Source organism: Vigna angularis, chromosome 1 (genome assembly GCF_016808095.1).
Source record: "Vigna angularis cultivar LongXiaoDou No.4 chromosome 1, ASM1680809v1, whole genome shotgun sequence".
Taxonomy (NCBI): Eukaryota; Viridiplantae; Streptophyta; class Magnoliopsida; order Fabales; family Fabaceae; genus Vigna; species Vigna angularis.
This window is the reverse complement of record NC_068970.1, coordinates 25327498-25399586: the sequence shown is the minus strand read 5'-3', so window position 1 is coordinate 25399586 and position 72089 is coordinate 25327498. Positions and strand designations below refer to the sequence as shown.

The following is a 72089-nucleotide window of genomic DNA, read 5'->3' as shown; positions in this document are numbered from 1 at the left end:
ATCATTTCTCTTTCATCTCTCACACTCCAACCTTTTCTCTGTCATCTTTACTGTAGCCCCAATTAAAAAAATCAGAAATACTTGCCGTTAAACAATTTGTCTTTGTAAAGGGTTGAGTCATTGACATATTCACCTTCAGGCAAAGGTTCATTCAAGATCTCTTCAATTTCACCATTTTCACTAACCTCTCTAATTTCATCATCTGCATATGTTGAATCATCATCTCTAAAAAAAACTCTCCAGACCAATTACCAATTCCTTCGGATGTCATTATGCTTGTGAAAATTAGATAAAATTATATACGACAAAAATTATAAAATAAAAACCCATTATAAAATCATTTTTTGTAAGAAATTGTTTAACAATTAGTGTTTCTGATTTTTTTTCCAGGCCAATTACTAATTCTTTTGATGTCATTATTATGCTTGTGAAAATTAGATAAGACAAAAATTATAAAATGAAAACTCATTATAAAATTATTTTTTTGTAAGAAATTATTTAAGAGCGAGTATTTCTTATTTTTTCCATGTCAATTACCAATTCCTTTATGCTTGTGAAAATTGGATAAAATTAGATAAGACAAAAATTATAAAATAAAAACTCATTATAAAATTATTTTTTGTAAGATTGTTTAACAACCAGTGTTTCTGATTTTTTTTAGTTTGGAGGTTTCGTTTTTTAGTTTTGAGAATGAAAATTATTAACCTTAAAACTTAGAATCCATGTTATATAAGGGTATTTTTGTCTACTAAAATCCGATACACATTGCTAAAATGTACCAACTGAAAAAACAAACGTATACACGTTAGCAAACTCTATATATATATATATATATATATATATATATATATATATATATATATATATATATATATATTACACATATGAGTGAATTAAATTTTTTAACAAATATAGGAAAATTCTCCACAAGTTTTATCAAATTTAATAGATTTCAACAATAATGTCTTTTGACAAATGCTCCCAAACTAATCTCGCAACAACGAGAAAATCAAACATGCAATATTATGTTTAATTTTGATAGTTTATATTAACAAATATTCTAAATGATATTATTAGTATTTCCCTTAAAACAATATTCATGAAGAAACTTCCATGTGGTAGGTAATCAATAATTAACTTATCTTTAGTCAATTTATTTCATATATGCATGTTATAACTAAAATAATCTATTATAATAAATCTATAAAAGAATAATATCAATGACACATTATGTTTATAGAAAAGTGGTATTATCGATGTGTAATATAAAAATATTATATTCTTAAGAAGTGAAAAAAGAAAAGAAAAATAAAGTAATGATAAAAAAAGAATATAGTAAGAAGGGAGAATGAGGTCCGTTGTGGGGTCACCACCCGGCAAAGGCACTTCTATTCCTACTTTGTTGTCCCCCAACAAACATCCACTTCACTGTTTTTCTCTTTCTTTTTCTCTCCTTTGACCCAATCCCAAACCTTTTTATCACCTTTCTCCTCCTACCCCTTCATTTAATAATCTCTTCACATGATAACACTTGTTTCTTCTATTTTAATTCAAAAACATTCATTCAACCTTAAATAAAAAATTCTTACAATTAAAAAGTAAACTTTTAAATGTAAAAATAAAAATATTCAATTATTTAATCATGGTCTTGTTTTCATATTTACTAACATCTAAACTATGTATTTGCGTGCTACCTTAGTCTTTGTCCAATAAAAGCATATTACCACAAAAGAAAAACTTAGCTGCTCATAAAAAAAGAAAATCAAATAATACTTAATTTATGAGTGTAAGTTGACGTAAGTTGCCAATACTTAACCAGTTTTAAATCTAATTATTTCACATTAAAAAACACATAAAAAATAATAAACTAAATTTAATTATATATATATATATATATATATATATATATATATATATATATATATATATATATATATGCACGTATATGTATATTTATTCTTATATTAAAAATGATACTTTTTCTCACAAACATGACTTTTTATTTATAATTCAGTAATGTTATAATTTTTTATGACATTTTTTATATATAATAATTAAATAGTCAGTTTTTCTTGTCTAAAAGAGATCATAATTTTTATATTTATAATTTTATAGTTTTTTTATTTAATTTTCAGTTAATATGATATTTAAAAAACAATAGATTTGTAAAAAAATTAAGAATGTGTATTATTTTATTACAATATAAACTATACACAAGTTTTACTTATTAAAAATCGATAACTATAGATATATATTTGAAAACTAAATGTTAGAGTATAAATTTTCTTTATTTTACTATTGGAGAGTGGATGAATTAATTAGAGGAGTGAGGGGCAGGTATGATTTGTTGGTAAAGAGAGACAGTGATGAGTGATTATTTGTATAGTGAAAGAAGAATCGCTGTGAGGGAATAATTATAGTGACTCGAGTGTTACTGAATTCAATTATACAGTTTTTTTTCACTGTCCAATTGGCATGGTTGACTCTGTTGAGGGCCAAGATTGTGCTTTGCTTCCTCCTCACACTGCACTAATCATTTCATGTCAGTAAATTACTCGCTTATGTCTTCTTCTCTTCAACACTATTTCCCTCGCTAAATAAATACTACACTCATCCATCATCATGAAAATTACTCAACTTTCATAACAAAAAAATAAATCTTTTATTTTTCTCTTGTCAATTGAAAGTTGATCCAGAAGGACAAAAATGGTATTGTAAATTTTGAATCTAAACAAGAGACTGTCTAGTAAGAGTTGTGATCCAGTAATATTAATTAATGAGTTAAAAATATTTTTAGTTTTTTTTACATAAAATTAAAATTTATTTTTTAAATTTTAATTTTAAAAATGAATAAATATATATTTTTTAATTTACTTCTAAATTTTAAATTAATGTTTGAATATTTTATTCTGTTTAATTAATATATTGTTATAATTTAAATGTCAATGTGATTTCATATATAAAAAAATTAATTTGATTAAAATTATTATATTTATTTATTTTTAAGAAATATTAAAAAAATTATTTCAGATGGTGACAAATTGGACTTCATACATATTTAAGTCTTAATTAATTAATAAATCAATGGTTAATTAATTCATTAATCAATGGTTATTTAAAGAAAATGGAAGTTAGGATGTGATTATTGATAGCTCCTGAATCCGCGACAAGATAGTAATTTAATTCTGATTCTTTTGTCTGCATCCACAGTTCTTCACTCAATGCATTTGTTTCTCCCTCTTAATCAATCATAACTACACTCCACTCCAACGTGTTTTCCCCTATTAAATATAGTTTTTAAGAGGTTTTTGTCCTTTCACATCTTATTTAATTTACTATTTTATTTTATGGAAAATTAATTTTACTATTTATGTTTTTAAAGTAATTTGTAATATTTTTTTATTATCTTCCATTTAACATTGTTAATATTTAAAAATTAAATATTTTTTTTATGTTGTAAGGAAAAGAAAAGAAAAGATCTTTTAAGATAAAGACCAAATTGATTAAAATGTAAAAAAAATAAAAGATAATTTGTATAGTTTATTCTTTGTAATTTTTAATTAATGATGATTTTAGTTTAAAATTTTCCTACTTTGTTCTGTGTTTATTAACTTTCAAAACTAATACTCTTTGTCTTTCAAAAATAATTGATATTAAATGTTTAAATAAGTGAAAAAAAATTAAATGAGGGAAATGAGTACAAATTAAGAAGTGGTATATGAACTTTTTTTCAAATTTGGTTAAAATTGTTAAAACAAAAAGATTTTTTTTTTGTCTTATTTAGTTTTCTAAAATGTAGAAAAACATGCATATAAAAAACAAGTTTTCTATATTTTCCAGGAATTATAAATTAAAATCATGTTTTAAAAGTTAGGAGTGAAACTAAAATTTATATATTTTTTTAAGAACCAATAATACATTTACGTCTCAATATTTAATTTTCTTCCTTTTAAAACTATTGATTATTTTTCTTTTGTAAATAAACTAATTTGCAACAGTTTTAAAAAATTTATTTTCTTACAGTTGTTGCATTTGTGAAAAATAAATTCTGCTTAAGAAAAAAAAAATCAAAGTGGCACAAAATAGCTTATTCATTATGGGTATCTATTTATATAATATATATATATATATATATATATATATATATAGTTAAATTATAGTTAAATAAGGAGATAAGACAACTAACTAATACAATTGAAAGCAATACAAGAATGCCCTGCATTTAATATTTTTAAAAAAATAAAATTATTTTTTCAAGGTTTTAGAATATTTGACTTTTGTTTTTATTTTATTACTATTATTATTATTATTTTGGTTTTGTGGTCCTGCTATTTTAAAAATACTTGAGTTTTGTCCTTGTAATACTTGATTTACAATAAGTGATGATGTTTAGGGTAGAATGTCATGTCATTGACTTATGATAATTCTCACCTGTTTATGTTAAGGGGTCGTATTAATGAATGATGAAAGTAAAACTATGTTATATTTATGAAACCAAAAATATTTAGAGTGAAGCATGTATCTTACTAAGGTCTAATAATGTAAACTAGCCTCTTGGGGGAGCTTGTGGTGAGAGGTTAAAGTCAAAAGCTTTGAGGTTTTTTTCCCTTCAAAGGGTCAAACTTCTAATTTAGGAGTAACCAAATGTAGAAAACATTAAAAAAATGTTTGATTCAGATACAGCTATAGGAATGCTATGTTTTAATGATGATCTAGGATTAAAAAGATTAAAAATGTAATATTATTTAATAAAAAGATGAAATTATGGTATTGGTGAGGGGGGAGTTTGGATTAAGAATAAATAAGATTATTAGGTTAATTAAATAAGGGATTAGCGACAACAGGTGTTTGGCTTTATCGGCGGTGTCTACTTTATATTTATTTATTTAGTTTAAAATTAATATTTATGATAAAAGATGGGTTCATTTAATTTGTGTGTGTTGTGTGCAGTATGCACACTCCAAAGCTTTTGTTGCTTTGTGCTTAATGGAAGGGCCTTGAGCTTTTTTCTTTCTCTGTCTCTCCTTTCTTTAGGTTTCACTCTCAACACACTCTCTCCCTCTTCCTCTTCCTCTCCAACTATCTCTCTTCTTCACTCTCCCAATCTCCATTTCCAAAGGTGCGTCTTTCTCTGCTTCACTTTCCCATTCTATTTGTCTTTTCTCTCTTTTAATTTCCATTCTTAATGTCTTTCTTTCCTCTTTCTCATAGAATGTGTGTCCTTTCTGGTTTTCTTTATGTCTATATTTTTTTTTTCAGTTTCTCAAATGTTCCTTCACAGCACTCCGTGCCTGCCTCTGGGTTTCATTGCTTGTTTTTTTTTTTTGGGAAAAATGAAATTATTTTGGAAGGTTTTGGTGAGGCTGTGGATCTGATTTAACTGATAAACTTTTTTTTTCTTTCTTTGTATATTTTTATTTTCATTTTTCTCCTTTTTTGTGTTTTTAACTCTGATAAAAGCTTGAGCACTGCAGCATGTATGAATAAAAGTCTCAGCAAAAATAAAATAAAAAAGGGTGGAAAATGATTGGTTGACTACGGTCTTAGAGTACAATTTTTCATTTTTTTGGTGTTCATTTATTGAAGAGTTCGCCGCTATTAAATGATACTCAGATTATCAATATGCTTTGTTCGATTTTTTTTCGTGGGTTTTTTTTTTAAAGAAAATATGCAAAATTTATTGGCTTTTTCTTTTTCCCGTGATGCAGCTTCTGTAATGGATGTGTTATGATGGGGGGTGAGAGGTTAGGTTTTTATTTTTCTGAGTGAGAAGGGGGTCAAGGTATTTCTTTAGTTGACTGTTGTAGCTTTTTCCCATTGTTTTCCTTTTGTTACTGAAATAACTTTCTTTTGCCTTTGTGTTTCATTTTCTACATGCGAACTATAGAAAACCCATTCAAGGTTTTTTTTTTTTTTTGTATTGTTCAGAATATTTTGATAAAAGGATGCTTTCAATAACCTTTTTTTATTCAAAGTAGTTTTTGTTAATGTTGGATTTAACGTTCTTTTCAACTAGATCGAGTCTACAAAATTATATAAATTAAAAATTTAATGGATACTTAATCATTTCACTTTATTTTATTGTGTAATATGCTATTACAATATCTGTAAAATAATACAATTTTGATTATGCATCTGCAAATGTCCGATTCATATAAAATTTTATGTACATGATGATCACAATAGTTTCGCATGGTTTAATGGTTGAATTGATAAAATTTAGTGAGGTAAAAGTTACTGGAATTGGCATTCTACTGTGTTTAACGCCAGGTGTGGTTTGTGTTTGTCTATATAATAATATAAGGACACTTTCAATAACATTTTTTGGGAAATTTATTTCATTTATTGACTTGCGTCTATTGGAGTTTCATCAACTTTATTTTTACAGATAGGGTGTGATATGCCGTCTACAGTATAAGTAAATCTTTACAAAATGGCAATGTGAACGTTAAGATTGTATACCATTTGATTAGATCACAATGATAACAATGCTTTTACTGGATGGAGTGCTGAAACCAAATTTTCTTCGTCATTTTTTCATTGTAATTTTTGTATGGCATATCTTTCTGGCTGTCTGTCAAGTGAATTGTGGTTTATGATGGTTTTGTTCAATACAGTTCGTAAATTTGGAGTCTGATGTCTCCGCCTCTGTTGGTTACTGAAGATGAAGGGCAGAACAATGCCTCAATGGTAGCGTCTGCATCTTCACCATCCATGGAGTGTTTCACCCCACATGAGGCTAGATTGAAAGAACGCAATTACCTGGGATTGTCAGATTGCTCTTCGGTGGAAAGTTCTACTGTCCCGAACTTGTCTGGTGAGAAAAAGAACATGAATTTGAAGGCTACTGAGTTGAGGCTGGGCCTTCCTGGATCCCAGTCACCTGAAAGGGATCCAGATATTTTCCCATTGACCTCAGCAAAACTTGACGAGAAACCACTGTTCCCTTTGCTTCCTACAAAGGATGGAATCTTCACATTGTCCCAGAAAACTGTGGTCTCCGGCAACAAAAGAGGTTTTGCTGACACGATGGACACTGAGGTGAAAAGTGTTCATTTTAACAAAGGTTAAATAAATGTTTCATACTACTTCTGAGTCTAATTCTTCACAATCTCTGTTGTTTGGGGAAGTTTCCTGGAAATGCAGGGATAAACATGATGCTATCACCTAAACCTTCTGGGATTCTGCCAACCATAGTGAAAGAAGTATCCAGCAAGGTTTTACAGGAACGTCCTGCTGCAGCAAATGGAACTGGTCTTAACCATACAGGAGCTTCTATCAGTGGCAGTGCACCTGCTTCCAAGTAAGGGAAACTTGCTAGATCAATGATCTATACTCTTCAGGAGGATCTTGAAGTTGGAGGAAAGACCTTAAAAGGTGTATTCCATACTTTTCTAATTTTGCTAATTAGTTCATATCTGTGATAGGGCACAAGTTGTTGGTTGGCCTCCTATAAGGTCATTTAGGAAGAACTCATTGGCCACCACTTCAAAGAACAATGATGAAATAGATGGAAAACCATGTCCAGCCGCACTCTTTGTGAAGGTCAGCATGGATGGTGCTCCCTATCTGAGGAAAGTAGATCTAAGAAATTATACAACATACCAGGAACTGTCTTCTGCCCTTGAGAAGATGTTCAGCTGTTTCACTCTAGGTGATATGTTAGAGACGTTACAGCCATGATTTGTTTAAGCGAATTATTTTCTCGTGATATTTTATTGGCAAGTTTTTTTTTCATTCTCAAAGGTATCTTTTGTATGACTTTATCATTTATGACATGTGTATAATACCAGGTCAATGTGGTTCCCATGGAGTGCCAGGAAGAGAAATCTTGAGTGAGAGCAAGCTGAAGGACCTCCTGCATGGTTCGGAATATGTACTTACTTATGAAGATAAAGATGGTGACTGGATGCTTGTTGGAGATGTACCATGGGAGTAAGTTTCTGAACCTTTTGTGGCTCTAACAATCTCTGCATTTTCAACTTCTCGTTGTATTGTTTTGATAACTATGGGAGATATGCCCTGGGAGTAAGTTTCTGAACCTTGTCTGAGCTATAACAATCTTTGTGTTTTCAACTCATAAACTATACTTGTTTCTATAATAATCGGGCTAGGTGCTTTGGCAAATTTATGAAGTGATGAATTATTCTTCAATCAGGGGTATGTGCATCATGTTGCCAACAACTCCAATTGTTTAGAAATTTTCCACCTGAAAATTTTAGTTTTATAGATTCTGCTTCCTAATCATAAGATACTGTATAACACATCTCATATGTTCATTTTTTTTCTCATGTTTTGCTTAAATTGCAAATGATAACTTTTGTGGTGTTTTCATTAAACTTAATTATCTAGAGTGATTTATAGTTGATTGACACTAACTGTAAAAATATTTTCATTGAAAGTGGATCAAATTTTAACCTCTTCCTATAAAAGTTTGACTTCATTCTAAAATGACTGTTTTCTTTCTATTATGGGACTCATGTTCCATTTTTAAATGTTCCTCAATTTGTAAGAATTTAGGGCAGGGGTCATTATATTCAGTGCAGAACACAGCTTTGAAGCTTAATGTGTGTTTCGTGGTTCCATACTAAGAACTTGGTCACGGTTAGGATTTTCGGGTATTGCCACTCGGTTATGCTTCCTATTGGAATTTGCTAATATTCACATTCGTACTGGTATCAATTCTAGCAAATTAGTTTTATTTGTACAGAGAATTTGTCAATTGGATGAATGATGGAATCAAATCATTTAGTTGTTGTTTCACTTCACTCTAGCTTGAATCCTATGATTAACTGCAATTTTTCTATTGTTTGCAGTATGTTCATTGACACATGCAAAAGGCTTAAAATCATGAAGGGTTCTGATGCCATTGGCTTAGGTGTGTATTCTGGGTGATAATTCCTTTTGATAGACTCGGGGCTTCTGTTTTAAATCAAAGGGTACCTAGCTGAGCTAATAGCCGGTCGTAGATAATGATTATAATACTGGATTTTGTATTTTCAGACAGTGCCAATTTATATGTTTAATTCAAGGATAAGCTGGATTGAGTTTGCATGAAACATGTATAAAACAAGGAACCCATGATTGAAAGTACATTAGTTATATTATCCAATTGACGACCATGGTTGCCTACAGTATGTTGTTAACTCAATGAAAAAACCAGCTTCTGTGTTCAAGCATTCTTAAGTGGCTTTTCTTTTCTTTGCAGCTCCAAGGGCCATGGAAAAATCCAGGAGCAGGAGCTAGTCGTTATTGGAAATGTTGACTGCGTTTTGTCTACTTTACTGAAAGTTGCTAGATATGAGAAAGGTGTGGAAAGAAAACTATGGTATAAACGACCGAATGCCGGGTTTTGATGTTTAACTGCTATTAAAGATGTTGTCTATTATTAAAATCCCAGAATAGTGTCTTGGTCTTTTGTTTGTGTTACATTTGTTTCAATATAATACCTTGTTAAGCTACCTTGAATATTAGTAATTGTGGAGTCTGTAATCTTTATAGGAACCGTTTGTTTGGATAAGCTGAATGTATGTTATAATCTCAACGTATTGTTGTTTTTCTATGATTTTACTATTCCTTAGTTTTTCTTTCTCTTGAAGGGCATATTTTCACGCCTACCTCATTCAATCAAATGATTCCTTGGGGACACCCCAGTTTCACTTCAGCCTATTCTGGTTAAAGAAAACTTATGAAATTGAATGAATTTTATTTTGTGACTTTTACTTGTGGGTATATGTTTTTCGGATAATGATATTTTGACAATATTTTAATACTATTTACGTGTCATTATATGATTATGTGTTATTCTGTGATTGGTCTATGTTGGTGTTTATGATTATTATTATTGATTGTGAAGTAATTTTGGATTAATTACAAAATGACACGTAAACGATGTTAAAATGTCATGAAAGTATCATTATCTATGTTTTTTTAACAAATTTCAGTATTAATGTTAGCGCTTTCCGTATCAGTATCCATAGAGGGACAAACATAGGAACACTTTAAAGGAATATTATAATTGAGTATACCAGAATTGACCTACTCTTAGTGGTGAGACGAACTTGTTTTATGGGCAAGTTTCTATTTTGCTTTAAGTGATGTGTTTCAAAAGAACTTGTTTTATGGGCAAGTTTTTGGGTAGAAGTTTTCTTAAAAGGTTTAGTTGGTTCTCTTTAGCTTGTTAATGTGTTTCGAATTGATAAATGATGAGTCTCTAAAAGGAGATTTATGAGAGAATTTCAATAACAAATTAGACTTTGTTAAGATAAGAGATTTGACACTACTTTTAATAAAAAAAATTTAAGGTAATGAGTTTATACATTGTTATGTGGTGTTTAATTTTTTTTTCAACGTGAGACTAAGATTGATTTGAAATTTTAACAATTTTCTTTAATTGTGAGTTTTCTTTATATTGATATATTTTTTTTTGGAGTTGAAGCATTATCAATTATGAGTATTTTAATAGTAATATTTTATAAATTGTTTTTATTAAATCATTGTGAATTATCGTCTATAAGAAATCTTTATTGATATGGTATCTTGTTTGAGTTGATCATTAGAATGACTAGTGATTGGTCTTTTAAAGATAGATTTATTGAAAAAAAAAATGAGACCTAAATTAAACTTACACAATAAGATATATTATATCATCTTCAAAAATAAATAAAGACCTAAATTAAACTTCACAGTAAATCTTTCAAAATCTAAAAACAATAAATTTATGGATTTTTATACTTATTTAATTCATATTTATTTAATGTTCAATTTTATCATCTATAGAACTTAAACTTATACTAATTTTCAAAAATAAATATCCATATTTTGAAAGATTTATGAATTGATTAATATTCAACAAATTACTTCATGTGTATATGAAATCCTTTTCATTGAGAAAAAAAAAGTTTTAATTCCCATGAAAAAGGATGTACATATTAGTTTTATATTAGTTTATCTCGTTTGAATTTTATTGTTAAAACTAGACTTTATGCAATAGAAAAGAGATGTAGGCTAGTTAGGAGGGCTGATATCTCAGTTACAATTTAGCAAGTTGTATTAGTATTTACAGCTTGACTAGTCTACTCAATGGGTAAGATGAGGCAATACGACATAATCAATCTACCAGACTGTTTATTTTTTAAAATTAAAAATTAAAATAAAAAATTAATTTAAAACATTAAATTTTTAATGTTATAATTCAAATATAAAAAAACTTATAAATTAAATTATAATTTAATAACTTAAAGATAATAATAGTTTTGTTTTTTTACTTTTTTTAATTAGATATTAATTAATTAATTAAAATTTATAGAATATTTTCACATCCTCTTATATATATATATATATATATATATATATATATATATATATATATATATATATATATATATATATATATATATATATATATATATATATATATATATATATATATATATATATATATATATATATCATTTAGTTCATATTAATTTTTAATAATTAAATATATTTTTAATCCGTAAATTTTCATACGAAATTGAAATTTATGTTTTACAAAACTTTTATATATTTTGGAAAATGTTTAATTGCTTACTTGGTCTCTACGTTAAGTGAGTTTTTTTAATTTTAGTATCCAGTTTTAAAAATGAATCTATTAGTTCCAAAGTTGTAAAAATTGTATAAATGAAGTTTCCTCAGTTAAATTGGCTTAAACAGAGTTAACTCTTCGCTGGAGTGGCTATAAAATCTGACTTTTTTTTCTTCTCTCTTATCTTTTCTTTCTGCAACGTTCAGTTTTTTCTCTTTCTATATTAATGATTTTCATAATTTTCATAAACAGTCATTTTTTTTCTTTTTCTCTTTTTGCAGTTTGGTGGTGACGAGGGAGAAGTGGTCCTAGGCGGTGGTGATGAGGATGTAGAAGTGGAGGAGGAGGAATAGGGAGAGGATGAGTATTGAGAGAGGTGTGTTGTGGGAAGTGGGCCACCAGAAGCCACCACCGCAACCTAGAACCATCGTTGATCATCTTCACCGTCATCAAACCCTATTTCGCCTTACCACAATCAACACAGACCTGCAATCAGAAAAACCCCAATCGCGAAGCCACTGCGAAGCCGTCACACTCATCTTCTTCACCAAAAACCTCCATAGCTTCGCATAACCAGGACACCACCGACCTACCCCCTTCTCCATCATTCTCGCGCAACAACCTCCATTGTGAAACCTTCACCAACCTAAATTGCGCCGCTATTCATGCCAGACGCACCACCCCCAATCTTCTGCGCGAACTAGATGCACCATCAAACAATCCAGATCCAAAATCACACAACCATAAAAAACGTGAATCATCTCCACAGCAGGGCAAGCAAGTCGCACCCTCATGACAACCCAGGAGAAACCCTTTCTCCCTTTTAACTTTGATCAAGGGATTAAGGGTTTGTTTTAGCTATTTTGTTATTTATTGTTGTGAGATCTGGTGATGGGTTTTAATGTTGAGAAATTTCATTGAGTATGACGAAGCTATGATCTCCACGCCGATGGAGTTGTTCTTTCAGGTTCTAACGCCCTGACAAAGATAAAAGACTCAGGTAGTGAAGCGTAACAATAGTAATTAGATGGTGAGAAAGGAGATGATTGGACTTGACCATGGCATGAAGTAAAAGGGTAGTGTTGAGGGACTTTGGGTGCTGATGATGGAAGTGGTTGAGTCAAAAGTAATGTGTAGTTTATGGAGGGTATGCATTTTGATTTAGTAGGGATTGCAATATGGGCATGGGTATTGGAATTGAAAATTTGTGATGAATTGGTTGAATTAATGGCTGGGGTTGAATGTTTCAGGAAGGCTCTTTGGGTGATAAAGATACGAAGGAGAATCAAAGAAACCTTGATTGGGGAGAGAAAAAGAGAGAGAGAGAAAAATATGGCAGTAATAGTAGAGGAAAGAGAAAAAAAGTGCATTCAGGTCAGCAGAGACTTAACTCCGTTTATGCTAATTTAACGGAAGGGACTTTATTTATACAATTTTTACAACTTTAAAATCGGGTACTAAATAGAAATTCACCTCTTAACATGGAGACGAAGTAAGCATTTAAACCTTTAAAAAATGAATTAAGCATACTTAACCCAATTTTAACAACTATTTTTAAAAACTACTTGTTAGTTTCATTCAAATATTTGATTTTTTTAAACATTATTTTAAACTAACTTAGTGTTGATTTAAGGACATTTTTCTATAAGCTCTTTTTGAGGGAGAAAATAAAAAAGAAAATTGAAATTAACCCTTCTTTAATTAAAATTAACTTAAGCATGAGTTAGTTTATATAACAAAATCTAACTTATAGAAAAATTAAATTTATTTATTTCTCTAGAAAAACTTATGAAGAAGGTCCTACCTGTATATGATAAACCATCATTTTTTTCATTTATAGGAGTTGATGCAGTGGATCACCTTTGGTAATGCTTGGAAGATTTTTTTTTTTTAAGATTTCTCTAACACCTTAAAAAGGTTTGAGAAAAAAAAATACTTCTTTTTTCCCGGCACTTTTAAAGTTCTCCTTGCACCTTCAAACTTTTTCTTAACACCTAAACTAGCCTTTTGACAAAGGTAATTTTTTTTCTCTTTCTATAATTATCCCACCCTTTCACCACTCACTTTTACTTTCTTTTTCCAAATTTTAACATTCAATATTCCTTTTTCTTGAATTTTAAAATTCGATAAACAGTTCTTTCAGATTTCAAAATCCGGTATTGATTTTATAATTTTTTTGTTTTTTATTTTTTATTTTTATTTTTTGTTTATACATATATTAAATTATATTCAAATATTATATTAAACTAATTAAAATATTTATTAATTTTTTATTCAAAACAAAATTTAAACAAATATGTCAACAAGATTTTGAAATTTTAATAATAAAAATTTGAATCCATTTTAATAAAAAACTTAATAATAAGATATCTTTTCATATAATTTTATATTTTAATATGATATAATATATGTTAATCAAATATAATACTATTACTTACAATATAATAAATAGTATTATATCAATTATAATATCATTAATAGTATTAATAATAAATCATTTATGAATTAATATATATATATATATATATATATATATATATATATATTTTCAAATTTTGGTAGTAGTACTTATTGGATTTTGAAATTTGATGAATTCTTTAACATGATTTTAAAATCTACTGAGTTTTTAAATGAATTTTGAAATCTGATAAATTTTTTAATTAAATTTGAGATTCGATAAGTTTTTAAATTAAAATTTGAAATCTGATTACTTTCAAAATTAAATTTTAAAATCTAAAAAGTTTCCTAAATTAAAATTTTGAAATTCGGTGAGAAAATAAAAACGAAGAAAATGCACTTTGGGAGTGCATGGTTCAATAGGATATATTAAATACATTTTAATAACCAATAATTACTAATATCTAACTTATTTATTTATTTTATACAATTTTTTATTGAATGGCAAAATTGTAAACTTGGAGGTGTAGGAAAAAACTTTGAAAGTGCAGAAAAAAGTCCCCTTCCTCCATCCAATTCTCACTTGCGCTAAGCACACTTTTAGATCTCTATAATAAGAGTTACTCCCTCCACCATGAAATTATGCTTTTTACGCCTTTCCAATTTTCTTTTATTTCAAAAGTATCATTTTTATTTTTACTCTTTTTATTAAAATTTTAATTATTTACTTTCTTATTCACTTAAGCGCACATCAATCCCCACCCACACACGGTTACTTTCTCTCTTCCTCTCTTCCTCTCTTCATATGATGTCTATGTGCTAGGTGTTGTGCGTGTGTTGGGTGATGTTATGTGCCTCTGTTTTGTGTTAAATGAAAAAGAAGAGAATTGCAAAAGGTGGCAAAAGATATGGGGTATTTGTAACACTTAAATAGATGTCGATATCGTCAATGGATTTCAAGATCCGTTTAAGTGTTTTACAGATACCAATATCCGTTTAAGGATACTGAACTCTGTATTCATACTTGGGAACCTTCTGTTTGACACCATCACTGGACCACCTTTGACCACCACCTCCAAGTTTTGCCACCCCCAACCAAGCAAACCACAACAACACCACACTAGCACAGAGACACACCACCACATTAAGAGCAAATAACAACCACAATAGCACAATTAGAGGGGAGAAAAAACAAGAAAAATCTGATTTCCATGGGAGTGATGGGGTGTGGGAGTGCATTGATACAATATGTGAATGTTGGAAATAAATACGTTTTAACCACCACGAATTAAATGTTTTACAAGGACAAAAGAAGAATAGAAAGATGTAGAGAACAATGTGTGGTGGTAAAGGGAGTAACACTCCTATAGTAATGACTAGAAATAAACATCTTCCACTTTAGAACCTTCTTTTCCTTCCATGTTTTTTAAGTCATTCATCGTCTCTCGAGAAGTTTCTTGACAATCTTTGTTAGAAGACATCTTCCTACAACTCCATAAACTTCTCCTGCACCTTCATATAAAAGAAAATTGTGTTTTCTTTTTGTTTTTTTTAGATTTTATAATTTGGAAGTTAGGAATATTTTTGGATTGTATAATCTGAGAGTCAGTTTTTTCCTGAAAAAAAAAACTTTCAAATTCATTTCTTTTCTTAAAAAAGACTTCTAAATTTTACAATTCAAAAATCATTTTTTTAAAAAACAATTCTGAATTATATAATCTAAAAGTAAAATATGATTTTTAAAAGTTAAAAAGGAATAAACAAAGTTAACTTCCGGATTATAATCTGGAAGGCATTTGACTTTCGGATTACATAAGTATTTTTTATTTTCAAATTGGATAATTCAATTTTTTTTTAGAAAAACAAAAATAGCTTTAAGATTGTACAGTTTGAAAATCATTTGAAAGTCATTTTTTACTTCTAAAAATGATATCCGAATTGTGTAATTAAAATGGAAAAATGAAATTTTGCTTATATAATTAATGTGTGCAGGGAAAAAATTACGAAGGTGAAGAAATAAACTGCCTTGGTAGAATGTTCACAAAGTTTCTCTCATGGTAAGAATATACTTTTCTCAACTTAACAGAAAATTACTTTAAATCCAAAGTATCATTTTACTCTTATGTCATTTACGAGGTAGATGTATTCAAGTTTTTAATAAACAATACATTATTTTTTAATTATCAAAAAACTTATACAAATATTCTAAAGGCATTTAATCAATTACATAGTTCTAGTCATTCCAAAAGTACTAATTTCCAAAATTCATAATTTCTAAACTATGATTTTCTTTTTCCATTATGAGCTAACTGTCAAAATCTATTTGTTCTAAGGAGTGATTTTAATTATCATATCAAAACAAAGAAAAATTATAATTGAAATAATTTGATTTTCCTTTATACATATACCGTAAGTTCGGACGACCCTGGAAAGTAGAGAGTGGCTAAACAGTCTAAAGACGTATTATACTAGAAGTAAAGTAAAATCTTAATAGACATACGATACTAGAAGTAAAGTAAAATCTCAATAGACCAGTCCAGCCATATAGCCTAACCTGGTAATCAATCTTCTCGTAGCAAAGTTATAGGTAAATATTTATTAGGTGTAATGGGGTAGTTAGGGTCAAAATTAAGATTTCACTAATCTCAAACTCAATCTCAAAAACTATAAATAAAGGTCAAAGATAAAAGATATCTCGGTTGGTTACATTAAAAACAAAAACAGAACGAAGATACGCTTATCCGAACAACTTTAAAGAGGAACTTGTGAAGGTGTTTAAAATCACTTGACCTTAAACCCGAAACAATACACAATAATGTAACTTGTTTAATGCTACTAATTACACATTGTGAACAAGAATATCTATAAGAATTAAATAAAATATTACATATTCTCCTGGCATACAGAATATTAATGTATCTAAAAAATTGAATATCATGCATTTACTGGTGCTTGTTCACCTGCTGTTACAATTATTCTTCCAACACATAGAACACCTTTGAGTAACTGGTATTTTGATGCACTGCTACATCATCATAGGTTTCATTGAGAACATTTCGATGCATTGTATTGTATTTGTTCATAATTAACTTGAACAAAGTGTGCAACTTTAGACTTCTCATTACAAATATTGAACTTTATGGTTGTCTATGTGCTATCAGAACTTTCGATGATTATTATTTGGTTAAGCATTGTTAGTGATGCAGGGTGGATTCGTGCATTCGAATTATTCCAGGACTGGTGCAGAATTGATTGTTAACCAAAAGCATGGAATAATAATGATAAAGATACATTGATGGTGGTTTGCTGTTTCTTCTAGCTAGATTCAATAATGCTTATTTGAATTTAATTAAGGAGAGCTAAAGAAAAGAACATATGATGATGTTGTGTCTGGAGGAAACACAACATTTGCATAAACAAAGCTTTTGATGCTAGTGCGTGCATCTTTTGAAGATTAAAATATAGAATCGGCAGCAAAATGGTATATATTATACAAGAAGCAGCAGTTTGTGTTATGATAGTGGTTGAGGAGAGTTTGATAAATGTATCTAAGCAATAGATTAGAAGATTTGGTAGTTATGCATAAATTTATTAAAAATATCATCTATTTTTTCCCCTCTTATAAAGGCATTCTATTCAGGTTCAGTTTTTTTTTCTGTAGTTTTAGTATTGCATATTTTACATACAGATATTTATCGTATGAAAATAAATATAAATCTTATTTTATAAATCGATTTAGAATAGACTTTAACATTATTCTAATATTATGTAAAAAAAATAGATTTTAAACTTAATTCAACTTTACAAAAAACTAATTTGTAAAATAAGATTTACATTCACTTATATACATACTGTAGATATACTATAGATTGCTTAAAATTGTTCTTATTTTTAGTTCGAAATAAAACTTTCAACCCATAGATATTCTTACAAAGGAGAACATAAACTGAGGGAAATAGTCCTTTTGCTTTTTTAATTATACACAAAAATGGCAATAGAATTTTGATGGTGCTCATGTGGGAAAAATAGCAAGACAGTTACAAAATAGGAATTTGACAAAGTGGTCTTTGAGAACCATAAAAAGTGAATGATTTAGTGGGAATCAATATTACGTTCTTCTTTTGAAATAGATAACTGGGTGGACTTTCTAACAGAAGACTTGATTGGTCCTTTCATCTATTCAAAAAGCACCACAGTCTAACAACAGTAATTGGAAGTGACATGCTTTTAACAACAAAATTCTGCATGGAAGTACATTATTACTATTGACTAAGTTATTGCAAATGCCGAGTGATAAAACTGAAAATTGTAGTTGAAACTTCCCCCTTTCCTCACAAACATCCCTTTCATTCACAGCAAAAAGTGGAGTTAATCTTTGCAAAGCCTGATGGATCGATCGAAAATGAGAAGATTGAACACTGAGAAGTTAGTGGACACTGGACACTTTCTGAGTCCATTACCATAACCAAATTTCTTCAGAAATTGAGTAGCTACGATTTTAATAGAATTAGATAAATATCATATGTGTCTCATCATTCTAGCAATTAAATATTAATGTGGATGACACAAATCATCATTAAATGTTTAGCATGTTCAGTCTCATTGCATGCCATAAAGCATATAGTAAGTCCATTTACTTAACAGAAGAGCGACAATCCAAAAGATATACAAGAATTAAACCTGGTTGGTAGCATCATCAATCTCTTTCAACCCATATACTCTAGAGTCTTCTAAATTTTGTCACAAGTGAAGCACAAGCACAGATCAGCACTGGAAGCTGAAATTTTTTAGATTTTCCATCGTTTGTTGATAAGGATTTGCTCTGACACGGTGCTCAGAACATTTTTTTGGACGACAATTTGACAACGTTAATCAAAAGGACAAAAAATCCTCCAAATTTTGTTCCTAAGATTTTCATCGAAACATTTAATATCAGATAATCAAAATTGAAACCACACACACGATGGGGGTTTTTCCTGATTCATGTGTCCTAAGTTGCCACATTGCCCATTGGAAAACCATAAACACCAACCGTGGATTAAGCTAAGGTTACGCATGTTTCTGTGAACTATCTTTCGTGTTGTCATGCAATGAGTCCACGCGTTTCTTCTGAAACCACGCCATTATGGAACGTCATGTTTTGGTAGTCAATGTCACTGCTGAAACATTGTGGTACTGGGTGTCACTGTCTGAAATTAAAGGTCCCTGATATCGTTAATTGTCTTGCTTTTTGAAAAGCATGTCACGAGAACATTCTGTGTGCATACATCGTTTTGCTGTGCGATAATTTATTGATACTGAACCCGATGTGGTACATTCTGATGGCCAAAACTGTCTCATGCTTACACCTAGTTCTGGCATAAACACCTTCTACCAAAACGAATACGACACGACTTGACAGTCGTTTTGAAAATGATTACCTTAGAAATGTTGTAATATGCTGATGAAGACTAAAAGCTACTCCTTAGAACCTGATTTGGACCTTTTTTATCTGAGTTTAGAACAACTCACTCATTCTATTATGCTGCTGTGAGAGACATATAGTTTTACCTCTTTAATGCATGCTGTTTTAATATAGTTTAATACACTGAGATGTTTTATTATAGTGTACTATGTGAGACTGATTCATATTTGGTTGGTAGTAATGGTAGCATTTATGAGGCATGACATGTGTACAATTATTGCAGATCCAGAATCAGAATTCACCAACCTTGAAAAACCCTTTCGTTCTGCATAATATAGAATAAAATGGTTGGTCCACACACTACACCAGATTTGTGGAATTGATTATTCCTTAAATTTTATCTATGTAGTAAGTTATGTGTATATATTTGTTGGCAGTTTGTAGGAATATCTTAATTTCTAACCATTCATCCATCTATAGGCTCCATGCAATGGAAACAAAACAAATGTCCAAGGGGAAAAGATATTTTTCATGTTAGTACGGTTTTTCTTTAAATTCTTCTTTGTGATTTTAGTTTTTTTTTTCCTTTTCGATTTTAGTTTCACCATTTTTAAGCAATTGTAATTTTATTCTGATTCTCAAAATAAAATAATTAAATGCTACATTATTGAGAATAAAAAATTTAAATTTCCTAATGTAGGAAAACTAAAATTGCTAAAGAGAAAGAAAATAAAAATGTAAACAAATTATTTCTAGAGAAAAAATTACATTAATTATTTTTAATATTTTATATGATTCATAGAGATAATGTAGATTTCGTGTGAAGACTACTATTTAAGGATAACAAATAAACTCGTCATCATAGGTATCGTTTGAATTCGTCTTTGTTTTGATAGAAAATTTTTGCATTGATTGGATATAGGTATGAATAATATCGATTTTTTCAATTGGGTATAAGGATGGTGATGAATATGTACATATTTGCTATGTCTCATCCCTACTCTAAACTCATTCCCATTTCCGTTTAAATTAATTAAATATGTATAATTTATTTCTCTGTCCTAATATAGATACACTTATGTAAAAAAGGCTTATAACGTCGTCAGTTTCACGTAGCATGACTCAAAATTCGACCTTAAAAATGTAAAATGGTATTTTTTGTAAATATTTTGTCGAAAAAGATGTTATATCCCTATTCACAACTGATGTCAAATTGAAAATTGATATTGGCCTTAAGGTCAACCGATGTAAATAACGCCAGACTATTATAGGTTCAATATCAATTTCCAATTTGAGTTTGTTATGAGGAAAATAATTTATACTTTAAATGCATTTAAATTTTATTTTTAATTAATATTTTATGTATTAGGATTGAGTGAATAATTAATTAGAGTTATTTCACTTAATTAAATATCTCATTAATAGTAATAATTAAATATCACATAATTATTTCACTTTACTTAAATACATATTTATTTTATTTTCAAAATTAATTTTGAATTTTTTTCTTCCTTATAATTTTTTACAAATAATTATATTATTAATAAATATTACTTTATATTATTTTTACCAATAAAGATATTTTGGTAATTTTTATATTTTATCTATTAAAATATATTTTTATTTGTCACATCAGTCAAATCCTACCTAAACTTTCACAAACTTTATTTACAAATTCATTCTCATTCACCTTTAAAAAAAATACTCAATTTGTTCTCAAATTCATTCACTCCATTTCCCACAAAATCTATCCTTCCAACTTAACACACCCTAGATGATTTATATTTAACTAAAATAAATCATATAAAAATTAATTAATTATGAACGCTTATATACGCTAGTAACATATGTTGGGTCTGCATAATTAATTATAAATCATACATAAGCTTCAAAAGAAATTGTAAATTATGTAAATTTTATCCATATAAAGTGTAAATACATATGAAAACATCACTTTAACATCAAAATATTAGTTAAAGTGAATTATGACGCTAGTAGTCTCGGCTTAGCTAACATTAATATCACATAAATAATTAATTTTTTAATTAAAAAGAGTTAAATTATTTTTAAATTTTTTTAATAAATAAATATTTATAACAATGTTAATTTCTTAAAACAAAAATTATAAAAGTAAAAAGTTATTTTTAATTTTTTTGTTACAATCGATATTTATGTTTAATATTTATATTTGTTTAAGTTGGAGTAAGTTAAGAAAATACAAATTTTAAAAAAATAAAATATTAAAAATAAAAAAGGTTATTATTGACTTAGCGAATACTAACTTATTTATTTTTAATATTTCATTTATTTAAGTTAGTGTTGTATTAGTCGATGTTAAGTTGCATTGAATTGTATTTGTTCCTCACATTGAATATGAATCATACATTTTATTTTAATCTTAAGGTCCAGATTTAAAGATAACTAATCTCCTCACTCTTAATTTTCTTCTCTCATTTTCTATATAAATATTATGACATTCATCCTCTTTATTTTATATTCATAAATCTATTTACACTCATCTCCTTCATTCAACTCATCCCCTTCACCTATACTTATATCTTTCATTCACACTCATCTTTTTCATCCATACACGTCTCATTCATCTACATTTGTTTTCTTATATTTTCATTTACATTCTTGTCCTCAACTCCCTCATTTATACTCATCTTTTCATCCACGTTCATTTTTTCATCCATGTTCATCTTTTTCATTTATTCCCATTTCCTTAATCTATTATAATAATTTATTTATTTATTTCATTTAAATTATTTAAAATTTAAGATACTATATAATTTTTTTTATTATTATCCTTAACATTGGTTAAACCGATACAAATTAAACTAGTATTAAAAAAAATTGAAAAGATATTTTAGCATTAGTTAAATGAAAACTAGTTAGAGTCACTCTTAAAAGCTAATGTTAAACAAGTTAGCTTCAATGATTTTAGCATCACATACATGTGTGTATTGTATGCTTATACACCCGAGTTCTCCAAAGGTTGGGCTCTCCAAAGGCCGAACTTTTTAGGTCGACCTCCTTAGGTTGAGATCTCTAGGTCGATTTCTTCAGTTCAAGCTTTTTAGGTTGTCCCCCAAGTCGAGCTCTCCAGGTTGTCCCCTTCAAACTAAGCTCTCCAAGTTGTCTTCCTCAGGCCTAGCTTTCTAGGTCATCCTTCTCATGTCGACCTCCACAGGCCGAGTTCTCCAAGTCGAGCTCCAAGACCGAGCTCTCCTAGGCTGATCTCCAAGACTGATAACTCTCGGGCAAAGCCCCTTTGATCGCCTACTTTAGAACAATTGATCTTAGCATGATCAAAATTAAACAACGTGAACGACCTATCCAAGCATGGTCAAATTAACAATGATAATGACAAATTAACCTCTTAATGCAGATTAAGGTATGATTACGTTGTCATTAAGTCAACAAAAGGTAAAAATCTATCACAAACAAACAATTTAAATATTTTTTAACCAATATTTTTCCATCCATTTAAGCTCCAATCACAAACAAACACAACTTATTTCTAACCAATTAAACTGAAATGAAAATGAAAAAAATACACACTATAGGGTGACAAAATAGCTATAGAAAGTAACTCTACATACATAGAAAGATTAGAATAATTCTTATGATAAAAAATATGACAAACTATTTCAATATTTAGAATGAGATTAATGATAACAAAAAGTTAAAAGTTAAATCTAATACAATAACTTCATTTCTTCTATCGTTATTGATATTAAGTAATCATATCTTAAAACTCAACAAAATTATATAATTAATTGATATTTACTATTTTATCTTTCTTTTTATAATTATAAAATCTTTTTTTAATGATTATAATCCTCTTAAAAATAGGTAGTCAAGTGATTGTTTGAAAAATATCTTTTAACATCTAAACAATCGCTTGATAGTACACTTTTAAAGGTAAGAGTATCATTAAAAAAAATAAACGTTTACAATTGTAAAACTTAGAAAAAAAAAGGACAAAATAATGAACAATAATTTATTGTATAGTTTTATTAAGCGTCAAGATATCATGGTTCTAATATTTTTTAGATAAATTTTAAACGAATTTACTTAAAATATTTTTTGAGTTAATAAAGAATAGATATTATAAAATATCAAATACAACATACATTTCAGTTGAACGAATTGCATTCCATTTTTTTTATGTATGACAAAAATGTATTGTCCCTTTGAATACATAAATTCGGCAGTAATGGTTTCCTTAGCCATGACGCTCCTTTGGATTAAAAATTTACAAAATAAGTTTGAATTAAACTTAAAAATTAGTGTATTGTGATGTGATTATGTTTGGATAAATTTGTTTCCTTCAAAAACACGTTCCAATATATTTTATTCAGAAATATGTTGATATGAAATTCGCTTTGAATATTAATAAAAAAAGTACTTTTACTTTATGTTGTTGTTTAATAATAAACCTTAAAAAAAATGAGCTTTCTAAAACAACTCATATATTGCTTCCACCTAAAACTTTAGTTTAGTATTAAATACAGATGGAAAAATCACTTTTACAAGAGTCAATTACATAATAATAAACTAAATTTTGTATGTTGAAGTGTCCAAACTTGTATCCAAACATAACCTACAAAATCATAATTTAAACATTCTTTTTCATAATTCTTGATGGGAATCATCCAAGATTCTCTCTTGTGCATTCAAAATTTGACAAAACCATTATAGATTCATGGTGCTTAATTATTTCTTTTACCTACTCCAATTTTTTTTTCTACGATTTATTCAAAATTGATTTTATAAATTCAGTTTCATTCGAAATTAGTTTTACAAAAAGACATTCAAGAGAAAATTGCATACACAAATGCATCAATCTCTTTTCATGGCTTTTAAGTTTGGTTTAATAGGTTCGGAGGTTCCTATATTTGCGGGTTCGTTTCAATTGGGTCCTCCAATTTTGGAAGTGATCAATTGGGTCCTTAATTTGGTCAATTTGATTCAATAATAACCTTTTCGTTAAATACAGTTAACGACGTTAACTTTTTTAATATGTGGCAAGCTGAGTCATCTTGATGGCACTGTTTGAGTTGTCCAACGTATCATTCTCTGTATATACACAAATTTTCCTTCATGACCAACATATCCAACAACATATACCAAATTTTGATTCCTCAGTTGCTAACACATAGGAAAATGATTGAAATTCTTACGAATATTCAGTTGATAGCTCCTCTCTTCCTCTTCCTTTCCCTCCTCCTTCCCCTCATCATCTTCTTCTACTACTCCTCACGTTTCAACAACAAATAGGCTGCTCCAAATAAACAAACCGTTACTATCCCATCATATCCACTCATTGGCTCCTGCTTAGCCATTAAACGCACCGACAACCGCTGTCTTTAGTGGGAATCTGATATAGTCCAAATCTCACCCGCCAACACCTTCACCTTCCACCGCCCACTAGGTCACCTCCAAGTCTTCACTGGCAACCCTGCCAACGTCGAGCACATTCTCAAGACCCGCTTCTTCAACTACCAAAAGGGCAGTATCGGCACGAGGATATTCAACTCCGATGGCAACACATGGAAGTTCCAAAGACAACTCGCAAGCCACGAATTCAATACAAAGTCTCTCCGCAAGTTTGTGGAGCAAGTGGTGGATGCCGAACTCTCCCACCACCTCATCCGCATCATGGCTTCAGCGGCACAACAAGACCAGATCCTCGATTTCCAAGACATCCTTTAACGCTTCGCCTTCGATAACATATGCAAAATCGCCTTTGGATTTGAGGCAAACTACCTGACGCCATCGGTTGAACGGAGCAAGTTCACGGTGGCGTACGAAGAAGCGTTACAAGGATGAGCCCTAATTTCTCTAATTTTCCCAATTTTGCAGATTTCCCCAATTTTGCAGATACGAGCTACCTGACCCCAAAATAGGAAACATTGTTTTGGTTTAATGAGTTATAATTATATTTCGAAAATTCATTTATTCATATTTCGATGCAGAGAGAGGGCCAGGAGGCGGCGCAGATGGTCCGCCAGAGGTTGTGATCGGTGCAGAGACGGCGGAGGTGGAGGGTGGCAGAGGATGCAGAGGCGAGGGTGGGGCCGTCGAGGCGATTAAGGATGTGGGATCGAATGATGTCGGGGTGGAGAGTGGTGATGTCAGAAGAAGAAAAAGAAGAAGCGGCGTCCATTGATGGCATGAGAAGAGAAAGTAAGAATAGTGAGAAAATAGAAATTTTGAAAGAGTTGTATGCTTACTTGGTTGGGGTTGCACTGAGAAGGATAAGGATTATAGATACGATGTTGGTCATGAAGGAAAATTTGTGTATATACAGAGAATGATACGTTGGACAGCTCAAACAGTGCCATCAAGATGACTCAGCTTGCCACATATTAAAAAAGTTAACGTCGTTAACTGCATTTAACGGAAAGGTTATTATTGAATCAAATTGACCAAATTAAGGACTCAATTGATCACTTTCAAAACTGGAGGACCCAACTAAAACAAAGCCGCAAATATAGGGACCTCCGAACCTATTAAACCTTTAAGTTTTGTCTTGTCTTTCTATCGCTTTAATGAAAAATTATCACAAAAAGTAAAACATAATTAATATAAATTTAAAGTTTTAAAAAGATCTTTACACTTTGTTCATGAATATTCATTTTTTACGTGGTGCTTTATGGATACTGTTTAAAGACTAAAAAAAATACTTTATGACAACTTTCAATAGCTCTTTAACTGAACTTTTAAAAAATTATATTTATTATTTTCTAAAGACATTGGTTGGTAAAATTATTTTCATCTATCCACTTAGAAACACGGCAGACAAAATTTAAACAAAAATGTAATAGATATCTCTGTTTATTATACCATAGTTTGAGCAGTTAAAAGCCTATATTATTGAGAAGAGTTCGGCTCCAAATTCACTGTGAGGAAGAAGGGTTATAATGTATGAAAAAAATCTTACACCTTAAATTCACTTTTAATGTAAATTTTGCATCCATAACTAAACTTTAAGCTTTAATTGAATTATCACTGCATAAATTAAGAACATATTACCAGATGCCAAAGTTGGATATTCAATTCATCAATCAATATTGCGCTACAATAAAGGGCATTGAAACTTGGTGAGAGGGATTATAGCTTTGTTGAAAAAGGAAAAAAGTGAGAGAGATTAAGGGAAAAGTGATGAATGAGAGCAACCCATGTGCATTCTTTCTCAGCAAAACAGAGAAGATAGGTTTGTGCCACCTGTTGAATCGTTCTTCATCTCATCCACTGTTCTTTATAAGGGTCACCACAACATGGAATTGGATAAAATGCACAATTCACAATCTCAATTGCAAGATGAGGGGTGTTGACTTGCATCAACGTGTGTGTATATATATATATATATATATATATATATATATATATATATATATATATATATATATATATATATATATATATATATATATATATCCAACTTCACTTTTTCGGTTACCACATTAATTAAATCTGAAGCAACCCTCTTACTTTAGTGGATAGTCAGTATATTTTCGTAGTGATTTTATTGTTTTTAAATTCTGTCTGCAAAACATTTGTATGGAATTGAAAGATAACCATGCTTTCAAAGTATAGTTATTAATTATTGTAACTCGAAGGCGCACTTACTATGAGACTGTTTGAGTAGAATCTAACTCACTACAATTCAAGAATAAGTAACTAGCCAAAACTCTATTAAGTGTTGGTGTTTGTTCTTCTTTTCATACACTACCACTTCCGATTTAAATTTTGAGTTAACTCATCAGTTTCTGAAATATAGACTATTTTCTATTTATGTATTTTTCCAGATTCTATTAATCCAAGTGAAAACCAGCCATCAACAACCCCAATTAAAAATAAATCTGCGAACCCCAGAGAAAGAAAAAACATACAAAATAGATTAATAAAGTAACATTTAAATATCGTGGTATATAGTAAGCTAAAAAAAGAAAACTAAAAAGAAATGATGATAATTTTGAAAGTGGAAATTGACATGAAAAGGTATTGAATTTGGATTTGGGAAAAGAAAAAGAGAAATATTTATTTATAAATAGATTGGTGGGGGAAGAAAGGAAGACAAGAAGAAGGTTAAAGAGTGGTGTACTCTTGGGTGTAGTCGACTGCCATTTCCTTTTCTCTTGCCTTTCTATCGGCCACTTTGGAGTGGAAAAGCTTTTCTCCAATTCAACCTTTCCATAAAACAAAACCATCAAAATCCTGAGAGTGTGTTGTGAGAATCATGGTTTCTGGATGGAGAAGGACGTTTTGCACATCCAACAAAATGCCCGAAAACACCAACCCATTACCAGAAAACAATTCTGATTACGAGAACACACATCCAACTCCCAAAATCACATCCACTTTCTCACTATTCTCCACTCCATCGTCAATTCCACACTCAGAATCTCGCCCCACCCTCCGTTGCCGAACCAATTCACCACTCTCCAAGCACCAATGCAACAACAACGCTACAGTACCATCTCCCACGCCGTTTCACCTCTTCACTCCCTCTTCCCCCAGACCCTCCTCACGCTTATCCAAAGTAATTAAGAAACCCACACTCTACTCTACGCTCTTGCTCTTTATTCATTCTCAATTTTCTTCTAACCCTTTCTTCTAATTTCTCTGTGCAGAGCTCATGCGGAATCTGCACGCAGACTGTCAAAACCGGCCAAGGAAAGGCAATTTTCACTGCAGAGTGTTCTCACGTCTTTCACTTCCCATGCATAGCAGCTCACGTCAAAAAACACCGAATCCACACCTGCCCCGTTTGCAATGCTAACTGGAGCCAACTTCAACCCGCGGATGAAGACAAACCACACCACACCAAAACCACCAAGTCGTTTAAGATAAACAACTACAGCGACGACGAGCCACTAATGTCGCCAACTTCGGTCTCGCGTTTCAAGCCCATACCTGAATCCAACGAAGAAGAGGAAGAGGAAGAGGAAGAACAAAATCGTGAACCAGAAAGCTTTCATGTCTCCTCATCGCTCAGAACAAGAAACATCGACGCCAGCTTCGCTTCAGAGGCTGCGATTGTCGCATCCAATCGGAGCTCCGAGACATTTGTTGCTCTGTTCAAGGTGATGGCTAGGCCGCGCAAAGCTGCGGCGAGTCGACCGCCTGTGGACCTTGTCACGGTGCTCGACGTCGGAAACCCTGTCTCCAGTAAGGAGCTTCGGATGCTGAAACGTTCGATGGAAGTTGTGATCTCCTCGCTTGGCTCTGCCGACCGTCTCTCCATCGTCGCATTCTCTGGTGCGTCGAAAAGGCTGTTTCCACTGCGGAGGATGACCGGGCGCGGTCAGACGGCAGCGCGGCGAGTCGTCGACGCGCTTGTTGCTGGCGAGCTCCAGCGCGGCGGAACACCGGCTAGAAACGACGCGCTGAAGAAAGCTGTGAAGGTTCTGGAAGATCGACGGCAGAAGAACACCGTTGCCAAAATCATTCTCTTCACAAACGGCCACGAGGATCAGCGGTTATCCACCACGCGCTTCGCGGTGCGTTCCCTCAGATACTCTCACGAAGGCGCGTGTGACGACTCGCAGCATGACTCCGATTTCGCGACACGCGTTGGGAATTTGTTGAGCGTGGTGGCAGAGGACTTTAAACTTGAATTAAAATTAGCTTCTCGTTCGGCCCCGGCGGAGATCGCTGCCGTATACTCTGTGGCCAAGGGTTGCACCGATGCTTTCTCGCCGAATTCCGTCGCCCTCGGCGATCTCTGCGCGGCTGAGGAGAGAGAATTGCTGGTGGAGTTTAAAGTGCCAGCTGGCACAGCTTCTCGTGGGTCCCACCTCCGTTTTATATCCGTACAGTGCTCCCACCTTGACCCCTTCACTCAAGAGCTTGTTAATTCCAAGGAGCGTGAGTTAATCGTTCCGCGACCCCACACTGTTCGATCGTGCGATCCCAGGATCGAGCGGTTAAGGCGTTGCCACGTCAGCGCTCGAGCAATAGCCGAGTCGAGACGGATGGTGGCTCGCAATGATGTGTCTGGTGCGCTTCATTTGCTATCATCAGCTCGAGCGTCTCTGAGCCGTGAACAGGACGATGACTGTTTGAGCTGGCTCGAAGCCGAACAATCCGATTTGAGGAGCCAAAAGTTAAATCTCGGAAGCAGTTGGTTGGAGGAAAAAGGAGAGCCGGTCACGCCGATGTCGGCTTGGAGAGTAGCCGAGAAACTGGCTAAAGTAGCTATTATGAGAAAGTCCATGAACAGAGTCAGTGACTTACATGGCTTCGAGGATGCCAGATTTTAAGTGTATTTTTTTAATGTATTTATTATTTTTGTAGTTTGTAGAGGCAAAAAAATAAAATAAAGTGTCAATAATAAAAATACCGTTTTCATGTTTATGCATGGTTAAGAAAGTTGTAAAGCATCAATCTTTCCACTTTTTTTTTCTCTGATAATTTATTATTTATAAATATTCATACTATTCTAAACTGTTCAATATTTCATATTTTAACGGTGCCCTGTCGAGAAAAGAGAAATTAAAGATGGAATTGTGAAAAAAAAAGAAGGTAAATTTAAATATAAGAATGGAGATGGGGAATTGTACAAGAGTGGCCTAATAGGGACAAGCAGTAGTTGACGGTCAGGGCCTTTCCTTCAGAGAAAAGGAAGCGAATGTGATAGCCAAATGAAATGAGATTGGAATTGGAAATAAGAAATGAATTTAATTGGGTTTGTAGCTTTTCTCCTTTTGTTTTCAAATGTACCTGATTCTTAATTGAAGGTGCCATTATTGGGTCTAATCAAAGAAATGTACAAAACTAGTGACAGGCAGCAATGGCTTTTGTTTTGTGGGTCTCATTTCAGACTTAGACAAAGGACGATGTCAAGTACTTTGGAATTTTTTTGGCATTACATACACATTGCTCTTTAACTTTCAAATTCTTTTAAGAATATGTAAGAATTGGAGCTATCTGAAGTGAGATTTTTTATGACACCCAAGAGCTTATCTTGTATATTTTGCTTGGTGCCACTCATGTGTGGCGCACTACAAGGCAGTGGGGTTTTGCTCCCATGGTGCCAAACAATAACTTGAAAAATGCCAAGTTATGGCAAGCAAGTAAAATTATGATGAGAGAGAGTATGAGACCAATGAGAAAGGAAATTAAAAGGGGGGAGGAGGTGCGTGCATGTTCTCTTCCTTCTTTTCATTATGCACATTTTTTTATGATAAAGTCTTGTTTGAAAGTTGCGTACTTGTATAATCAGATTCATGTAATCGTACCCTAACTTTTATTGGAAATGCTTATCTGGTTATCGAGCTTCCTAGTGTGACGTGTCAGGTCTGTATGAAGAAAAAGTGTGTGGTGTGTGTAATACAAACAAATGTTAAGATGGTGCGTCAAATCATCAATGCCATTTTCGCATTCGCTTTGTTTTCTGTCACCAACGAAATCATGTCGATGCTGCAAATTTTGGGATCCCAGCTAACTTACGACCCAGATCCAACACACCCCACTCCATACTCAAAATTAATAACGCCAACAAATTAGTCAAAAATCTTCTTCAATTTCAATTCCAATTTACTCTCAAAACTCAACCCCATGTGGTTTGGCTAAAAGCTGCTTTAATGCGCTCCATAATTGGTCCCTCGGATTCTTAATATGAAATACTAATCATTATATTCCAGCATGTCACTTTTTAAGCTTTATCTTCAAGTATGATCAGGCTACAAATTTTGCATTTTGGTACCAACATGCTTCTTTCTCTCACTCTAGTTTATTCATGCCATAATGCGAAGGACTTGCTCAAATTATTGTTCAGATTTCACATTATTTGTTATAAAAGTATAAGGTTTGAATTTATTGTAATGATAATTTATTGGTATGGTAGTGTTGGAGTCCTTATGTATGTTATAGGTGTTTGGTAAATGATGGAATGAGAGTAGAAAGATGGGAAAAGAGAGAAAGGGTAGATCCATATATGTGATGTGAAAGAGAGAAAAGGGAATGAGAATGAAGGTTAAGACTAAAGTTTATGTTTTGGTTGGTCCCTTTGGGGCCGTTTCTCCTTCACTTTTGGGACTACACTACACTAAGGATTTCCTTAATTTACTCAACTAAAGTGCCCTTCACAATTCAACCACTTTACTTCTTACTTTTCGATTCTGCATCTCAAAGGACCTATTATATAATATCAAATTTCTCATAAAGCTACTTTTTTTTCCTTCCTTACTTCTAAGCATAAATGTTTACCAAGTAAATACTTTTGCTCAAACTGTAAAAGTATAATACTTCTCTAATAATTAAATAAACTTAAAAATCAAAAGCAGCTCCTCAAATTATTAATTCTCACATACACGTTAGAAGAAGAGTATTTCTACATTTTCTCATACATGTTTTATAAATAGTTGAATAAGATCAACTAACTCTTTATTTTTCATTGTTATTTTTATGGATAAAATTTTAAAGGAGCATACATATATGTCAAGAAGAGATTTTAAGTGAGTATTAACTCTTTCAAATTTTTTTATCATCAAAAATTGTTTTTTAACTTATTTATCATTTACTTCTTTATTATTTATTTATCGATTTTTTAATGAGTGACTCGTATAAAACATAAAAATATTATATTTTTCTCATTTAACTAATGTGACATTGTATATGTTATTAATGAATAAATAAACAAACTAAAGAGATAGTATGATATTAAATCAACTTTTTACATTGGGTACATCTAAAAACAGATCTTAACAAGGGTGATGAAGTATCTTAACCTCTATTTTATTATCAAAGTCGTTCTTTTTTTATAACTTTTCTTCTAAGAGTAAAGACAAAGATAATATTAGTGGTCATTTAAGAGGGTGAAATTGTTTTATACTTTTTTTCACATATAAGATGAGATGGTGCAATACGTGTGTGGAGGAAGAGAAGTTTGTCCATGTTACCTTATGATATGTGAAAAATGAACTATGGTAACTTAAACATAAAAATTATGCTTAGTTAAAATTATTAGTCAAATCACTAGGTACTTCATAATTTCATAATTAAGAACAAAAACTAATTTAAATTATGGTGGTTAAGGTCACTCAATTGACATGGTTCCTTTTACGTGTCACAAATTTAACTTCTCCTTAATATGAACATCATTACACACACATGATTCATTCAACAAAATTGTCTTTAATTAATACGTACTTGTTTGCATTACTCTGTACAATTATGTATACAATCACAAAAATGAGGTAATATCAAAATGTCAATAAACTAATAAAATAAACATAATACTAAACAATTATTCCTAATAATAAAATTTATATTTTCAACATGTTCAATAAATGTTTTGAAAGAAAATATATTTAGTAAGGGATTATTTATCATAAGATTTGTTATAATATGTTTTATTGACACTTTTTTTTTTCAAACTTTCTGTTTTATGGCGAAGTACTTTATTTCCATATACTTAGCATCCTTTCAATACATGTCATTTGTACATTTGTAGAATAAAAGCAACTATGCAAAGTTATCACAATGAACTTTTAACAATCAAACAATATTGTTGACAATTCCAAAACTTGAAATAAAGTTTCATAGTCAATTAGCCTTAATAATGACTTCAAAACATGTAATAAATTCAATTTATATGATAGATACAACAACAAAGTGTCTTGTATTTTTTCCAAAATATTGCTATTCCAACTAAAATAAATACATAATTAAATGTGAATTTTCTTAAATCTACACAACCACTAAAATTAAAAGTTAGAGATTCATTTAAACATTAATTTCTTAATAGCTAAAACTTGATAAGTAATGTTAGAGACAAATTTATACTCCAATAAACAAATCAATTATAATTTTTTATTCATAATTGTTAGATATCTTAGATTTTAGATATCTTATATTATTATATATCTTAGATATCTTACATTTATTTTTTATCTTCAGTTACTTAACTTCTGTTGCTTAACTAGTATTTTTTTAGTTTGTATTTTGGATTTAGTTCATATTTCTTATAAATAAAGTAACATATATGTATTGTCTACATAGGGAGATTAATTTTACACATAGTTTTTTACTATATTCAATATGGTATCTAGAGCTTAAGGTTATTTTGAAAAAATCTTGTTGCCCTTGTCCACTACCGCTGTCACTGTCACTAGAGTTTTAGTTTTGATCGATCTCCACATGGTTATTGTCAGAACCCATTTAAAACCCACTAAAAACCCCATTTGAGTGGAAGCCAAATGTCAAGGAAGAGAGCTGGAAATCAGAGAGTGGAAAACAGGTGGCAGCAAGAGGCTGGCCGTTCGCTAATGACGGTAAGAGTAAAATTCTGGGTTTTCAAAAGTTCACGCCACTTCTGCATGCTTACCTTCTTCTCCAAATCTCTGAAACTATTTTCTCCTCCTTCTCTCTAAAAAGCTCTTACTTCTCTCTAAGAAATCCTCATCTTTCCTTCTTCCGATCACCACTCAGGCACCATTTCTACTTTCCTAGCGTCGAGGGCGTCCGTTTGAACCGATCAATTTCGGATTCTGGACTGGTAAGTTCATCTCTCTCAATCAAGTGGTTTTTCTGTGCATGCAAGCCTAGTTTTTGGCTGCTTGAGTTGATCACCTTTTCATATTTAATTATGATAGTGTGTTGGTCCTTTACTCTGGTATAGTTTTGAAATCGGTGAGCTTTAAGGGTAGAAGAAACCATAGTGGTGAACCCGTATTCTGCCTATGTGAATGTTCGGTCACGCTTAGAGGTAAGGGAAGCTATTAAATTTAATTATGCATGTGATGATTTTGTGTATATATGGAATGAGTTGATTGATGAATTGTATATGAGTGTATGAAATGCATGTTTCTGGATTTTTGGTGGTTCTGTATAAGTCTATAAGGATTCTGCAAAAATTATGTAAAATAGTTGGGTGTTCGGTCTCAACCGTTTGGTTATGGTCAGGGAATAAGTTATCAATAGAGTTAGCAGTCTAGCCTTACCAGGGTATAATAGTTCGGTTTATAGGGAGTGATAAATATATTAAGTTTTGATGGTTATATATATTTATAATCAGTCTTATTGGATTAGGTATTTTAGTTTGTGATAGCTCATATATTATTATTAGTAGACTTCGTAATGGGACTAGGCTTAAAATACGTTCGTTTATGATCGGATACCAGTTTAGGTGTATTTCAACTAAAAGGTATTAACGTTCGGTTTCCTTAAAAGTATTAGGTTTGATGAATAGTTTGTAAGAGTAATTATAAGTGTTCAGTATAAGCTTTAAGCGTTCGGTTTTGTCAGATAGTGAAATAGCATTCGTTCTTGTTTTGAGAATAGTAGAATATCGTTCGTTATTACTTTGAGGATAGTGAAATAACGTTCGTTCTTGTTTTGAGAATAGTAGAATATCGTTAGTTATTACTTTGAGGATAGTGAAATACCGTTCGTTCTAGTATTGAGGATAGTTAAATATGGTTCGGTCTTATATTAAGTATTTGGTTTAATTCGAGTGTTCTATTCTTAAGCTGTGTTCGGCTCATGTTAAAGTCCTATCTATTAAATAAACGTTAGGTTATATTCGTCTGTTGTTTAGATCCTTTTCGTTCGTTTGTAATTAAGGGTGGTGTTATTTGAGCGTTTGATCTTCTTATATGAAATGTGGTTTGATCTTTCAATGCTGATGTTATGGATTGGTGCTGCTTGCTTATGTATAGCAATGATCTATTATGTATGGGAAGTATTATTGGTATTCAAGTAAAAGTTTATGTTTCAAGTAATGTGGAAGAGAATTCCGGAGAGGAATGTCTCAGTGTAAGGATAATGTTGTAGTAAAGTATGACTACGGATAGTGAAATTCACGGAGTTCATCCTGATATTCTGATGATTACCGGTTCTCAAGTAGAGATGGGTAAGTCATTGTGTGAGAATGGCGGGAGGTCCTAGCCCATAGGTTCTTGGGTGAGTTATAACAGACTAACCTCGGGTGGCAGCTGATGGTTTTCCAGTTACTACACCACCCGAGTGCACGAACGGCCTCAAGCTACGTATTCATACAATCCGGATGGTCAAGTCAAGTGTCAGTCGTACGTGAATTATGATATTCAAGTTATGTGTGATATCTACGTTGGCTCTTGTATGCTATAGCGTTCGGTCTGTAATGATTTGTAGTTTTATTTCATGTACGAATGCATGCTTAATTGAATTGTAGTAGCTTACCCTTATTTTATGTTTTTATCCATGTTGTTGTTCGGTTTTCTATTGCAATGATCATCCTTGTTGGATGTGAGCAGAAGGGGAAGGGCTTACGTTAGAACAAGAGCTGGACGGTGAGACTCCTACTGAATAGGAGATGACCGTTCGGTCATATAGTATAGATAGTTTTGGTGAATCGACGTTCACTATTTTTGTTCTGTAAATATAACCATTCGGTTATATGATGAACATTCGGTAGCAGTATAGGAAGCTCTTGTATAGTTCGAAAAATTTTATGGTTATTTTTGTAATAAATGTAAGTTTGACTTTCTTATTGTAGTAATTGTTCTATCATATTATTAAATGTTGACACCTGTATATAGTTGTGTGCTATATTTTTGGGATGTTACAGTTATGCTCATCTCGGCCAGGCGACCCAACACGTCGATATCACCACCATCAGAGTCCAAACGCTCTCCCACACGTCGGTTGAAGTTCACAGACGTCGTTTTCTCCAATTAGACTTGGCGATACAAGTGTCGCCTTCTCCGGCTCTTATTACCTTCTCTGGACTCATCATGGTTTCTTCTATATGGATTTGGACTTGTTGTCTTGATTGGAGAAACTTGAATATTTAGGATTTCTCTCTCTCATGTTCATGTATGGCTTTTTTTCATTGTTGTATCTTTCTAATCTCTCTTTTGTCACTAGTGGATCTGACCGTTCATATATAATAACTATGTCATTGTGAATTTATCTATTGATAAGTTAGAGGACACTAATTATGCAACTTGGGCATCAAACATTAAACTTTGGCTTAAGAGTCAGTGGTATGTTGATCATATTACTAAAAAAGTGATTAATAATGTTCTACTTAGGTTCCTCATTATTGATGAAAGTTCTGGATTGGTATATAGTCTTTGCAAATCTTTATATGGCCTAAAACATTCTCTTAAGGGTCTGGTTTAGAAAATTTAGCAACATTGTTCAACAATTTGGTATGACGCAGTGTGAGACAAATCATTAAATTTGTTATCGTCATTCAAGTGTTGGATGTGTCTACTTGATAGTATATATTTATGACATCGTTCTTAACGATAATGACAAGTATGACATCTTTCATATGAAACAACATCTTTGTCACAATTTTCAGACATAAGATCTTAACAAACTTAGATATTTCTTGGGTATTGAGGTGACACAATCCAATGATAGTATTGTTATATCTCACGAAAAATATGAATTGGATATTTTGAAAGAAACTGGATTGGTGAATTCAAAATCAGTTAACACACTCATGGATCCTAATACCAAACTCCTACCAAATTAGGAGAAGCCTATGTTAGATCCTGAGCTGTATGAAATATTAGTCAGAAAATTGAATTATGCTCATCCTGACATTTCCTTTGCAGTCGGTGTGGTAAGCCAATTTCTTAATTCCTTAAATAAAGATAATTAGAAATCAATATATTAAAATATACCAAAGGATCTCTTGGGAAATGGTGGTTATATGGTTCCAATAACCATACAAGAGTTATTTTTTATTTAGATGTTGATTGTGCATGATATCCTTCTTATAGAATAATTACTTCTGGATATTGTGTCTCTATTGGTGGTAACTTGATTTCTTAAAAAAGCAAGAAACAAAGTGTTGTGCCAAGATCTAGTGTAGAAGTTCAACATAGAGTTATGGCCTTAACCACTTGTGAACTTGTTTGGCTTAAGAAATTGCTCAAAGAGTTATAACTTAGATATGTCACTCAAATGACATTTACATGTGACAATCAAGTTACTCTTCATATTAGTTCTAATCCTATATTTCATGAGATGACCAAACACATTGAGATTAATTATCATTTTATTTGAGAAAAGATTGTATATGGAGATATCAAGATTGAGTTCGTTAACTCAAGTGATTAGTTAACATATATTTTTACTAAGTCTTTACAAGGACCAATAATTAATTATATTTGTAACATGTTTAGTATATATAATTTATATCCACTAGTTTGAGGGAAAATATTAGATATCTTAAATTATTAGATATCTTATATTTATCTTTTATCTTGAGTTACTTATTTTCTATTACTTTGTTATTATTCTTTAGGTTGTATTTTGGGTTTCGCCCATATTTCTTTCATTATAAATGTAATAACTTATATGTATGTTTTACACAAGGAAGATTAATCTCATATATAATTTTTCACTATATTCAATAAAAAGAGAGACTATTTTAGATACCAATAATGTTTACTTTATAAATTGGTATCTAAATAAGTTACTATAGTAACTAATTGTTTTTTTTTTGTTTCTAAAGTTAATTGTTATTAAATTAGTATCCATATTAGGAAAGACATGTCTAACTTCTCAATCTGTTTTCATACGTCAGACTGGCCCGACCAGACCCGATTTTGGTGGGTGAAAAACGGGCTAGGCTAACCCGTTTTGACATCCATATCCGGAATGTAATTTACAAAAAAGAAGGGCATTACCGAAGGCCACAATCCCTCGAAAATAGCCAGAAGCCGTCGGTAATGACCTTTTATCGACGGCCAGATTGCCCTCGGTAATTACTGAAGGGCGAAAGCCTTCGGTAATTATCGAAGGGCAAAAGCCTTCGTTAATTACCGAAGGCAAAAGCACTTAATGCAAAATATATCCTTACTGAACTATCCTATCAAACCTATCATGTCTGAGAAGACGACAAATTATTCTTAAACATCAACTGTTGGACCCCATTTCAGTTCTACCAACTCTAACAAATACTCAAGCTCCAAAAGTTGCTTCAGTAGCTATTTTGTCAAAATCATTTCTCCAAATTTCTTCCTCTCTATCTGCTTTATACAACCAATGCATGTTTGCAAATAATACCAAACATCAATAATCATCATTTTTCTGTCAGTTCTTATCAGAGGCTTCACCAAAAATATATATTTATCTCACAAGTGGTCCTCTCAGCCAAGTTACCCATCTATATTACTCAATGTCTAGCAAAAACAACTACTAGACCTACAAATCTGACAGGCAGACTGTAATGTAGCTTGGACATGAGATTTATAAGTTAAATTTGTTGGGTACCATTACCTTACTTCTTTAAATTGTACATTTAACTCCCACACCTTTTCATCAAGTGTAGAAATTCCCAAACATATTCATAGCTAGTGAAAGACAGCTAAAATGCCAAAAGAAACCATGAAGTAAAGCCTAGTTAAACCACGAAAACCCTATTCACAAAAGAAATATTCACCTTTACGGCAGTGACAACCCATGTATTAGCACCTTTGATACCCTCTCTCGCGAAGCCCTTCTCACGCAGCGAAAGCCACTTCATTACACAGCCCCTGGATTAGCCTCCCTTGCCAGCTAGAAGCTCTGCCCACGTCGCGACACAAACCCTTAACGCAGCGACAACACCTCCTAACACTATCAAATCACCCTCGTAGAGAAAGAGGAGCTCGAGAAAGTGAGAAACAATGGCAATGATGGTTTCGGATTGTGAACGAGAGAATGAGACAAAGATTAGGGCGGGGAGAGTGGAAAGCGGGGACCTGACAAATTGGGAGTGAAAGTTTGGGGGAAGGTTTCGCGAGGAGAGTATTTGGGAAAATGGAAGAGGGAAATCCCAAATTCTGATTTCATTAAGTGAATGCCTATACCAACGGGCAAAAGCCTTCGGTAAATTCGTTGCCCAATACCGAAAGGGAAAAGCCTTCGGTAATCACCATCTTACATGACCGTCGCTAAATCCTTCGGTATATCAACTTTATCGAAGGTCTCTAGGCCTTCGGTAATAATCCTTCGGTAATCAGCATATTTCTTGTAGTTTTGCATTATAAATTATATAATCTAGAATGTAAATTTGCATCATAAATTATATAATTTGGAATGTAAATTTTGCATTATGGATTGTATAATCCAAAATAGTTATGTATTAAGTAATTCAAATATATAATTACACTAAGGGAATAATTGAAATTTTGGAAAATGTGGGGTACAAGAAGAAATTTCGTAATTGAAATTCATCTCTAACCCAAACTTTGATACATTTTGGTCCTCAAACTTTAAAAAGGAATTAATATAGTCTTTTTAACCCAATAACATTAATTTTTTTTTGGTTTGTTAAATAACATCCCCGACTAACATTGAAAGAAAATGTATCAAACAGTATAAACAACTCAAATGCTAGATTGAAATACATTGTCACGTTAAAAAATTTAACTTAGTTGAATTAAAATGACTATATTCATTCATTTTTAAAGTTTGGAACCAAAATGTATCAAAATTTGAAATAAGGACAAATTACAATTTCCGTTAAAATTCAGAGACTGAAAAACATATTTAACCATTAATTTTTAATTCTTTATTATTTATTTATCAACCCCTTAATTATAAAAATTATATTTTTTCCAAATTTATTTATTTATCAACCCCTTATCAATCACTTTAATTAAAAATTTATAATAAGATATATTTAATAGCTAAAGAGGCTATAATTAATTAATTATATACTTATTTGCTAGTCTAGGGACTTATTTTGAATTTCCTTAGCCTAAAAAATGTGATAATACTTTACATTTTCGGGAATTAAAATAATATTTTTCTGAAATAATTTTCAAAGCCTGGTAAGGAAAATGAATGTTTCTACATTGGTACGGAGATAATAAGTTGAAAAGAAATTTTATTTAATTTTTTTTTATATTTGTCAGTGATATAATGTACTAACATGATCTAAGAGGTTCAAATTCTATAGAAGTATAACTCTTTTATAAACTCTTTAAAAATATTTTAATAAAGGACTATGATATGTTAATAATTTTTTTTATAATAGAATATGTGTCACTATTTTATTGGTCCATATATTTGAAACGGACTAATCATGAACTACCACAAAAACGGTTGTAAAAAAGTTGTAAAAAGAATTGTTAAAAAGATATTTTCCTTTAATAAAATAGTAGTGTCCTAAGATTTTCTCTAGACAATTTTGTTAGAATGACAATAGACGTAATCTCTTAATAACATGATTACATTATATAAACTAAATTTCAATTAGAGTAATACACATCCTTTGTTTATTGCTACTCTACCAATGGCTAAAGTAACTTGAAATAGTTAAAGGTGACATAAACGAAGAATTGATCCGTGGAGTACTAACTCGGAAATATTCCAGTAGACACAATAGCAGAACCACTCATCTAAGAGAAGGTGGCGAAAATAGTTCATTCGGAACCTTAAAAGAGGAAAGAAGGGAAAATGACAATTGTTTGAACATAGAGTAGAAAATATACAATCTTTTTATAGTAATTCGCTTACAATGCAAGTTATGTCGGATCTTTTCTACCAGCAAAAAACCTGCTCATTACTTAGTTGCTACTTGCTAGTATTTTCTATCTCTCTTCAAGGTAATAACAATAATCTTATCATATACAAGATTACTGAACCACGAGTATTATTTGTTCATTAAGTCTCTCCATATTTCGTCAGCAATACAAGTTTTTCAAAACAGAATCAACTCAAAGGATATAAACTAATTATAATGTATAATGCTGTCTAGTAAATTAAACAATCAGAGTAATTAGAAAATTCTTTTATGAGGTGGCCTGATCGATCACTTGAATCTATAGATTTTCTTCTTCTGCGGTTTTCTTTTGTTTGTTGAGATAGATTCGACATTACTTTCCTTCATTGGTTCAAGCAATTAGGAGAGGAAAATCTAACTTGAGTATCAGAGGTTATTCAAATGATTGCTGGTGATTATTAATCAACGAAGGACTTGCTGCACATATCCAAATTAAAAAGAATTTCTATTTACAACAAATTTATTAAATACAGACATCACAACAAGGAATTGGCTTTTTGCATGCGCCATGTACGGTTACACCTATGCTAACACATGATTCAGTTTATACAAGAGTTTCATATGAATCCATTGATATCAGAAATATAGCTGCCTGCATTGTCCTGCATCAATATCAAAGGGGCAATATGGGCACTTGAACACTTTTGTGCAGTTCTTTGATATCTTCAATATAGACTGCTTGCAGAGGACATGGCCACAGGCCATTAACATCGGAGGGTTATCTCCAGTTGCTTGTTCCTTTGAGACAGGACAAACAAAAATAGAATGAAACTGGAACTCGCTGTCCAATTCAACTGGTACAGGTAACTGGTTCATGGACTGCCATTCATGCTTCTTCCCTGCCATGACGCTCATAAATTTGAGGAGAGATGGCAAAACCTGGATGCCTGCTGCTACAGTCACACTCAACGGACTATTGTAGGACTGACCCAGAAGATTGCAGAACTGCCTTTTAAGTTCCTCAGCCAACTTATCCCAGTTAGATAGCGATAGTAGCGCATGGTAAGGAGATCGATCAAGCTTTCCGGTCCATAGAAGACAACCCATAAGCTTCTGAATCTCAGTCATGTAACGGGAAGCAAAAGGGGAAAGGTGTGTTCGAGCATAGCTAAGGGCTTCCTCTCTACTTCCATTTTGAAGCACTTTCACAAATTGCATTGTGTGAAGTTTCAACACAATATCAGATCCACTTAGATCAAGCTTGTCACTATTAGTGGCAGCCCAGTTGAGGGCTGGCTCTAGGTTCTGATTCTGCATGGCTTCAAGTATTTGATACATTTCCAGGAATGGGGATTTCATAATGGCAGCAGATTCAGGCTCTCCAACCACATTCATGAAATTGTCCCCTATCTCAAAAAGGCCCTGCCGGTAAAAATGGTTGGCAATTATTTGGTTTAATGTATGAATATCAATGTCGATATTTCTGTAAGCCTTGGATATATCAGGATTGAAATATTTTTCAAGAAGTTTTCCATACTTGTTGAGTTCTTTTTGTGTACCTTCCATTTGAGAAAGCGGAGCAGCTTTAAGTAAACTGGCCTTGAGCTCACTCATGACGGTTTTGTAATCAAGTTCATGGTCAGCATTATTCACTGACTGAATTGTATCTAAAACACTCTCAATTTCGTGTCGGATATGATCAATCGCTTCTTGAGTCTTGGAACAAGATAACGTTTGCTTCTTAGTAACACGTTCGAAAGCATCTTTTATAGTACTCAGCTCCATATTGAGTAGTAACTGTATCTACAACTTGTAATGCCTTAAAAAAAGCGAGGCACCTACAAAAGTTCAGTGTTAGGACAAACTTCATGGAACAACCACGCAGAGAATGAAATGCAAGAGAACTAGGAATCCTCCCAAAACAGAATTGCACTGCAATAAAGGAAAACTAAAAGAAAAATACACATTTTAGAAAAAGACAAGAGTGAAGTGAACTCGCACTTTTGGCAACTCAATAGGAATTAAAAATGAAATGCTGTCAAATATGAACTATGAAAAAGGGTTAGAGAAAGTTAGCCACATGTGCATTTTTTTTTCTGGTATGAGAAGAATGAATAGTACGTCAGGGGTTAAAAAGCACGTTATTAGAAAATTGTTTAAGTCAATCCAAATCATTGCCAAAAAATCCATAATCAGAATAGGTACCCTAACTGGACATCCCCCAAAGTATCCATACAAACAAATCAAACAAAACCAGGAAAACACAGCCATCTACCGTTAACAAGTTTATAAATGGTTTCTAAAACTTATATTACATGATACCAGGCGCAAACCAAAAGACATACAACTATTTTCTTCTAGGATAATCTTGGCTACATTAAATGCCTTTTAATGCATTTTGTGTCTGTTTGCATAGCTCCAGAGTGAGAAGCAACTTCAAGTTGCAAATAAAAACCCTTCATATTAATAATCTTCACACACTCATACTAATTGAGACTTATCTTTTCCACTAAACGAATAATATATCAGCAAAAAACACAAAATGAAAGAGACTCCAGCCACATTGGAGAACATAAATTTCGGTGCAGCCAAATAAATGGACAACAACAACTCACATAGAAAATAAAATTAGAACTAGACTAAGCAAACCACTTACATATTCTTTTTATTTGGTCAGATGTCTAACAAGGCTTCAGAAAGAATAAGTTCCCAAAGATTAAATTATTATAAATCCATTATATTAGTCAAACAAACAATTAGAATTCGGGAGGAGGTTGTATCTTAGCATTTTCTTCAAGCATATTCCTCTAAATTGGAAAAATAATATTCCAGAGTCTGCGTCATATGTTTCACAATAACTTTTACCGTCTTATTCACAACGCCAACCAAACGGTCTAGGATGAAAACAACAACAGAAAATTAACAGAAACTATAGTCCATAAAGTAGGTTCCACTAATATCCAACATATCAGAATACAGGTCCACTATAAATTGAAGAGAATATGTTGAAGATCCACAAGAAGCTGAATCAACAAACAACCACAACGTGTATCAAATCCCTGACAAAATAGAGTTGAATTCGATTCCTTTCCCGTCACAGGACCACCCCAGGGGAAGAAGATTAACGATACCAACCTCCCTACGTCCCATCAAAATTAAATCCACGTTCAACTCAACGCAAAGCACAGTGACCATTACTTACAATTTAAGGTCCAGAATTCAAGCATGCCACTTCAGCTCGAGCAAGACACACGAAAAATCCAGAAAGATAAAAATCCAAAACATGAGATTTAACGATGAAGAAGAAGAAAAGATCGTGAACACAAAATAAAAAAGACAGCTTGAATAGCAAACCGCTTATCCTTAAAATAGTGAACCGTGCAGCATTCCATAGGAAGCCGAAATTAAAAATAGAAAAGGTGAGAGAGAAGGTTAGGATGAAGGGTTTCACATATTGTAATTGGTGGAACAGGGAAAAGGAGAAGCTTACTGAAAATGGAGGTAACAGATCTGTGGAGGTTGGTTAGGGCAAAGCGCAGAGAAGAGAGAGAAATATGAGTTTTGTGCATTAGGATGGAAAGTGTAAGAGGGAAAGGGTTACTTACGTGTCGTTGGTTAATCCACCGAGACACTGTGCAGCCCACTTTACCTACCCAAGCCCACTTTGGGATGGTAATTTCTTACTGCACCTCCACATATTTCCTCCTGCACTCCGCATAAATAAATTTCCGTTTTTCCCCTTTATTGCCCTTTCTGATTTCCAGTACTTCTTGGCCCAATACCCACTCACGTTACTACTTTGATGTGCTTATTTAAACTTGTTAGGTTTTAATGCTGAAATTTAAGGGTACCCATTATTTATATTTAAAATAATAATAGTTTTATTTTATAAAAGATAGACTTGAATTACATTAAATAAAAACATATCATATAATTTAATCACACTAAATAAACTGACATGTTAATAAATATGTTTCATTATTAATTATTGATTTTGTTTCTTATTAAGGCACCTATTCTTAGTTATAATACTCCCACAAAATTATAATTATAAGCCGTCCTTTTAATTTTTTTTATTTAATATATATATATATATATATATATATATATATATATATATATATATATATATATATATATATATATATATATATATATATATAATTTTATCTCCAAATGTTTACCATTCGATCTAAATTTTGAAATTCTCCGCACAAAAATATTTTAATTTCTTAAGTTTAGCTTTTACAATTATGCTATTTTTCAATTGATCTTTGAAACTAAATTTGTGTTTGGATGAAAGGGTGAATTTGGGAGAAATAAAAATTAGTGAGTAAAGGAGGTAAAAGTGAAGTTATTTGAATTGAGAAAAGAATAATGAAAAACATAGATAAATGAGATAAAAGTTTGAAATTATTTGATAACGGTGAATAAAAAAATTATTTTAATAGGTAAAATTATAAAATTAATAAAAAATTTATTTATTATTTTAATATTTATTAGAATTACTTATTTCATTATAATAGAAAATATAATTATATCATATGTTTATTTATATTAAAAATAATTGATTATATTTTTTATTTTAATTGATTACATACATTTGTTAGTGCAAAATAAGACAACAATGTCTTGCGAACAAAAAAATCAACGTTAAAAATGACAGGTGACATTGTTGTAAATAAATGCAATAACTTAAACATATGAACTCTCAAAATTTTGACGTAATTTACTTAATGATATCTGAACACATCAAAATCGACGTCATTTAACGTTGGTTAACACCATCTTCATCGTTATATTATACCTTGAGTAAAAATATAACGTTTGCGTAGGCAACCGCAGATGTCCACAACAAAATAAATTTATCCGAAACGCTTCTTATTCCCCACAATTTCCTTTTCCAAAAAGAGTTTTCAGATCCTTTGTAAAGCCTACACATCCATTCACCAAACTTTCGTTTCCCTAAAGATCTTTTGGAACCAACTTTCATTTTGTTAATTTTCTCTATCTGAATTTCTATAAACTCCTTGAAGTTCATAAAAACAAGGTTTTTCTTTGTCGTTGATTTATCATCTCTAGGAAAAGTTTTTATGAACTTTGAAGGTGTGATGGAAAGTTAGAGGCAAGAGTTAACAAAATCTAGATTTCAAGTAGTTTCTCCATTTTACATATCTTATGCTTCTTTGGTTGGTTTGGTTGGTTTGGTTTTCATATTTGTGCATAATTTTTGTACTAATAGAGGAGCTTTTCAAATCCTCGAAGGTAATTGACGTCAGATAATAACAAAATCTAATGTTAATTTATATGTCAATTTGAACAAAGGTTCCACTGCACATATATTCACCTACGATTTAAGTTTTCTGAAGATGCCTTTTGTCTTGCTTGAATGATTTTCATATTTGTGCATAGGTTTTGTATCTTTAGAGCTTTGTTGATATTGATGAAGCATATTGACGTCGGAATATCAAAACATCCAACGTCAATCTGTTAAAAAAGTTTTACAATCAAACATATTGTGACCCATTTTTTAAATTTCATGAAGATGTTTCTTATAATAAGATTTCATTACATTTTACTCTGAAATATGAAGGTAACAAACATCTTTAAGAAAATTAAAAAAAATGAATCCTAATATGTTTAAGAGGAAAACTCTATTAGATCAAACAATGGAATAATAGTGGTATTTGTAGGCAAATATTAGACGTCAGAATATGCACTAATGGACATCAAACCCTTCGTTGGTAACAACGCTGTAATTAATGTCCCAAACTACCCCCTCCTCTTGACTAAATAAACGTTGAACCTTTGTCAGTTCAACGTCAAACCCTTCGTTGGTAACAACATTGTAATTAATGCTCTCAACTGCCCCCTTCTGACCAATTAAATGTCGAACCATTGTCCACTTTGTCGTCAAACTCTTTGTTGGTAACAACACTATAATTAATGTTTTCAACTGCCTCATTCTCCTACTAAATTGACGTTGGGTCATTGCTTAATTCGACATCAAACCCTTCGTTGGTAACAACACTATAACTAATGTTCCTAACTGCCCCTTTCTCTTGACCAAATAGACATCAGACCATTGCCTAATTCAATGTCAAACCCTTCGTTGGTAACAACGCTCTAATTAATGCTCCCCCCTTCTCTTGACCAATTAGACGTCGAATCATTATCTAGTTCTACATCAAACCCTTCGTTTAACTTAACCTATAAATTAATGTTCATAACATTCCTCTTCACTTGACCAATTAAACGTCGGATTAATGATCAGTCTGTCGTTAATGTGTTTAAAAAGTTTCATCATTTGTTCCTAACTGCCCCTTTCTCTTGACCAAATAGACATCAGACCATTGCCTAATTCAATGTCAAACCCTTCGTTGGTAACAATGCTCTAATTAATGCTCCCCCTTCTCTTGACCAATTAGACGTTGAATCATTATCTAGTTCTACGTCAAACCCTTCGTTTAACTTAACCTATAAATTAATGTTCATAACATTCCTCTTCACCTGACCAATTAAACGTCGGATTAGTGATCAGTCCGTCGTTAATGTGTTTAAAAAGTTTCATCATTGAACATATTGTGAATCATGGTTTAAGTTTTCTAAAGATTCCCGTTTCAGTTAGATTTCATTACATTTCTATCCTCCAAAACGCATTTTCCAATCTTCACATTTCAAAGTGCACCTTCATTAATGCATAATGTTTCCTGAAGATGAATGTGCACTTTGAAATCCAAGACAACAAATTTTTATTTAGAGAAGACAAATGCTCTAAAATTTGAAGGAAAGAAAAACCTTCAGGAAAACATAAAAATGGATTCTAATATGTTCAATAGGGAACATATTGTAGTTACTACAATATAATGTCAAATGCCCTAGATTTTGAGGCCATATACCTATAACATATTGTATTTATTGGGTTTCTGACATTTTATATATTGTAAAAATTTGTAAGAACTTAATTCAATATCACTCTTTATTCGCGCTTTCGTTGTGCTTGAACTTTCGTTTTTGAAGATGAGTGCAAACAACAATAAAGGTTAGTTTTTACTCAGTTAAGTCTTGCGAAAGTGGTTTCATCATCTTTTGTGTTGTTTTACGTATGTTTTAACCAATTGATTTTTGTTTTTCTTGAGGCTGTTACATGGTTAGCGACTTTAACCTCTATTCGTTCAAGTGAGCACCATTTGGTTTATTTATTAAGTCAATGAACATCCAAGGTTAATTTTATGTTATTTACCTTAAATGTGTTAGTTTTGAAGTCATGTTTATGGTTTTGTTTGTGTTTTTGTATTCATTTTGTGATTCATAAGTTAGAATTATTTTTTGACGTGGTTTTTTGCCTTTTAATTGTGTAAATACAATGAAGCCATGTTAGGTGAAAATTACTATTCTTTAGGCATTTTATGTGGAAATTTTGTGTGATTATTTTTAAACTCCCTTAAGTTGAGAACATATGTTGAGTATTACTATCTTGGAAGAAAGATAATGGAAGGTTGTTGAAGATTCATATTGATAAGAAGAAGTTTGATGAGATTTTATTGCATTTTCTTTGTGATGATGTGATAATTTATTTTGTTTACTCATGAAAGACTTGATTGGATGCAATTTGAATTGCAACTTGATTGTCACAATATAGGAGAGACGATTGAGTGTGTTGAACTTGAAGGTCTTCAACAAGATAAGTCATTATATCTCACAAGTGGTGGTTGAAAAGAGCTTTATACATGATTTTAGATGAAATTTTGGAAACAGTGGGCAACTTTTTAGACTTATAAGATATAAGAGGTTATTTCTGAGTTGCTTTCCAAATTTGAGTCACTAAGGGCTTTAAACTGAAGATCACTTGCTACAACAAGAAATAAGTCATTTCTAAGGTCTTGTTTGAAATATCAAAGAATAGTCTAATCGTGTATTTTATGAGTAGCTACAAATTGGTAAGATTGTAGACAACATAGGTAATGTCTAATCGTGTGCTTATTAGATAAAATAGTTCTCTCTTTTGAGTCTTTTTTAAGGAGTAGGATTGTTAATGAGATCTTCTTGAAAAAATGCATAAGGTAAAGTTATCCATTCAAGCCATCCAATTATAATAAATTAGTATATCTCACATTATATATATATATATATATATATATATATATATATATATATATATATATATATATATATATATATATATATATAGTCTTTACATAGTCAAAAATACACTGTAAAGACTCCACAAGAAGCCTCTCAATCCTAGATAAGGATAGTGTTTGCAAAAGACAATCCAACGCTCAAGTCAAGTACGTGCATTAACAATAATAAATGCTATATTGAATACATGATTATTTATCTCGTGAGCTATGCTATTTATAATGGGTTTTTGGGCTTTTACCTAGTTGTGCCTATGTGGTTACCTTCATTAATTTGTTTTGGGTTCCACTAATTTGTCTTACCCCTTAACCTTTGTTGATAATGGTTGATCCTTGGTAGTTTTGATTGAGACGTTCTTACCGACATGATGCCACTTTACCTAGCCCGAGATGATATTGGTCATATATGATACACTAGTCCTATATTCAATATTAACTAGGTGATAGTCTCAATATGCAAAGAAAATGTGTTCTTTGGCCACAACCAAATATTCTTACAAAGCCGAAATCACACTACAAAGACTTCACAATAAGTTTTTCTCTACACTATTTAGCTTTCATTTTAAGATGTCCCTTCTCTACTTCTAGATACTTCGAGGTGTGTACATGTTTATATGTTGTTTAATCTAAGATGAAAGGTGTGTCTACAAAAGACACTCAAATAAGACAAGTATGTCCACAATAATAAATGTTATGTTAAATATATAATTATTTACTCTATGAATAATGTTATATATAATGAATTTATGAGTTTTTTTCTCGAGATAATTATCTTTTTATCTATTTAGGGTTTACTAATTCATTTTATGCCTTAACATCTATTGAATATGTTTGATTCTTCTTAACATTGGTCGAAAAGTTTTTACTAACATGATGTCATCTTGTCTAATTTTGTGATAATCTCAATTATATATATATATATATATATATATATATATATATATATATATATATATATATATATATATATATAATATTATATATAATATAAAATTGTTTTATGTTAAAATTAATATTATTATTATTCTTGTGGGCTAATGAAATATATATTTTTTAGTTAAAATATTTTCTTAGATTATAAAAGAAGAGTTTTCTTTAATTAATATCGAAAGTATAAATTATAGTATTCGTGCATGACATCATCATGCTAGTGTTTTTATAGACTAAAATACCGTCTTAAGTTTATTGTTACATGTTAATAAAATAAAATATGTATTACTAAAAACTGATAAAAGTGATTAATTAACTATTTAAGTTTATTCTATTTATCTGCTAACAGAATATAATAGTTATCATTATTAAATACCAACTATAAAAGATATTAATAGAACGAATTTTTCTGCTACAAAAATTTAAGAACGGCTGATTTCAATTAATCCAAATAACTATTATTTTGGTATGGCAATTTGTTCGAATATTTTCTTTTTAATTTATGAGGAAAAACAATTAACTGAAATAATTGATTATCCTTAATTAAATTATCATATTACAGGGTGTTTTAAACCGCGTTTTCTGTGGTAGAAAAAAAACCGGGACTCAGTTTTGACGCAAAACAAAAGAAAATTGTATTTGAACTCTTAGATTTTGCATCTTCGATCCTTTATCTATTCTCGCCACTCTCGCCGAATAGCTCCGGGCAAATTGGGAACTCGGCATTCGTCAACCCTACAATTATGGATTACCGCAACAAACTCGTTCTCGCTCCCATGGTTCGCGTTGTGAGTTCAACTTCCTTGTCATTTTCACTAAACTACCATTTTCAACTTCCAAACCAAACCGCAACATTCATATCGTTATATCTGCCTTTTTTGTTTTCTAACTTTGTTTGGTAGGGCACTCTCCCATTTAGATTACTAGCTGCTCAATATGGTGCAGATATCACTTACGGTGAGGAAATCATTGATCATAAGATGCTCAAGTGCGAGCGTCGAATCAACGGTACACAACTACGCTTTTTTCTGTCTCTCAATTGCACCCTCTTATGATGGATTTGGCATGATACAGCTTTTATACTATTTTCTACTTGACCCAGTTTTAAATGAATAAACTGTGCTAGTATTCGGTTCTACTGTTGTATACATGCGCATAATGAAATGAAATAGTGGTGTGGTGATGAATGTCAATGCTTATTTATTTTTTACGGTGGAAAGATGCCAACCGCTAAGAATTTTATTGGAACTGTTGGAGAGATAGCTAATCATTAATATGCCTGTGGTTTTTCTTATTTAGATTTAATATACTAAGAAACGTTTTTTTTTCATATTTCTTTGTCAGAACTCATTGGATGCACTGATTTTGTGGAGAAGGGAACAGATAGTGTTGTTTTTAGAACCTGCAATGAAGAAAAGGATAGGGTTGTATTTCAAATAGGCACATCTGATGCTGTGAGAGCCCTAACTGCGGCTCAGTTAGTGTAAGTTAATTGTGTATTTCAGTTCCCTCTTTAAGCTGAAGTTGATATACCCATTTTGCTTTTACTTCTCTGTATGAAATAGTTGTGCACTGTACATACTTTTTATTGATTGATTTCCCAATGGGATCAGTTATGTCCTGTGGGAAAAAACACATCCAGTCAGTGAGATGTGTCTTGGCTGATATTGTTGTTGTTGGTTCTTAATGTTTTTTTTTTCATCTTAGTATATATAAGACTGAAAAGTGAAAACCCATTCAGATATAGATTAAAATGTTGCTGTCTTAGTCATAGTAACGATTTGCTGGAAGATCTTTTTATCTCCCAATTCCAAATATATAGACCCACTGAACAGATTTAATATTCTGTTTTGAAGTATGTATGCTTTCTTATGTGCACCGAAGTTGCTGTACAGGATCATTGCATGTAGCTTTTCTGCACTGAAGAAGCAATTTATTTAAGTGTTTATTTTTTTCATTTTTATATGCTATGACTGGCTACAGGTGTAATGATGTCGCTGCCATAGATATTAACATGGGTTGCCCGAAGTCGTTTTCTGTGAGTGGTGGGATGGGTGCTGCTCTGCTGTCCAAACCAGAGCTTATTCATGATGTAAGTCTTTATAAGCTGTTATATTTCTGATTGTGATTCTTTAACATATTTGAATCTTTTCTCTTTAAAATACCAGATCTTAACGACATTAAGGAGGAATTTGAACACACCCGTAACTTGTAAGATTCGACTCTTAAAATCACCACATGACACTGTGGAATTGGCCAGAAGAATTGAGAAAACTGGTGTTTCTGCTCTCACAGTCCATGGACGGTAATCTCTAATTCTTAAAACTTTTCCCTGGGACTTTCTTTCTCTAGTGTGAACTAATACTGGTGTTTTGCTTTCAAAGGACAGTATTTCTTGTTTCAATCAACTTATTAGATGGTTAAATAGACAATTATCGTTATTAGGATCTATCACAATTCTATCATTAGTCTATCTTATACCGTTTTATGTTGTGCACTGACTATGTTATACAACTTCTATCTTTAATCTGGGCTTGGGATGATATACAGTGTTTTATTGAAGAACGGCAAAGGCTTGTTTAATTGTTTTCATTGATGCAGTCAAAGCAGGATAATAGTTTGATGATATGTTATTCGAAGTGGGAGTGATGAAATTTTCATAGAATTAGGATATGTAGAACAAACCATCATGACAAGTTTTTGTCAGAGGACATTCAAAGTATCTTATTGGGAGAGAATGCAACAGTGTAATGCTTGATCTACTTGTGATGAATTGTCTGATGTCACTATGCTCAATCAAAACCCAAATCCTAGGGGATATTATGTTAGTACATTGAAACTAGATATTTAGGCGCAGTAATTGAATGGAAACTGTAGCAAAAGCTGTCCTATTGTTGTAACAGCTCCTACTGGGAATAACTCTGTCCATAGAACTTCAAATGAACTTTTTTGGCCACTCCTTTCATATCAGGCACTTTTAGTTTTGCACAATGACAGCTCCTATAAAACTTAATAACAGTCTGCCATCAGACTAACAAAATAACTTTTTTTTTAAATACACAACTGAACCTAATGACACAATATGCATTTGGTGAGTAACTTCTCCTGAAAAATCACCCTTTTCCCCTAGGCTAAACACAAAAATTGATTCTTCCTAGGGATGAAATGACACTTTATGCTAGCCCTTAGTGCATCTTGTTGTCAATTACTATTGTTGAAAGGGTAAAATAGGTGAAAGAGATGCTGAAAATTATATAACAGAGTCCATTTTATATAAGATAATTATTCTTAGTGCAAATAATTACAGGAGATTTTATTGCTATATCTTGATATGGTATATGATAGGCCCTGGTTAGTTTACAAAAGGCGGGAAAGAGTGTAATAACATAACTGTCTTAATAGTTATGAGAGGGGACGGGAAAAGGTTGTATAAATAGCCTTTGTTTAACAGAGAAAGGCGGTTGTTGACTGTTGATGTAAAGAACAGGTCCAGTGAACCTTGTGAGGGAGGTTATGCTCCCAGTCTATTCTTTGTACAGACCCATTCTGAGTAATAATACAGTTCTTTCATTCATCTTCAGGCTGTTCTGAGTGATTGTGAGTGAGTTCAAATAGGTTCAATACTTAGGAACCTAACATTTTGGTCTGACCTGCCGGGATCCGAGACGAGGTGCGAGAGAATTGCCATGGAAGGAAAGGTTGACGGAAGATTCCACGTGATGGAGGGACGGTTGGAGACGGTAGAAATTGCGGTTGACGGGATTAAGGCGTTGACGGGGGCGTTGCGCCAAGATACGGTTGCGACTCGTCAAGAACTGAAGGAAATTATGAGGGTTTTGGGAGGACGACGTCACCAGACGGAGGATAGTCAGTCTTCGGTCAATGGAAATGTAAAGAACGACGGGGGAGGAGGAAACGGAAAACACGAGCACCCACCGAATTGGAGGAAGTGGGTCGAATTGCCCACGTTTGAAGGTCCGAATCCACTCAATTGGATCAACCGAGCCGATCGTTTCTTCGACTTACAAGGAGTAGAGGAAGATGACGAGAAGTTGCAACTGGCATACATAAGTATGGAGGGCAGTGCCGGGTATTGGTTCCGCTTTTGGAAGGAAAAGGCCAAGAACCGGTCTTGGGCGGGACTGAAGGAAGCATTGGTAGCGCGATTTGGGGAAAGAAGCAGGGGAACCATCTTTGAAAGGTTGACCACCATCAAGCAGACCGGAACAGTGGACGAATTTATCAAAGAATTCGAAATCTTGGTAGGACAAACGTCGAAGCTACCAGAGGAAATTTTGCTGGGGTATTTCATGGGTGGATTGCAGGAACCGATATGCAGCCAGGTGCGATTACTTGACCCTCAGGAGTTGATGGTCGCGATACGTATCGCGCGCGACGGGGAAGCCTTGCATGAGGGTGCGAAAGCAGGAGGAACGAGAAAAAGCATATTGAACTGGATTAGGCCGATCAGGACGGTGTCGCGAGCTGAACCCGTACGTCAAAACCCAGGCCGAACGGGTCCAACGTTGAATAGTGGGTCGGTGTGCAAAGAATTAACCCAGGCGAGTGGAGCGGCGTCGAACAACGTCGAAAACAGAGGGCGAAACTTTCACAACTTACCTTACGCTGAATACGTGAAACGTAGGGAAGAGGGCAAGTGTTTCAGGTGTGAAGGGCCTTTCGGACCTGGACATCAATGCTAGAAAGGAGTCTGAGGATGTTGATCTTGGCAGAGGACGAAGAGGAGAACGGGCCGTAACTGAGTCGGAGATGACCCAGTTGCAGATGGAGCTCTTGGCGTGTTCTGCAGGGGGCCTAACGCAAGCCAAGACGATGAAGATGTAGGGAGAGATTGAGGGAAGAAGGGTGATAGTACTGGTTGACAGTGGCGCGAGCCACAACTTCATTAATAGAGAACTGGTGGGGGAACTAAGGTTGGCCACGACAGACACTAAGCCTTACCTGGTTAGCTTGGGTGATGGGTGGAAAAAGGAGACCCGAGGGTGCTGCGAAGGGGTGTAGATTCGCATAGGGGACGTGGAGGTCACAACTAGATTACACTTGTTTGAATTAGGAGGGGTAGATGTGATTATGGGGTTAGAATGGTTGGCTACCCTGGGGAAGGTGACTCTGGATTGGAGCAACCTGACGATGACTTTTAGCCAGGAGGGTAAGGAGATGACAATCAAGGGGGATCCTAAACTGGCCAGAAGCCTGGTGACTCCGGAGGTGTTATTGAAAATAAAAGAGGTGGAGACTTGGATGCTAGTCTGGGAATTGGGAGAGATGGAGATGGGTGGAGACGGAGCACATGAGCCTGGAATAACCGGGGATCAGAGAAAGGAAATGGAAGAGATGTTGAACCAGTATGCATGAGTGTTTCAGGAACCCACTGGGTTGCCTCCCCAAAGACTTATGGCACATCAAATACCCCTGAAGGAGGGAGTAGACCCAATAAATGTAAGGCCCTATAGGTACCCGCATGTGTTGAAGAATGAAATAGAGAAGCAGGTAGCGGATATGTTACAAACAGGGGTGATACGGCCAAGCACCAGCCCATACTCCAGCCCTGTTATACTGGTGAAGAAGAAGGATGGCTCTTGGAGATTTTGTGTTGATTACAGAGCCTTGAATCGGGCCACAGTCCCTGACAAGTTTCCAATCCCAGTCATAGAGGAGTTGATGGATGAGTTGAGGGGAGCGAAATACTTCTCCAAGGTTGACCTTAAGGCTGGATATCATCAGATACGTATGGGGGAGAAGGACATACAAAAGACAGCTTTCCGAACACATTTGGGGCATTATGAATTCATGATAATGCCATTTGGCTTGACCAATGCCCCAACAACCTTTCAAAGCGCGATGAACGACCTACTGCGGCCTTACATAAGGAGGTTCGTTCTAGTTTTCTTTGACGACATTCTGGTCTACAACCAGACGTGGGCTGATCATATGAAACACGTGGGGATGGTGTTGAGTAGATTGGAGGAGAATCAGTGGGTTGCTAACCAGAAGAAAAGCGAATTTGGGTGTGTCCAGATAGGATATCTAGGCCACTTGATCTCGGAAAAGGGGGTAGAGATGGATCCTGGAAAAGTAAAAGCAGTGGTGGATTGGGAAAGACCAAGGAGCGTGAAAGCATTGATGGGCTTCCTTGGGTTGACGGGATATTATCGGCGTTTCGTCAAGGACTATGGTAAAATTGCTAGGCCCTTGACCGAATTGCTAAAGAAGGGGGAGTATAGATGGACTGAAAAGGCGGAAGAAACTATGGATCGATTGAAGAAAGCAATGACTTCAGCTCCTGTGTTAGTGCTACCAGATTTTGAGAAGCAATTCCACATAGAATGTGATGCTTCGGTAGGGGGGCGTCGGGGCTGTATTGACACAAGACAGGAGACCTATTGCATACTTCAGTAAAGCCCTATCTGAGGGGTTATTAAATAAATCGATCTATGAGAAATAATTAATGGCATTGGTGATGGCCATACAACATTGGTGACCTTACTTGCTGGGACAACGGTTTGTAGTTCACACAGACCAAAAGTGCTTGCGGTACTTGTTGGAGCAACAAATTACAACCCAGAATCAGCAGAATTGGCTTGTCAAACTGCTTGGGTATGACTTCGAAATAGTCTACAAGGCAGGGAACACAAACAGAGCGGTTGATGCCCTGTCCAGGAGAATGGAGGAACCGGGGGAAGGGGAAAAGGAATTGAGGGTAGTGTCTAGACCCTACTGGCAGAATTTTGAAGAGGTGATAAAGGAGGTAGAGGAGGATGTATACTTGAGGAAGATAATGGAGGATATTAAGGAGAACCCAAACTCACACCCACCCTTTACTATGGAAAATGAAAGGCTGCATTACAAGGGGAGGTTGGTAATATCGGCTCAATTAGCCTAGATTCCCAAACTGTTAGTTGAGTTTCATCTGACCCAAACTTGGGGACATTCCGGGGTGTACAGGACTTACAGGAGGGTGGCTCAATCTCTTTACTGGGTGGGAATGAAAAAAACTGTGACTGATTATGTGGCGGGCTGTTTGGTACGTCAACAACACAAGTACCTTGTGTCGTCCCCCCAAGGACTACTGTTGAGACTTTGGCAAGTGCACCAAATCGTTTCAAGTAATAAACCGGTAAGACCGGATATCGTTTCCCAAGAGACTCGTGTCACCAAACAATCGTGTAATTTCCAACTAACGTTGACTAAAGAATGCTTCCATAATTTGGGTTTTAGTGCAATTAAAGTAAACATGAAACATAAATGATAAAAATGATCTTAGATACTCAAACACTTGGAAATGGAAAGATTAGAAATGATATGGAATGATATTGTTGGGGGTATGATTTCACCTACTTCACTCTTATGTATAAAAAATCACTTCCTCTTCATTAATATGCCAATGTCAATCTACTAATTTACTCAAACTCAATCCCTTGGTAGAGAGAGTCTAGACTTCCTCATTAGGCTTCAATCCCTTGGAAAACCTAACAATTATTTCCGCATTAAGATTTGAGATTTAAGACAACCAAAAGTCCTAGTTCTATCCCTAGATACTATTTCCTTTAGGTGTTTAATCCAAGTCCAGATTTACCCAACATTTCCCAATATCAAGCAAACCCTAAAATCATGTCACGGGTAGCAATTTCACAACAAGCATTAAGAGAAGGAATTAAACACTAACAATCAATGAAAGAGGCATATATTCATTCAAAACACAGTAGTTTACATAAGAGTTCAGTGGCTACATCAATCCCCCAACAACAATGAAACTAGCTCTCCATGAATAGAGAGCTCAAGCTTACAACAATGGTGGAAATGGAAGAAGGAAGAAGACCCAAGGATGAAGAAGGACTGTTCCCACAGCTCCTAGCTCGCCTCCAAGAGCTCCAAATGAGAGAAATCGTGTTTGGGCAGCCAAAGATGTCAAACTCTTCGTGCCTCTGAGTTAAATAGGGCAAATCTGCCATGTCAGCAAAGTTGGCGCTCCAGCCTCCCAGAAGGAGGGGGGATCAAGCGCACGACAGTCATGATGCACTGGCGCTCAAGCCCCCATAGACCAGGGGGGCCCGAACTAGCTTCAATGGTTCTTCATTTTTGTTGTTTTTCTTGCTTTCCTTGGTTTCCAGTGCCTTCATTTGATGCATAGACTTCTTCCAACTACTTTAAGCACATAAAAGCAGGGATTAATGATCAAAATATCTCATTAGAGCTTAAGGTGCAACCACTTAACAACTAAAAGAAAACTAGGATTTACAAGGTAAAAAGTTAAGGGTTGACATTTTCTCTTAATTCATTACTGAATTCATGGTAAAATATGTCATTATCAACTACTACAACCACTACCCATTCCAAATGTTGTATGGGAAGAAGTCAGCATGGATTTCATAGTCAAGCTGCCAAGGTCGAATGGGTTTGATGCAGTGCTGGTGGTGGTGGCTCGCCTCAGCAAGTATGGCCATTTCGTGCCCTTAAGGCATCCGTATTCTGCCCGCACGATAGCGGAAGTGTTCGTTAAAGAAGTAGTAAGGTTACATGGTATTTCCGCCTCGATTGTGAGTGACCGGGATCCTCTCTTTTTTAGTAATTTTTGGAAAGAACTATTTAAGAAGCAAGGAACTCAGCTGCAGATGAGTACAACTTACCATCCAGAGTTCGATGGCCAGACAGAGGTGCTGAATCGGGTATTAGAGGGGTATTTACGGTGTTTTTGCTCGGAGCAACCCAAGGGATGGAGTTATGTTTTACCTTGGGCGGAATACTGGTACAATACCAGTTTTCAAGGGGCTGCGAAGTGTACACCCTTCGAGGTCATCTATGGGAGATCGCCTCCATCATTGCACAGGTTTATTCTTGGTGAAACAGCAGTGGAGGTAGTAGCACAGGAATTACAAACACGAGATGAGGCCTTAAAACAATTGAAATTCCATTTGATGCGAGCCCAAGAATTAATGGTGAAGCAGGCTAATAAAAAACGAAGGATAGCAGATACTAAGGTGGGAGACTGGGTGTATATCAAAATTAGGTCGCATAGGCAGACATCCATGCCGTCAAGACTGCACCCAAAATTGGCGGCGAGATACTATGGGCCTTTCCTAGTTGAGCATAAGGTGGGCGAAGTATCTTACAGGCTTCAGCTACCCGAAACAGCTCGCATTCATCCCGTTTTCCATGCCTCACAGTTGAAGACAGCGGTGGGGGATAAGAGTGTGGAAAAGGAGTTGCCCAAGGATTTACAAGGGGAAGAGCTGTCTTATTGGCCTACTAAAGTGTTGGAGAGGAGGCAAAGCAGGAAAGGAGACGAGGAAGTGCCACAAGTATTGATTGAATGGCAAGAAGGGGGCCGTGATGGAGCAACATGGGAAGACTCTGTTACCATACGTGATCAATACCCGGAATTCAACCTTGAGGACAAGGTTGAACATGGGGCAGTGGGTAATGATAGGCTCTGGTTAGTTTACAAAAGGCGGGAAAAAGTGTAATAACATAACTGTCTTAACCGTTATAAGAGGGGGCGGGAAAAGGTTGTATAAATAGCCTCTGTTTAACAGAGGGAGGCGGTTGTTGGCTGTTGATGTAAAGAACAGGTTCAGTGAACCTTGTGAGGGAGGTTATGCTCCCAGTCTATTCTTTGTACAGACCCATTCTTTGAGTAATAATACAGTTCTTTCATTCATCTTCAGGCTGTTCTGAGTGATTGTGAGTGAGTTTAGTTAGGTTCAATACTTAGGAACCTAACAATATACCTATTGTTGAAAGAGAAAAATTGATGCGAGATGCTGAAAACTGTGTCTGGGCTGCACAACTGAAAATCAATACAAATAATTATAGGAGGCTTTATTCCCATATAGATGGCATGATATACCTATAAATGTAATTCTAATTAATCTGAATTTTAGCAAATATTACTCCTACTATCATAAACATCCCAATTAAATAAAGAAACAAATCAAAATATAAAGAAGAATAAATCCTAAGATCATCTAAGATACCCTAAAATATTCTAAGATGATATCATCATATGTTTCTTATATGTCTAACACTCTCCTTAAGATGAAGCATACTAAGCGTTAGCTTGTTACAATAAAATAATTAAGTTTACCTAAAAAGAAAATGAGCTCCACTAAGCAATTGTGGGAAAAGTAACTTAGAAATATTGGAGAAGTTGGAGAGAGAAATAGCTTAGCTAAGATGGGATGACCATCAACCTGAGATACAATTCATGGCAACCAAAGCAGGGCTGTCCTTTTTAAAACCGTATTGGAAGCTTCAAAATATTATTGGAGACCCAAAATTTTTAAACTTGAACATATGGCTCTTGGATAGAGACCATGTGATAGGTTCCTAAATAGGGAACCTAATCACGAACTCTCTTCCTCCCAGAAAAAGACACAGAAAGAAGGAAACTGAATTCTATTCACAGTAAGAATCACTGTACAGAATGGAAACCGAGGCTTAACCCTCGTCACAGGTCAATAGCTGTCAACAAATCAATTCATCAAAAGTCCCTTCTAACTATACAATCAATCTATTTATACCGTCCTCTCCCTTCTACCCTAATCCCCTTTCCCCTTACTCTATATCCTAACAATACACCCCCTGCAGAACAACCTTGTCCTCAAGGTTGGAATCGGGAAGATTGAGCCGATGGCATTGTGATATGGTCTGATCATAGGAAGGAACCCGCTGCTACTACCTGCACTCAAAAGTTTCACTACTTTTTACATCATCATTTTCAATTGGGATTCCATTAGCAGTGGCAATAAACTGAATCCCACGTTGTGCAATTGTGCTTGCAGCCATTGCTTCATGTTTTGTACCAATCTCATCAATTACCATAACTTGTGGCATGTGATTTTCAATTGCTTCTATCGATACCTGCAACTTCAAGTCTGGGGGTTTGGGTGGTAGTCGAAATAAGAGACCGAATTTATGGGACGCGCCACTGTCCATCAAAATTAAAACTCGTTTTCCCTCAATTTCTCCTTGCAATTTCATCTTTTTGGGTTGCGTCAGGCCCCCAACAGAAAACGCAGAAAGCTTCATCTGCATCTGAGCCAACTCTGTCTCTGCCTCTGTTCCATCTTCCTCCTCGTCCTCAACCATCATCAACATCCTCAAACTTCTTTCTGGGCATTGATGACCTGGGCCGAAAGCCCCTCCACACCTGAAACAACTTTCCTCCTTCCTACCTTTCGCAAACGGTGAGTAGGGTAAATTCCCAGAATTTCTCCCTCTGTTATCGAAGTTTGACTTCGCAAGCCCGCTCGCCTGTGTCACCTCCTTGCGCACCGACCCACTATGCTCCGCTGGCCTCGTTCGGTTCTGGGTTTGTCGACTGGGTTCAACCCGCGACGCCACCCCGCTCGGTCTACTCCAATTCGTCAGGTTTCTTCCCATTCCTCCTCCTCCGGTCTTCGCTCCTCCGTTAAGTTCCTCCCCATCCCGTGCGATTGGCATCGCGGCCATCAATTCTTGAGGATCGAGAAGACGCACCTTGTTGCGTATCGGTTCTTGCAACCCAGCCTCCACATCCCTTGAGATCCGCTTCGCTACCATCACTTCCTGCGAGTCATACGGTTGGACTTGGTTCCGAATGTCCTCTTGCAATCCCGCCAGAAAATATCCTGACAGCTGCTCGTCCGGTACCCTCTTCGTTTGTCCTGCCAATTTCTTGAAGTCTCGTACATACTCGTCTACCGTCCCCGTCTGTTTCAACAAATGCTCAACAATTGTTCCAAACCTTATCACCATAGCTTTCTTCAGTCCTTCCCAAGAAGGATTCTTGGCTTTAGCCTTCCAGGCTTGGATCCAATACCCAGCAATTCCCTCCATGCTACTGTATGTCCGGCGCACTTTTTCTTCCTCTATCACCCCCTGGGTCTCAAAAACTGTCTCCGCCCTAGCAATCCATCCCATAGGATCAAACCCTTCGAAAGTGGGTAATTCTACCCTTGTCCTCCAACTGGGTTGCCCTTCATGGCGTTCACCCCTTGCCTCTCTCACTTCCTCCTCTTGCCTCCTTTTGTTCTCGTTGACGGAGGCTTGGCTGTCGTCCGACTGTTGGCCCTCCTGGTTGCTAGTTCGCCCACTCAACCTTTTCATAATTTCTTGCAAATCTTGGCGTATTGCTGCGTAATCTTGGCGTATTGCTGCCATGTTCATTTTCAGTTCGCTGGTCCTCCTCTCCACGGTATCGTTTCTTCCTTCCATGCCTCCACCCTTTCTTGATTACTTCTTGATCTATCAGTCCCCTCCCAAGCGAATATCCGGCAGGTCGGACCAATTGATAGGTTCCTAAATAGGGAACCTAATCACGAACTCTCTTCCTCCCAGAAAAAGACACAGAAAGAAGGAAACTGAATTCTATTCACAGTAAGAATCACTCTACAAAATGGAAACCGAGGCTTAACCCTCGTCACAGGTCAATACCTGTCAACAAATCAATTCATCAAAAGTCCCTTCTAACTATACAGTCAATCTATTTATACCGTCCTCTCCCTTCTACCCTAATCCCCTTTCCCCTTATTCTATATCCTAACACCATGTCAATGCATAAATATAGTCTATTGCATTTGGGTAGGGCTAGTGCATCTGGGACAAAGGCAGGGGTTAGTTCATATGGGACAAAGTTGGGGCCAATGCATTTGAGACAAAATCGAAGCCAATGCATTTGGGAAAAGTCTGGGCAAAGTATATCGTATAAAGTCAGGGTCAATGCATCTAAGAGGACAAAGGTGAGGCAATGCTTTGGGAAGGTGGTGAGCATAGGGTATGTCAATGAAAAAGTCAGACAATGAACAACACTTACGAATTGGAGTAGCAACCATATTTGGAAACAGTGGAAAAGGGATAGTCTTGTTGGAAACAAGAGAAATAACAGATTATGTTATTAATTAGAGTTTTGCATTTTTGTTTTAGGAAATTCAACAGTGGAGTTTTGACAAGACAGTCCATGGAGGGTCATGAAACTTTGATACCATGTTTTTTTAGTATAGTAGGAAAAAATAAGAAGAAAGAAACACTACATTGCTAGACTGAAGTCCGGCCTATAGGCAACCAAGCCTTCATTTGGAAGATTCTGCCAACAATGATTCTAAATCTGATTAGTAGACCTCCGCCAACGACACTATCAACTAAAGAATTATCATACCAATAAATATGAACTGAGGAACAACTTCCACATTCCAATTTTTAAGAACATTTACGAGATCAAAATTTTTCAATTCACAAATAATATTCCTACAACCCTTATCACAAGAGATTAAATCCATTTTTATAGCTACTTGCCTACGTATGTATAGAGCATTGATACATGCTTAGGTGATAGAAAGAATAAAACTATACTACTCTAAGAAAACTATTTGAAAATAATAAAGATTCTTTGCCTTCTTCATTTCCACAGTAGGTGATATAAAGACTTGAATACATTATTCCTACAAACTAGTCAAAGACACTTATCATTGTGGATAATAGAAAAGATTCCTAATTAGAACTCGTGGTTTAGGGTAGATAAAGTCCTTTAGGCAAGGGGGCTTAGATGTATTCCTAATGGTTTGTTACGAGTGCCAAGCCCATTAACAAAGTCTCCCTATGTGACAATAACCTTGTCCTCAAGGTTGATAGTAAAAGCCCCAATAATGGGAGGTAGGAATGCCTTGGAAATGGAAAATGGGGGTAGATGGTGGGTTGGGATTGGGCTAGTTTGTTGCAGGACCAATGGGTGGGTGGTGATGTACAAGTAGATTAATTGTGGAAGTTCAAATTGAAAGGCTCAAGACATGTGTGTGTTATCAAAGAGTGGGATGGCAAGGACAGTGGGCGAGAAGGTAACAAGGTTGGCAAAGGCATAAAGATTACATTGGATACAATGAGAGTGTATGGCGAACATGAGTTATAGTGGTTGTAGCAGAAGTAGAAGTGCTTAGTTTAGGGAAAAGGTTGGGGGTGAGAGTTTAGTGTGTGGTGTCACTATGATTTAGTGGTAGGATGTGAACGGATAGGAGGAGGTGTGGGTCTATGTTAGGAATCTGGGTAAGAATCCTAACTTTCTACCTCACTCGCACACTTCAGTAACACTCACAACAAGAATTGGTAATGAATCGACTGTATTCACATCAAAGAATTAAGAATACAACTGGGAAAAACCAGGAGCTTAACCTCCTTCACCAGGTCTGAACCGGTCTACAACTCAAAGTACAAAACTGTCTACTTGTAACTACAAAAGAGGTCCTTTTTATAGACTTTTTCCCGCCCCCTTAACTGCTCAACAGTTAAGTACTCATCTTTATTTCTCTACTATCTTTCTCCTTTCATAAACCCTCCATCTCCTAACAGTCTATGATAAAGGAGAAGCAAATTGTGGAAGATGAGGAGGATTGAAAGGGCCAACTTGTACGCCACTTCACTGATGTCTAGTGATGGTGAAGGGGTCAAAATATTTGTGGAAGAGTTTGTGGGAAGTTCATGTGGTGATCAATCCTAGGTAGGTAGTATCCGAGGCGAAGAAAGACCCAATTGCCAATGTCGAAGGCATGGTAGTGCCAGGAGTTGTTGACTTTTGAGGCCATGCCTTGGTGAGTTCTTTCCAAGTTTTGTTTGTGTTGGAGGAGTATTTTGACACGTCGTTGTAGTAAGGTGTTGAGAGATGGAATACTAGTTGTGCTTGATAAGTAATATGGAAATGAGGGTGGTATGGTATCATAAAGGGCGTGAAATGGGGTGGTATTGATTGCTGAATGGAACAAGGAATTGTACCAATACTCTACTCGACGAAAAACTTGTACAAGGAATGTGGTTCGAAACATGTAAGGTAAATTTCTAAGTTCTGATTGATGACTTCAAATTAAGCATCCTTTGGTGGATGGTAGGAGGTGCTAAACCTCAATGTGTTTACAAGTACACGAAAAGAGCTCATGGAAGAAGTGGCAGAGGAACAAGGGGTTGTGGTCTGTGACAATTGACTTGCAAATTTCAATAGAGTACTAGTGAGCTAAATGGGTGCGGTGAAGGATATGGGGAGGGTAATGAACTGAGCATATTTGGTTAATCTATCAACATGTAAATGGGCAATAAAGTCAATGGTAAGATCATCTCAAACTTGTTGGGAAATGGGGAGGGGTTGGAGAAGGCCCAATTTTTTCCTACTTTTTGGCTTGTTCTATTGACAGGGAAGACATTCATGGGTAAAAAAGTTTAGTACTTTGTGCATCTAGAACATTAAAAAGGTTCAGACGGGTTATGGTGGTTGTTGGTTCAAGGTTTGCTTAATAGAGAACAAATCGGCAATTGAGACCAATGGATGTGAGAGGAGAGTGAAAAGGGTACCGGCAATGTTCTTGAGTTGTTTGGATTCCAAAGAACACTGACGTGTTTTTGTGGAAGTCTGAAGAGTTTGGAAGGATATGCTGAAGGGTTTAATCAAGATCTTTGTGGGGTTTGGGAGGCATGGAGTAAGTCAATTAAAACACCAAAATGAGACATGCTTAGGTGATAGCAAGAATAAAGCTATACTACTCTAGATACCATATATTGAATATAGTAAAAATTGTATGAAATTAATCTTCCTTCTGTAGAAAATATACATAAGATACTATATTTATAATAAAAGAAATATGGACTAAGCCCAAAATAATAATAAAGAATAATAACAAAGTAATTGAAAATAAAAAATAAAGATAAGATATCTATCTAAGATGTCTGATAATTTAATATTTTTAACACAAACCAGTCAAAGACACTTGTTAACTGTGTATGACACAAAAGATTCTTAATGATAACTCATGGTGTAGTGCAGATGTAGTAGTCCTTTAGCTAAGTTGGCTTAGATATATTCCCAATGGGCTTGTAATGAGTGGTAGGTGCACTAACAGGCAATAGGGTGCAAGCGTTTAGAGAAATCCCCGAGTCATCTCCCTGTGGTTGAATATCTTAACACCACCAATCCCCATGGCATGTGTAGTTGGTATGTAACTACCATCTACTTTTAACTTCAGAAAGGGATACGTAGGGCTAGACTATGTGAAGTAGATCCACTCGTAAGGTTGGCATTCAACAAGGAAGATTTTTGCATGAGACTCAAATGGCATTTTTTTTAGTCTTTCCACATTCTTTACTTTACATTCATAGACTTAGAGCCTGTTTCTTAGGGAAACCATATTATTTAAGAAAGTAACTAGCCCAAGATTTTTGAGACATACTAAAGGTATCACATGTACAACTTAGGGATTATTTATCATTTTTGAAAATTTGATTCTAATGAACTGAAAAATAAAGTAGCGCTTTCATTTACAAGAAGATATTCATTCTATCTTGTATCAATTGGGAGAATTGAGCTTTAGCTTTGTTGTGAAGGTACATTTTTTTTACAAAGTCGAAACCCTTGGAGGAGGGAACTCTTTCTATATTTTATTTTTAATTTCATTTAATCATTAAAATTGATCTTTAGGTTCTTAAAGTGCGCTCACTTTTTTCCTTTTTGATATATTTACAGGAAAGTCACAGATAGGCCCAGAGATCCTGCTAAGTGGAATGAAATAGCTGATGTTGTCTCAGCATTATCTATTCCAGTGATAGCAAATGGTGATGTTTTTGAGTATGATGATTTTGAACGGATTAAATTAGCAACAGGTAAGCTGACAAGAATTCTCCAAGAATTGTTCTGATTTTTCAGTAATGTTTTGTTAGAATGATAGATTGTAGATAGTGTGCAGGGAAAAAAACTCTGAATGCAGCTGATTTTTATTATAAACTTTAGGAACCTGAGTTATGTTGTCTGTATATTATTATGTTGCAACCTAATCGTTATCCTTGTTAATGAGATCTCCAGAAGTTTTAATTCTTTATTTTGGACATTGAGATGGGCCAAAGCTAAACTAATTTCTTCCTGTGGTGATCATAAATTGCTTACTTCTTTGTGTCCTAATCCTAGAACCTTCAGTTCTTCAGGAAGGATTGGGTGTACGCATAGGCTTTGCCTTCCCAAAGAGGCCTTGAATGAAGTGTACACATCATGATATTGGTAATCATTTGTTACGAGCCTTCATATAGGACCAAGTAATGGGCTTAGACACAGAAGATTCCTTCTGACACTTGTTCATGACAGATACCGTACTAAAATATATCTATGAAATACTTCCGACTCCCAAAATGCATCCACATCATCTTTGTATTCACATTTATGGTAACTTGAATGCTCCCCTCTTGGAGATAGCTTCAAGTGGTTTTTTTCCTCCATACGACAAGACGTTGACAATAAAGACTAGAGACTAAAGGGGAAAGAAAACTATAACACTTCTAAGGCAGCCTGTAGAAACTTTTGAAAAACAGGTTTCAAAAGTAACATTGAGGGGACTAACCAGGGTATATCAGGTTGCTGCAGGATGTCACTCATGGATCCACACAAATAACTGACGATGCTCATAAAAATAGTATGCATTTGGATTGAATATAATGAGAGAAAATTCATTGGTTTTTATCATGTATGATGGGAATTTATTTTTTATCTTCATTACTTTTGATCAAATAGCAAATATGCAATGAAATCTGTACTATTTTTTCCTATCATGATGGACTAGCTTAGTTGCTATTCATTAAATATTTTTTCATGTTTAATTTCTAACTGACATTGGTGTGTAACGTAAGGTGCCACATCGGTGATGGTTGCCAGAGGGGCACTTTGGAATGCATCAATGTTTTTGCCCGAAGGTAAAGTCTCTCATGAAGATGTAAAAAGAGAATACATTAGGAAGGTACTTTTTTTTTTGTTCTACGTTAACTAACTACAATATTTTTTATGACCTTTACATTTTACCTAGAGATGGGTGATTACTTATAAATATGCAGTTTCCAAATCCAGACAGATTTTTTTCTTCTTTCGTTCTTCTATATTTCCAATGCTCATATTGCTAGAGGGTGTTGGGTTGGGCTTCTGAATGTCATGGTACTAGCTACTAATGTTACTGTTCTTTACTTTTGATATCAGTGCATCTTATGGGATAATGATATAAAAAGCACCAAGTATACAGTAAAGGAAATGATAATACATTATTCTTGCCTAGAACTGGCTGAAGGGAAGGCTGTGAACAAATCAGAGTCCACAGCTGATCTAGCGTAAGTTTATTTGTTCTTACCACCTGCCTTCATGTTTTCAGTATGTGACTATAGATCAATCTAATCAGTTGTCACGTACAATCATCATTTGTATACAAATAACAAATGAATCAATGCTTCCCAGATTCTTTAGAGATTAGATTACTTGATTGTGTGATTACAAAATAAGGATCCAAATGAATCAATGCTTTCTCTTTTAGCCTCCCTTCCTGTCCTCACCTGACATTTTTATGTTCTCTCTATTTCCTAGAAGTTAAAAAATAGTAATGTTATTGTCAATTTCCTTTGTATCCAATTTAGGGTGTGGATAGCATTTACCCAGCTTTCCTTGCAATGATAGATTAACATGGATATTTTTTTGGGTATAATGGAACTATTACCTACTTGATTTTAGGATTGCATCCTAGTATGACCACCTTGCTTTCTCTGTAGGCCACTTTCCTTGTCCTCATATGACATTTTAGGTCTTCTTTGTGAGCAAGATAATAATTATAATAATAGTAGTAGTGGTTACAAATTTCCTTCTGTTTTGAATACAGGGTTCGTATAGTTTTTGTCTTGCATTCGCTACAATAGTACTTTCAAATTGTACATGTTTTTCTTTTTGCTTGTCATGATGGAAAATTTTATAACTAATGGAGGAGGATAAAGACAAGAGAAGAAGTAACCTTCCGCATAGAAAATCCAAAATAAGAAAATCAAAACAGTGAAGACAAGATCTTTCCAATCCCACTGCAGTTCTAGCAACGAGACTCGTAAAATCCCATATGCTTAACACGAGAAAAAGGCCATGAAAATATTTGCGTGCAATTGGAATAGTAAACCTATACAAAGTTTTCTTTTAAAAATTGAGAAAATCTGTTCAAACTCAACATCTTCGCATAAAACCTACGCTTTTTGTTTGGCCAAAAGCCCTTGAACATGCTAAATAAAAAGAGAAAAAACATCCGAATTTTAAGGACGTAAGGCCTCACCAATATTCACTTAAATCCTCCTCCACAGAATTAGTTGTTGGCTGCTGGGCAAAGTGGAAGCAGATTATTGGTGCATAAATATCAGGAGACAGCCTCATATTACCAATAAAAATAACATATCACTATCATTTATCTTATCTCTTAGAAAGTGTAGGTTTTAAGTCTAGTTTATCGTCATAAAACTAGCTTGTAAATTTAAGAAAAGTTTAAAGTCAACCTTTTAAGATGTCATCACATCATTGATTATAGGATAAACATAAACATGAGGTGTGATAAAAATTGACAGGGAAAGGATTCTGGGAATTCGAGGATAGAGGACAAAGAGCCTCCTTAGAAGATTTAAGCCCCCTTTGAGGATTTAGGAGAAGGAATATATCAAGGCAGAATGAATCCGGATACAAAGAATGGGTAGAAAACCTATATTTTGAAAATTCGTTCTAGAAAATGTTGAGTCATAGACTAACAAACTCATTGGGCCCCTGGTACTAGGAGCAGGATTAGTCACTGGCTTTGTGGGAACTTGTGGAAGGAAAGGTAAAAAAAGCGAGATCTAGTTAGTCCATTTCTTTGGCTTGGCATTGTCAATTTCTTGCTGGACATGTCCCTCCGAGGCTGCTATGGGTTTCACATGCTCTGCAGGATTGGGCTTGAGTCATAACAAGGTTGGTTTAAAAGATAATATTCTATTTTAACTCAACCATATCCCCCATCCACTTATTTATCAACTTGTCTAAGCCCCAAACCCATCTCAACTGTTACGATCTTGTGGTGCATCAAACATTGAATCGTGTAAGTTTATTGTGTAATTTAAACGATACTGTTTATCTTTATTACAGTGTAACTTGCACGATATTATTTGTCTTTATACTATCTGGCATTATGCTATTGGGTCTTACCCTGTATGAAAACAGTAGGGATCTGCTTCAAGAAAAACTTAGGTATATTGGATCAAATCAATGAAAACATCTGGTGATTCTTCATGTGATAAAAGTTTTATCTTCGTAAAATTCTTCTTTTAATTGGAATCGCACTTATTACCACTGGGCATGATTTTGTATATGTACCGTTTGGCCATATATTGCACAGTCACTAATAATTTTCAAGTACATGCATGTATTCCCTTGTACTGAAGGATCTGCTAAAGCCTACCCAATTCCTCATATACGTAAGGGAAACTTCATTTTATAGATAGGGATGGGAATGGGCGACTACAGGCCAGGCTTTGGTATAGGATCTGTAAGCAACCCTGTCCGTGATAATATCTTTGTTAACTAAAGTTCTAACGAGGCATCTTTCAAGAAAGTTTTGAATAAATCTGAATTGACGTTTACAAGCGGTACTTTTCAGTATGGGGTCTCAAAATTGAATTTATTTACCTCGTTCTTCACTGAGGAGAAACCCGAGCTTGAGTTTGATTTGGCCTGGATAGCTTGGTCTAATTCTGTTTGGAAGTGATTAAATCACCGGTTCTATGATAAGCATCTGCTAATAAAATGAATTAATTTTATACTCTCAACTGGAGGCACTCTCTGCATAATGGTTATACAAAAGTAATGCCACAACTAAAAAACCACCTTGTAGTGAAAACTGATTTTTTCCTTAGTCATTTCTTTCAATAAATTTTAGTGTTACTTGTGTTCTTTTTTCCCCTAGATAATGTAAGTTAATCATGATTTTGTAACAATCATCATATATTGTTGCTTGTTTCAAATATATACGACGTTGTACTCTTTTGTTGTTTCAGGGAACTCTATGGGCAGAAAGAATACTACCAGTTAGTAAAACAAGGCTCTTTTTATGCTTCTTGATAATGTCTTTGGAGCATAAATATTCAGAGATAGGACATGGCTTCCCTGGTTAAGAAGGATTTGGGCAGCTCCGAGTTTACTTAGCACATTACAAGAAACTTACACAACTCACAATTGATATTATTCTTGAATTCGAACTCAATCATTTGTTTGTCATGGATGAAAATAGTTAGATGAGTTAACCCCTACAAGCATGGATATAGATAATGCTATAAGCTATATTCATGATTTGTAATCATTTTTTATACATGGAAGTGTAATATTTATTGTAGAGGCTTTTTTTTTGGTAAAGCATGAACAATAATATGATTGACTGCTATTACCACAGTTTTTTATGGACTCGAAAGTGATGTAGTTTGTTGGTTAGATTATGACTATCTCCGTTCTTAAGGAAACTTTAGTTAATATAAAATAGAGAAAAAAAACATTTAATTTAGATAGTAACATTAAATTTGTTACCTAATTGTGTTATTTTATTGGTATTCATGATCATACTCCATCTTTCGGATTCTCGAGGAAATTTATCAACCCAGCCACTCATAATCACTCATCTTTTTTCCATTCCCGAGAACGTTGAGATAGAAAGGGTAAATGACTATACTATTAAAACGTGACTGATTATCAATTTTAGTACGTAAAATCATTATAATTATTAAAAGAAGAAAAAAATTAATTTTTTTCATTATATTAAAAAAATGTCTATGAAAGTTAATGCTTATGTGACAAATCATTAAAATTGTACACCTAATCTGACAATTCAGATGATTTATTTTCACTTATAACCTTGCAACAACTTATAGCTATTTTCATTTTTAAAGAACTTTTAAATTTTTAATTAACTTTTATATTACATATAAATTATGAGCAAAATGTCATTATCTTTCCTTGTTTCTATTTATTATTTTCTACGTTTTTCATTCTGTTTACACAATTTATGATTTATTTCGATTTTTGACCCATTCGTTCATATTTATATCAAGTTCAATTTTTAAAATTTAATATTTTCATAGTCAGTGTTTTGAGTCCTAGTTTTAAGGTTTAATGTTGAGTTTGAGTTACATTTTTAAATATCCTAAAAATACAGTCTAAAACTATATAATAGAATAATCACATTTAATAATATACAGATCAGTCTTACTCTAGAAGAGAACGTACGATTACGGCCGAACGGCCTTACTAAGCATTACTATTAAACAAAGCTGTATATAGGTACACTTCTGACCGATCGGTTCACAAAAGGAACTACCGAACGATCGTATTAAAACAAAAAGGGAAGGTGATCAAACGACCACCTTACAATAACT

The 72089-nt window shown here is 33.8% G+C and overlaps 4 protein-coding genes across 9 annotated transcripts; 3 read left to right on the top strand and 1 right to left on the bottom strand.

The window, feature by feature from the left end:
• The first annotated feature begins 4940 nt into the window (after positions 1–4940).
• LOC108320910 (auxin-responsive protein IAA8) lies at positions 4941–9562 on the top strand. Its single transcript, XM_017552511.2, has 7 exons — positions 4941–5119; positions 6618–7041; positions 7131–7303; positions 7428–7654; positions 7794–7935; positions 8817–8878; positions 9209–9562. Exons 2-7 carry the CDS (start codon positions 6637–6639, stop codon positions 9244–9246), a joined length of 1047 nt encoding a protein of 348 aa, XP_017408000.1. The 5' UTR covers positions 4941–5119; positions 6618–6636; the 3' UTR covers positions 9247–9562.
• A 17823-nt stretch (positions 9563–27385) lies between these two features.
• LOC108331782 (probable E3 ubiquitin-protein ligase EDA40) lies at positions 27386–29738 on the top strand. Its single transcript, XM_017566705.2, has 2 exons — positions 27386–27921; positions 28013–29738. The coding sequence occupies exons 1-2, from the start codon at positions 27619–27621 to the stop codon at positions 29642–29644; spliced, it is 1935 nt and encodes a 644-aa protein (XP_017422194.1). The 5' UTR covers positions 27386–27618; the 3' UTR covers positions 29645–29738.
• An 11522-nt stretch (positions 29739–41260) lies between these two features.
• LOC108318830 (protein RMD5 homolog) lies at positions 41261–44412 on the bottom strand. Of its 2 annotated transcripts, none has more exons than XM_017556415.2 (2): positions 44309–44412; positions 41261–42656 (listed from the first exon to the last, which is right to left on the bottom strand). In XM_017556415.2, exon 2 carries the CDS (start codon positions 42601–42603, stop codon positions 41455–41457), a length of 1149 nt encoding a protein of 382 aa, XP_017411904.1. In that variant the 5' UTR covers positions 42604–42656; positions 44309–44412; the 3' UTR covers positions 41261–41454. The 2 variants fall into 2 exon arrangements, with proteins under 2 accessions (XP_017411904.1, XP_017411905.1); XM_017556416.2 differs by having other exon boundaries at positions 44021–44393.
• A 6096-nt stretch (positions 44413–50508) lies between these two features.
• On the top strand, positions 50509–71115 carry LOC108347102 (uncharacterized). Of its 5 annotated transcripts, XR_001833841.2 has the most exons (10): positions 50509–50677; positions 50792–50897; positions 51234–51372; positions 51873–51981; positions 52058–52194; positions 66385–66521; positions 67536–67642; positions 67876–68003; positions 69467–69639; positions 70722–71115. XR_001833841.2 is itself a non-coding variant. In XM_017586231.2 (9 exons), exons 1-9 carry the CDS (start codon positions 50633–50635, stop codon positions 70783–70785), a joined length of 972 nt encoding a protein of 323 aa, XP_017441720.1. In that variant the 5' UTR covers positions 50512–50632; the 3' UTR covers positions 70786–71115. The 5 variants fall into 5 exon arrangements, 4 of the variants coding, with proteins under 4 accessions (XP_052730319.1, XP_017441720.1, XP_017441742.1 ...); XM_017586231.2 differs by lacking the exon at positions 69467–69639 and having other exon boundaries at positions 50512–50677; XM_017586253.2 differs by lacking the exon at positions 69467–69639 and having other exon boundaries at positions 50520–50677; positions 50835–50897.
• Positions 71116–72089: the final 974 nt, after the last annotated feature.

Bases quoted from the DNA above. Each gene is read 5' to 3' on its own strand.
- LOC108320910 (XM_017552511.2), top strand. From the start codon at position 6,637: ATGTCTCCGCCTCTGTTGGTTACTGAAGATGAAGGGCAGAACAATGCC. The intron at 7,042-7,130 runs GTGAAAAGTGTT...TGTTTGGGGAAG, and splicing joins CTGACACGATGGACACTGAG to TTTCCTGGAAATGCAGGGAT. The intron at 8,879-9,208 runs GTGTGTATTCTG...TTTTCTTTGCAG, and splicing joins TTCTGATGCCATTGGCTTAG to CTCCAAGGGCCATGGAAAAA.
- LOC108331782 (XM_017566705.2), top strand. From the start codon at position 27,619: ATGGTTTCTGGATGGAGAAGGACGTTTTGCACATCCAACAAAATGCCC. The intron at 27,922-28,012 runs GTAATTAAGAAA...TTCTCTGTGCAG, and splicing joins CCTCCTCACGCTTATCCAAA to AGCTCATGCGGAATCTGCAC.
- LOC108318830 (XM_017556415.2), bottom strand. From the start codon at position 42,603: ATGGAGCTGAGTACTATAAAAGATGCTTTCGAACGTGTTACTAAGAAG.
- LOC108347102 (XM_017586231.2), top strand. From the start codon at position 50,633: ATGGATTACCGCAACAAACTCGTTCTCGCTCCCATGGTTCGCGTT. The intron at 50,898-51,233 runs GTACACAACTAC...TTTCTTTGTCAG, and splicing joins GTGCGAGCGTCGAATCAACG to AACTCATTGGATGCACTGAT. The intron at 51,982-52,057 runs GTAAGTCTTTAT...TTAAAATACCAG, and splicing joins AACCAGAGCTTATTCATGAT to ATCTTAACGACATTAAGGAG.